The following is a 60948-nucleotide window of genomic DNA, read 5'->3' as shown; positions in this document are numbered from 1 at the left end:
CTTATTGGTTCTACAAAGTGAAAAGTAACCTTATTGGCTAATAGGGAAATTCAAGAAGTGGATCAAGCTCAACTTGAAGAAAAAAGTCCTATTAATTTGTATATAACTTCAGCTGCCTATACACTTTATTACCAGAAGTTTTGGGATACCTACCTTTACACGCGCATGAACTTTAATTATTATACAGGATTTATATTGGCATCCCAGTCTTAGTCCGTAGGGTTCAATATTGAGTTGTCCCACCCTTTGTAGCTATAACGGCTTCAACTCTTCTGGGAAGGCCGTCCACAAGGTTTAGGAGTGTGTCTATGGGAATGTTTGACCATTCTTCCAGAAGTGCATTTGTGAGGTCAGGCACTAATGTTGGACAAGAAGGCCTGGCTCGCATTCTCTGCTCTAATTCATCCCAAAGGTGTTCTATCGGGTTGAGGTCCGGACTCTGTGCAGGCCAATCAAGTTCCTCCACCCCAAACTCAAGCATTCATATCTTTATGGACCTTGCTTTGTGCGCTGGTCCAAATCATTTGGTGGAGGGGTATTATGGTGGGGGGGTTGTTTTTCAGGGGTTGGGTTTGGCCCCTTAGTTCCAGTGAAGGGAACTCTTAAGGCGTCAGCATACCAAGACATTTTGGTAAATTTCATGCTCCCAACTTTGTGAGAACAGCTTGGGGACGGCCCCTTCCTGTTCCAACATGACTGCACACTAGGGTTGCCACCTCAATCGAACACATAATAATTACACAGGTTCTGTGGCTGATTAAGGTGGTAATTAAACTCACTTGGTGCCTCAATTGCATTAAATTAGCCTCAGAACCTTCGGGTTTAAGGCTAGGTTCACACTGCTGCGAATTCTATTGCGAATTTGAGCCGTTGCGATTTCTCAAATTCGCAAGTCATTTAAATTACATAGTTTACAATGCGTTGTGAAACCAAGCTGCGTGAAAAAAGGATCCTGTACGAGTTTGATCCGTGATGCAAATTCAGCTCTATAGACTGGTATTCCCTGAAATTGCGGCTGCGAATCGCGGCAAATTCGTGTCAAAAACGATTTCACTGCGATTTTGAATTTGCAGCAGTGTGAACCTAACCTAAAGGGATGAGGTGGCAACCCTACAAAGTTGGGAACATGAAATTGTCCAAAATGTCTTGGTATGCTGACGCCTTAAAGTGGAGGTTCCCCCTAAAAAAAAATTCTAACAATACATTCGGGTTACACTGCGGGTAGGCTGTTTTTTTTTATTTATTTTTTTGCGTACATACCTCGATATCGCCGTTTCATCCCTCGGCTTCCGGGTATGATTCTTGCTGGACCTAGTTGATTGACGTTCCACCGACCGGCGCATACTGCGCGTCACGACTTTCCGACAGAAGCCGAACGTCATTGCGCAGGCGCCGTATAGAGACGGCTCTATACGGCGCCTGCACAGCGACGTTCGGCTTCTTTCGGAAAGTCGTGACGTCAAGTATGCGTCGGTCGGAGGAACGTCAATCAACTAGGAACGCCCAGCCCCACAAGAATCATACCCGGAAGCCGAGGGATGAAACGGCGATATCGAGGTATGTTCGGAAAAAAAAACAGCCTACCCGCAGTGTAACCAGTCTTCGGAATGTATTGTTAGAATTTTTTAGGGGGAACCTCCACTTTAAGATTTCCCTTCACTGGAACTAAGGGTCCAAGCCCAAACCCAGAAAAACAACCCCCCCCCCCCCCACACCATAATCCTCCCTCCACCAAATGATTTGGACCAGTGCACAAAGCAAGGTCCATAAACACATGGATGAGAGAGTTTAGGGTGAGGCAACTTGACTGATCTGCACAGAGCCCTGACCCCAACCCGATGGAACACCTTTGGGAAGAATTAAAGTGGGGACTGCAAGCCAGGCCTTCTGGTCCACCATCAGTGCCTGGCCTCACAAATGCCCTTCTGGAAGAATGGTCAATCATTCCCATAGACACTCCTAAACCTTGTGGACAACCTTCCCAGAAAAGTTGAAGCTCATATAGCTGCAAAGGGTGGGCCAACTCAATATTGAACCCTTCAAACTAAGACTAGGATTCCATTAAAGTTCATGTCCCAATACTTTTGACAATATAGTGTATCCAGATCTACGGATTGCCCTGCCATATAATTTACACTGAAGATAGTTCCTTCTTATTTCCTTCTTCATCATATGCTCCATTTTGAACTGCCCTGGTTCATGGCAGGATAAAGACCATGTTCACCGTAAAATGATATTTCAGTGTTGATGGGGGGGCGCTAGTGATTCCAATGATAAGATTTCCTGGAAGTAGTTTGTGCCTCTAACAATTCTTCCATCCAGAGTCATAAAACAAGACCGGTACCAGGAGAAAAGTAGAGGCCATCCTAACAAAGCAGTCTTCAGAAGATGCTAGTTGCTTGGCTGGGCACTAGGGTGATGCCATTTTTTTTTTATACTAATTCAATTGCAGCATGACCACACAAAACTGAAACATCACTTTTGGGGTGAGCTGTCCTTTTCTGTGTTTTTTTTTATGTGAATTTGTATATATTGAACATGCACGGAACTTTGCATTTAAAAATGTTTTGCTGTGTCTGTAATGTTTTCCCATTTAATAAAACCTATAAATCATTAGGGGTTGGAATTTGGTGTTTATTTATTTATAGATGATCATTTAATAACTCAAATAAATCAGAGATGGTTTTTAGAAAAGCATTCCCTCTAGAACAATGAGAATTTTGGGGGCCCCTGCCTCTAGATTTAGAACAATGAGAATTTTTGGGGTTTATAACGGAGTTGATTTTAAAGTGGACCTATCATTAGATGTATTCTTTCATCGTAAATCACTCCAATGATGGCCATGCACGCTTTGATAAATGGTCGATTTATTTTACGATCGATCTCCTCTGATCAGAATAATCGATCTATAGTAAATAACCTATTACATTGATATGCCCACACATGGGAAGTAAATTGTGATCAATAGTTAAGATTAGGGATGTCCCGATACCGATACTAGCATCAGTATCGGTACCGATACTGAGCATTTCCCGAGTACTTGTACTCGGGGGAAATGCTCCGATGCTTCACCCGATACCTGGGCAGTCAGGTGTCGGGCGGTGGGGGGAGTTACAAGTCTTCTAAGTGTTGTCTTCTCCCCTGTGCTGTCTTCTCCCCCGTCCTGTCTTCTCCCCCGTGCTGTCTTCTCCCCCGTCCTGTCTTCTCCCCCGTCCTGTCTTCTCCCCCGTGCTGTCTTCTCCACCGTCCTGTCTTCTCCCCCGTGCTGTCTTCTCGTCCCCCATGCTGTTTTCTCGTCCCCCGTGCTGTCTTCTCGTCCCCCGTGCTGTCTTCTCGTCCCCCGTGCTGTCTTCTCGTCCCCCATGCCGTCTTGTCCCCCTCCGTGCTGTCCCCCCCTGCTGTCTTCTGTCCCCCTCCGTGCCATCTTCTTTCCCCCCCGAGCCGTCTTCTCCCCCTCCGTGCTGTGCTCTCCCCCGTGCCATCTTATCTCCCCCCGTGCCGTCTTCTGTCCAGCTCTATGCTGTGCTCACCCGTGCCATCTTATCTCCCCCCGTGCCGTCTTCTGTCCAAATCTGTGCTGTGCTTCCCCCGTGCCATCTACTCTCCCCCCGTTAATACCCACGATATCTCACCAAAGCCCCCCCAACAGGGCTGATTAAAAAAAAAGAAAAGAAATTGCAATAAATAATTAAAAAAATTAAATGTAAATAATAATAATAATAATAATAAAAAAAAAACACACTGACAATCCACTACAATATCCCCCCCCCTAAAAAAAAGTAAAAAAAAAAAAAAGTAAAAAAAAAAATTGTCACATGACATTAAAGGAACACTAAAGATTCGTTTTTTATTAGATCAATTGATTGCTGTAAGCTAGAGCATTTAAATATCACTTACCTCGTTTTTCCTTTTGACCTCCAAAATACAGTAATCCAGGGTTGAAAATGCCATTTCCTGTCTCTCTTCTTCTTGCTTTCCACCAGCATCTGAGACGTTTTGCATGGTGGAAAGCAGAATGTGCTCACCCCCTCCCTATGACTACAGCCCTGCGTGAAGATGCTCTCTTATCCCTCACAGGCATGGAGGCCGAGCCTAATGGGAACTGTAGTTCCCATTAGGCTGTGATATAGCAAGAATGAATGCGCACCGCAAACCAGGAAGTCAGTGAGAATAATGATTCAGGAGTGACAGAGGTGAATAAAACAGCTCGATTTTAACAGATATCAAACTAATTATAATGCAAAACATTACTTTTTACTTTATCAGCTACTGTCAGACTTTAATTTAAGAGGAAAATATTTTTGTCTTTATAACCCCTTTAAAAACAAGTATCGGTATTCGGTATTGGCGAGTACTTGAAAAAAAGTATAGGTACTTGTACTCGGTCTCAAAAAAGTGGTATCGGGACAACCCTAGTTAAGATAAGATCTGAAAGAAAGTGAGGAACAAAAATGGGACTTTTTGTGAGGTCATGACCAATGGGAACCATGTACTAACTAGTAAAACTAGTAAAAAATAGAGGATTAAAGGGAGGGAAAAGGGAAGGGGATAAGGGGACAATTGGGACTTTATATAAAGCACGCAGTCTCGGGAAAAATACTATCAATAAAAATATAAATGTTTATTGGTACAAATAAACCATGTGTGTATGCTCCTCGCAGTTTTTCCCATAGGAAAACTGCCAAAAAACGCTGGGCAAAAGTCCGCCGGTTCTGCCGGCGGGAAAAAAGAGAGCTGGTTCTCTTTTTGTCCGGCGGTTTTTGGGCAGTTTTCCCGTCGGGAAAACCGTACGTGTGTACGAGGCAATAGAGTTACATATATGAACACATGCACGTATAATGTAAACATATCACAGAAACAACTACAATGATGGAAAAGCCTCCCAAATCCCTGATTTGCATTGGTATATCTGGAGAGAGACCCTGGGACCTGCTGCTACCCTCGCCGGATTAGTCTTGTTATCCCTCGCTAATTTCACACTTTCTGAAACAAAGTCTATTATTATGGGTCTCTAGCTTTCCAGAGGTCAAGATGGTGAATTTATTAAAATCAGCTTGTGCCAAAAATTCACTTAAATCCTTATTTGCAAATGAAAATATGGGTATAATTTACAATATATATATATTAGTGCTGTCAGTTAAACGCGTTATTAACGGCGTTAACACAAACCCATGTTAACACCGTCAATTTTTTTATCGCGCGATTAACGAGGCGGGGTTCGGGGGTTATACCGGGATGATGCCTGCAGCCGCAGGCATCATCCCGGTACCGTTGTTTAGAGCGGGCGATCGGCTATCCAAACATAACAACCGATGCGGCTAAAAGCCGCTCGGTTGTTATGCCGGAGGAGCGGGAGGGGACATCCCCCCCCTCCCGCCGCCTTTCGCCGCTCTGATCCTCCATCCGGCGCCTTCTGTGTCCAGGCGGAGACTGACACTAAGCCGTAAACGGCTTTGATTCAGTCTCCGCATTGAAACCACGGAAGCGGCGTCATGACGTCACTTCCGGGTTTCTCGGCTGCCAATGGCGCCGGATTTAAAAAAGTACACAGTATTCAGAATCACCGTTTTCGGCGATCTGAATACTTTGAAGTGCAAAGGAGGGCTCGGAGGTCTTTTAGACCCCCGATTCCCTCCATAAAGAGGACCTGTCACCACCTATTGCTGTCACAAGGGATGTTTACATTCCTTGTGACAGCAATAAAAGTGATCAAAATGTAAAAAAATTAAAAAACACAATTTAATATTATAAAAAAAAAAAAAAAAAATAAGAAAACAAAAAATAAATGTTTTAAAGGGTGAACCTCCTTAATCGCGCGATTAATCGTGAGTTAACTATGACATTAATGCGATTAATCGCGATTAGAAATTTTAATTGCTTGACAGCACTAATATATATATATATATATATATATATATATATATATATATAAAAGTTTTAGGCTGGTGTGAAAAAATGCATAAATTAAGAATGTATTTGTAGACTTTTAAACGACATTCGAAATGTACTGAGCATTTTAGGAAGCACTATCCTAAGAATTTTTGTATAGATTTTTGTTTGAAATTCTACTAATGCATACCCAGCTTTACTCTTTAAAGCTGAATTCCGGTCAAACAGTTAAATATACAGATTAAATACTAATAAAGGAGCAGTACCGCGGCCGCCGCTGGGGGGAGTTCACGTCGTAAACCAGCGTCGGGTATGCAAATTAGCAGTTACGGCGATCCACAAAACTTTTTCCCGTCGATGCAAGTGTAAGTTTGCCGTCGCAAAGATAGGGCACCTTTTACAAAGTGTAAAATTAGTACACCATGTAAAAGTATACCCGTCTTTCCCGCGTCGCTTTTGAATTTTTTTGGAATTTATTTTTTTTCCCGGCGCAAGTCTTTTTTTCACGTCGCGATTCACAAAACGTTGGCGCGTCGTAATTTCGCGCAAAGCACGTCGGGAAATTTGCGTCGGGAGCATGCGCAGTACGTCCGGCGCGGGAGCGCGCCTAATTTAAATGGTACCCGCCCCATTTGAATTGGCCCACCTTGCGCCGGACGGATTTAGGATACACCGCCGCAAATTTCCAGGTAAGTGCTTTGTGGATCGGGCACTTAGACAGAAAATTTGCGGCGGTGTAACCTAAATCGGTTACGTTACGCTGCGCCCGGGCTACGTGAATCTGGCCCAGTGTAGCTCTACACATTTCAGAGTTTTGGACGTAAATCCTCTTCGTCAGGAGAAAGTGGTGTAGAGATTTTTTATGATCTATAATTTATAAAGAGACATGTACCGGTAAGTATAAAGTATATGCATACAAAGAATTAGAACACAAGAATTTTGTCCACAGACAACATTATACAACCGTATATACAAAAGTAGGTATCTTGATGAGTTACATCAAGATTGAAGAAAACAGGAAAAGAGGGATGAACAACAGGCCAAAAAGAAGACTGTGGGCTAGATTCTCGTAGATCCGCGTATCTTTGCGCGGGCGTAACGTATCTGATTTACGTTACGCCTCTGCAACTTAGATGGGCAAGTGCTGTATTCTCAAAGCACTTGCTCCGTAAGTTGCGGCGGCGTAGCGTAAATCGGCCGGCGTAAGTGCGCCTAATTCAAATTTGGAACAGGGGGGCGTGTGTTATGTAAAATAACCATGACCCAACGTGATTGATGTTTTTCACGAACGGCGCATGCGCCGTCCGTGGAAATCTCCCAGTGTGCATTGCTCCTAATACGCCGCAAGGACGTATTGGTTTTGACGTGAACGTAAATTACGTCCAGCCCCATTCACGGACGATTACGCAAACGACGTAAAATTTTCAAATTTTGTCGCGGGAACGACGGCCATACTTAACATTGGTACGCCGCACTTACGCCTCATATAGAGTAACTTTACGCCGGGAAAAGCCTAACGTAAACGGCGTAACTGTACTGCGTCGGCCGGGCGTACGTTCGTGAATTTGCGTATCTAGCTGATTTACATATTTTGACGCGTAAATCAGCGTACACGCCCCTAGCGGCCAGCGTAAATATGCAGTTACGATCCGACGGCGTAAGAGACTTATGCCTGTCGGATCTAAGGGAAGTCTATGCGTAACTGATTCTAAGAATCAGGCGCATAGATACGACGGCGCAACTCAGAGATACGACGGCGTATCTGGAGATACACCGTCGTATCTCGTTTGTGAATCTGGGCCTCAGTTGACAGTAGGGAAATAAAACCAGGGTAGGCCGATGCATAAATACATAACTAAATGTATCAGTGTTATTTACATCTACCTAGAGCAGGGATAAGCAATTAGCGGACCTCCAGCTGTTGCCAAACTACAATTCCCATCATGCATCTGCCTATGGGTGTCATGCTTGTGGCTGTCAGAGTATTGCTATGCCTCATGGGACTTGTAGTTCTGGAACAGCTGGAGGTCCGCTAATTGCATATGCCTGACCTAGAGCTTTAAAGAAATCCGGGTGAATTGTAGAATAGTTGATTTTCTATCTCGAATACAACCAGATTGCCGTAAAACTTTCACAATAAACCGTTAGCAAGCAAAATATCATGCAAATTGTTCATGAATACGAACCAGCACCTTCTTGTGTGTTTTGTAGCGCCTTGTATGCCGGTCATGTACCTCTGTGACCTTACTGATAAAATATTTGATTAAAATGATTATGATTACGTTAATGCTTGTGTTAGGATTTATGCATTTCCTAAAACTCATTTTGGTATTATTAAGTCTTTATTTGTATCCCAATCAGAAATAGGCAATATTAGGAGAGGATTATTTCAGGTCAATTAGTCTGAAGTTACACACGACAGAAGCTTAAATGTGTAAATTAGAAAATTTGCTTTGGGAGTTCAACTAATTCCTCCGGCTCTCATTTCTTTGCCACGAAAATTGTATTTGAATATTAATAATCATATTAATTAGACCCTGTCCCTCAAACTGAAAATAGGAAATATGAAGATTTGCCTTTTGCATTTCCCATAGTTTTCGACTGTTCTTCATTTCGAGGGACTGTCCCTCTTTCCTCCTCATTTGTTATTTTTTGGTCTAGAGCAGGGATCTCCAAACTTTCTAAACCAAGGACCCTTACAGACCACTTTAACCTACAGGTAAGCCTAGATTAAGGCTTACCTGTAGGTGCAAAAAATATCTCCTAAACCTTAATTTGCATAGATTTCCTCTCACTTCCTGTTTGGCTATGGGGCAGGAAGTGAAGAGAAATCTCTGCAATGGGACAGGGATGGTAAAAAATAAACTGATGGTGGCTATAAAAAATTGATGGCAGCTGGAAAAAAAAGTGTTGCCTATAGTTCTACTTTAAGCACAAATTTCTGATAATTTTATGGAGAGGACTAAGAAGATATAACCATACCAATGGTACAGCAGAAAACATATAGCACAGTGAGGAAGGCTTGTGGTCCAGGATGATAGGACAGTCAAAACTAGAAGCAGCCCCCCCCTCCCCCACAGTTGCGGAATGCCGACCAGAAGCAGTGCGGCCGCTTTATGGGGGCGCTAGACTAATTTGCCTCTCAGCCCAGTCCGCCCCATAAGGCTGGCGCTACACTAACAGTGTAGCGCAAGCCAATGGGGACGCTTTCCGTGCTTCCCCCCTGCAAAATGCTGCCCTAGGCCTGGGCCTTCTTGGCCTAGGCCAGGATACAGCGTTGGTTCTATGTGGTTAACTTGACAGGAATTGAGCAAAATCTCTATAACTGGGGAACAGACCGTAATAAATTTTTTTTTTTTAAGGTTGAATATGTTTTTTATTGATTTTCAGATAAAACAACAGGGGGTACAGAATAAAGAAAGGGAGGGGAGGGGGGGAGTGATAAGCAAATACCACCATGTATATCAAACATTACAAACAGTTGTATAAGTAATGAGACAGTTCACCATAACATAGTTTGATATTAATGACATTTTGGGTTACAGGTAATGGTATGCAACTCAAAAACAAACAGGTGAGGGGGGTATAGAAGAGGGGAGAAAGAAAGGTCAGAGAAGGGGGGAGGGGGGATAGGGACAGTGCATACATGGAATGATCCCGACAACTGGTATCCCAAGCTTTGGGGGGAAAATGCAGTTGACAAAGTTAGAGATCCGATTCCGCTTGTCAGCCTTAGCAGGTGGTAAACAATATTATTCATTATACCTTATACCTCTAGATCTAAGCAGTTATGCTCCCTAAGTAGAAATCCTGTTAAGGAGAGGGTCGGAGGAGGAGTAATGAAGCCAGATGTACCATAGTTTGGTGTGGTTGTCCCATGTATCTCCTGTCTTAGCCTGTAATTCCTCCATCAACATGGTGTCATTGATGATGTCTATCCATTTATGGAGGGGGTAGCTTTTGATTTCCAGTATTGCGTTATGACATGGCGAGCGGCTAACAGGAAGAATCTGAAAAGGCACTTCTTATGTGAGTAAATTGGACCAGGTAGGATAGAGAGGAGGGCTACCTTAGGGGAGGGAACGAGAGACTCATTGTACATGTCATTGTAAATTTCAAAAATGTTGGTCCAAAAAGGGCGAACTCGACCACATTCCCACCAAACATAGAGGTAGGTGTCCTTTCCTCCGTGAATAAAACATTTTTTTAAAGTAGATTGGGGATAGGTGCAAACTTCTGTCTGTTTTTTGTTGCCGTTCGTGCCTCCACTGGAAAGATGTTGTCACAAGTAATGTGTTAAGTACTCACATACAGTCCCTACGAGGGTACATCTGTCAAAAGTGTATATGTGATTGTCCCACAGAGGACTTTACGTAGAAGGGGCACTAAGGCAGGGGCATTCATTCGTATTTGTAAGTAAGAGATCCATTGACGATCTGCTTGGGAATTAATCAGCATTTTATTTGCAGAAGAAAAGTAACATCAACTTTCAATCTCGTGGCTGTCATTAGGGATGAGCTTCGAGTTCGAGTCAAACTCATGTTCGACTCGAACATTGCCTGAACAATTTGGAGTGTTCGCGGCAAATTCGAAAAGCCGCAAGAACACCCTTGACATTTTAAAGGCTTATATGCAAGTTATTGTCATAAAAATTGTTTGGGGACCTGGGTCCTGCCCCAGGGGACATGTATCAATGCAAAAAAAGTTTGAAAAAAAATGAAGTTTTTTCAGGAGCAGTGGTTTTAATAATGCTAAAAAGTGAAACAATAAAAGTGAAATTTTCCTTTAAATTTTGTACCTAGGGGGTGTGTAAAGTATGCATGTAAAGCAGCGCTTGTTTCCCGTGCTTAGAACTGTCCCTGCACAAAGTGTAATTTCTGAAGGATAAAAAGTCATTTAAAATCACTGCTCCCGAAAAAAATGCAGTTTTTAAAACTTTTTTTTCCATTGGTACATGTCCCCAGGGGCAGGACCTGGGTCCCTCAAACACTATTTAGTACAATAACTTGCATATTAGCCTTTAAAATTAGCACTTTACATTTCAAACGTTTGAGTCCCATAAACTTTAATGGGGTCCTAAAGTTTACACAAACGTGTGGTCATGTATGTTCTAGGAAGCTGCCATGTATGATTCGCTGGCCGAAGGCTAAATGTAAATTAAGGAGCTCTCAGCTTTGCCCCTTCAGCTCTCAACTGGAGTGTTGGGCTGTGTGTCTGTGTAGCCCGCTGTCTGCTGGAAACGGGTCATAGGTCTACAGAACGAACTGCACTCCTGTGACCTACAGGAGAAGTACAGCCAAAAGAGCTTTGGCTGTACTTCTCCTTTAAATGTGACCATTTAGAGACAATCATAAGTCTCTAGTTTTCTTCTGTGCCAAGTTAAAGGGGTTGTAAAGGTAAAAGTTTTTTCACCTTAATGCATTCTAGCGGCCCCCCTGAGCCCCCCTTTACTTACCTGACCCCTCGAAAGTCCCGCGCCATGAACAAGCAGGCTTCTCGGCTCATTCATTGGTTGATTGAAAGCAGCGCAACCATTGGCTTGCGCTGCTGCCAATCACATCCAATGACGCAGCGCGCCGGGGCCGAGTGATACAGTGAGTGGCTATGGCCTCTGGCTGTATCATGGGAGCGCGCCCGCAAGGACTCAACATCATGCGAGAGAGCTTGCTTTCATGAAGTTGTTGAGTCCTTGCGGGGAGGAGCTCAGAGAGCTGCCGGCGCCAAGGGACCCCAGAAGACCAGGATCGGGCCACTCTGTGCATAACGAGCTGCACAGGGGAGGTAAGTATAACATTTTTGTTATTTAAAATACAGTATATACTGTATATATCTTTGGTGACCTTTTAATGTTCAAAGATATGTATATATGACCAGATTGCTAAAGGAATGCGAATTGCAGCATCGATATAAAACATTTTATTTTAATGATACATCTGCACAAACTATTCTGTTCACTATTCTGTTTAGGTGATAAACTTTTAGAAAAATTTGATAAAACTTTCATCTTTCCCACACTTCCCCGTCAAGTGTCTATTCTCTACTTATATTTGACTTTTATGGTAAATTAGATTACACTGAGACAAATGACCCCCTGAGAAGACTCTTAGCAGAACAAAGAAGCCACTGTTCTTACTATGTGTGTGAATATTAAAATCCAAACTAAAAAGAACTACAGTGAGGTTTTCATTTGTACTGAATAAAAGTTACTCATAAAGCTGCTTGTTCACCTACAGAACAGGACTTTCCCTTCTCGGCAGCAGGATGGGAGAAACAGAGGCAGCTCTAGGCCTTAGGCAAAACTTGACATGGGGCCCCACTCACCCCCATTATGGGAAAAATAATTCAAGGACGAGAGCCTCTTCCCCACAACCCTGGCCGGTGATTGTGGGGGTCTGCAGGCAGGGGGCTTATCGGAATCTGGAAATGCCCCCTTTAACAAGGTGGCCCCCAGATCCTGCTCTTTAATACCTGAGGGGCAGAGGCCACCCGGAGATGTCACCTGCTGAACCTGCCCCCTTGTGACATCATTGACTGAGGGCATGCTGGGTCATTGACGTCACAAGGGGTGGTGTCACCGATATTCACTGGTTGTTAGGGACGCTGTCGGCCCCGCTCCTGAGTTAGGGCTCTTAACGCTGCCTGAGCACAGCAACGTTAAGGTCCCCTGTCCCTCAAAACTGGGGTAATGCATTGGGTAAGTTAGGCAGCCGCGATTCCCTTGTGAGTGTGAGGCCTTAGGCGTCCGCCTAATTTGCCTAATTAAAGAGCCGCCTCTGGGGAGAAATGCTGATCTGCAACAGACATGGCCATCCATGGCAATTGGTAGATCTGACAGATATGATCAGTTCAGATGTGTGCTAATTGACCACATTGGGTCAAAAGTCAGATACACGTGCTACTCCACCTCTAAAGGGCTGAGTTACATAGTAGGTGAGGTTGAAAAAAGACACAAGTCCATCAAGTCCAACCTATGTGTGTTATTATATGTCAGTATTACCTTGTATATCCCTGTATGTTGTGGTCGCTCAGGTGCTTATCTAATAGTTTCTTGAAACCATTGATGCTCCCCACTGAGACCACCGCCTGTGGAAGGGAATCCTACAGTAAAGAACCCTCTACGTAGTTGAAGGTTAAACCTCTTTTCTTCTAATTTTAATGAGTGGCCACGTGTCTTGTTAAACTCCCTTCCGCGAAAAAGTTTTCTCCCTACTGTGGGGTCACCAGTACAGTATTTGTACATTGAAATCATATCCCCTGTCAAGCGTCTCTTCTCCAGAGAGAATAAGTTCAGTGCTCGCAACCTTACCTCATAACTAATATCCTCCAGACTCTTTATTAGCTTTATTGCCCTTCTTTGTACTCTCTCCATTTCCAGTACATCCTTCCTGAGGACTGGTGCCCAGAACTGGACAGCATACTCCAGGTGCGGCCGGACCAGAGTCTTGTAGAGCAGGAGAATTATTGTTTTATCTCTGGAGTTTATCCCCTTTTTAATGCCAATATTCTGTTTGCTTTGTTAGCAGCAGCTTGGCATTGCATGCCATTGCTGAGCCTATCATCTACTAGGACCCCCAGGTCCTTTTCCATCCTAGATTCCCCCAGAGGTTCTCCCTCCAGTGTATAAATTGCATTTGTATTTTTGCCACCCAAATGCATTATTTAAAAATTTTCTACATTAAATCTCATTTGCCATGGAGTTTCCCACCACATTAATTTGTTGAGATCTTCTTGCAAGGTTTCACATCCTGCGGAGACGTTATTGCCCTGCTTAGCTTAGTATCGTCCCTAAATACAGAGATTCAACTGTTTATCCCATCTTCCAGATCTTTTATGAACAAATTAAACAGGATTGATCTCAGAACAGAACCCTGAGGCCGCGTACACATGCGGTCCATCCGATAACAATGGTCCGACGGACCGTTTTAATCGGTTCACCGATGCAGCGGACTGATGGTCTGATGTGCGTACACACCATCGTTTTCAAAACCGATCGGGTCAGAACGCGGTGACGTAAAACACACAACGTGCTGAAAAAAACGAAGTTCAATGCTTCCAAGCATGCGCCGACTTGATTCTGAGCATGCGCGGGTTTTGAACCGATGCTTTTGCATACTAACCATCGGTTTTGACCTATCGGTCAGCCGTCCATCAGTTCGATTTTATAGCAAGTTCTCTTTTTTTGGACTGAAGGACAACAGACCGATGGGGCGTACACACGGGCGGTTTGGACCGATGAAACTGAACTTCAGTCCGTTTTCATCGGTTTGGACCGATCGTGTGTACGCGGCCTATGGGACCCTACTACTCACCCCCCACCATTCCGAGTACTCCCCATTTATCACCACCCTCTGAACTCGCCCTTGTAGCCAGTTTTCAATCCATGTACTCACCCTATGGTCCATGCCAGCGGACCTTATTTTGTACAGTAAAAGTGTATGGGGAACTGTGTCAAATGCTTTTGCAAAATCCAGATACACCACGTCTACGGGCCTTTCTTTTTCTAGATGACAACTTACCTCCTATAGAAGGTTAATAGATTGGTTTGGCAAGAACGATTCTTCATTAATCCATGCTGATTACTGCTAATGATACCATTCTCATTACTAAAATCTTGTATATAATCCCTTATCATCCCCTCCAAGAGCTTGCATACTATTGATGTTAGGCTAACTGGTCTTTAATTCCCAGGGATGTATTTTGGGCCTTTTTTAAATATTGGTGCTACATTGGCTTTTCTCCAATCAGCTGGTACAATTCCAGTCAGTAGACAGGTCCTCATCACAGGCATGAGATTTGTAGGGGTCTGAGGTGACTTTACGGATCCCTGGCTGGTATTTGGTTGTCTTCAAAAAAATCCACCAAAATGGAAATGCTGGTAATTCAACATCTAAAAGAGAATCTGGCAAAGTAGCACCTCAGACACTCTACAAGGGCATTGGTTGTAAAATGAGGTACTATTTACATGTGAGTGAGGGATGAGCCATTGCCAGATGGTCCCCTAGAGATCTTCTGGATTATGGCAATGAAGGTCCCCGCTCCTTCCCTGAAGGTTATGTATGGGACATTATTCCTGAAGCTGCAAACATGGATTGTGTTGCTTGAAATATGTCACACTTTTGAACAAAGGATTGTAAAGAGACTCCTCTTGATCTTGATGGTGGTGAAAACCAACAGAAGCTCATCATGACTCATCTCCAGATACGCCGGCGTATCTGGAGATACGCCGTCATAAGTCCTTTCTGAATCCGGCCCAGGATGTTTACATTCCTTGTCATAGGAATAAAAGTGATAAAAAAACTAAAATGAAAAAGAAAGTGTAAAAAAAAAGTAAAAGAAAAAAAAAATCCTCTGTAACTCTAAACTTGTAACCTGTAAAACATTTTAAAGCGTCGCCTACGGAGATTTTTAAGTACTGAAGTTTCGTGCCATTCCATGAGTGACATGTTATCTATTTACTCGGTGTAACATCATCTTTCACATTATACAAAAAATTCATGAAATCATTTTTTTTCCAAAAAAAAAAAGGCGTTTGAAAAATGATTGTGCAAATACCGTGCGAGATAAAAAGTTGCAATGAACGCCATTTTATTCCCTAGGGTGTCTGCTAAAAAAAATATATAATGTTTGGGGGTTCTGAGTAATTTTCTAGCAAAAAAATATATGATTTTTACATGTAGGAGAGAAGTGCCAGAATTGGTTCCGGTATGGAAGTGGTTAAAAGAATGTCACTCACTTATACAGTAGATATACTGTACATAGAAAATATTAGGTAGATTCACAAAGAGTTAGGCCGGCTTATCAGTAGATAAGCTGACCTAACTCCGAATCTATGCCGCCGTATGTTTAAGCGTATGCTCAAACAGAGATACGCTTAAACAAAGCTAAGATAGGACAGCTTGCGCCGTTCTATCTTAGCTTGCAATTTTTCGGATGGCCGCTAGGTGGCGCTTCCATTGCGGCCGGCGTAGATTATGTAAATGAGCTTGTACGCCGATTCCCGAACGTACGCCAGCCCGCCGCAGTCGAATTACGTTGTTTCCTTAAGGCCTAAGGCGGCCTAAAGTTATTCCACCTATGAGGCGGAATAACAATGTTAAAGTATGGCCGCCGTTCCCGCCGCGAGGTTCAAATTTTTTACGTTGTTTGCGTAAGTCGTCCGCGAATCGGGAGTTACGTCGTTTACGTCCACGTCGAAATCAATAGGCCCATACGGCGTACTTAGCCGCAATGCGCCCTGGGAAATGTAGGCGCCCGGCGCATGCGCAGTGTATAAAAACGTCACAAAACGTGAGGTCAAGCCTCATTACCATGATACACGCCCCCCTCCAAGTCATTTGAATTAGGCGCCCTTACGCCCGCTCGTTTGAGGCTACGTCGCCGTAGATTAGCAGGTAAGTAGATTGAAAATCACTACTAGCCTAACTAATTTACGGCGGTGTAGCCTAAACAGGCTAGGCTACGCCGCCCTAAAGTTATTCCAATGTACCTGAATCTACCTATATATATATCTCCCATTAGGTAGATTTGTGTAGAAATGTGATTTTCCTTCTGGAAATAACTCAGCTTCCCTATGATCTCTGTAATGATTCTCCAGTATAGTAAATCCATCCATTGCATGTAAAATTATTGCTCTCATTACAGCGGGACTTCTGGAATAATCTGATTTCCAAATCAGAGGCCCTCTGAGAATTACATTGCAGCGGAGGCTCATTAATTAGAAGGAATGGAATGAATCTGTAATATAAGACACTCATCGCTTAATTATTATTGTATGTAGTTAATTACTGATGTTCAAATTCAGCGTGGGCTTCTAACTCAACAAAAATATCTCTTCCACTCTCATGGTAAAAGAAACAGCCCCAGATACTAAAGGTAATGTTTCCTCTCCTACAATAGGGGGCATTTCCCAATCTTGCCTTTCAGGGCTTGGACAAGGGGTGGGCAGGAGGGGAGGCTGCCCTGAGCACTGTGGTATCATTTGAGGGGGGGGGGGGCACTGCAAGGAGATTGAGGGGAGGGGATTTGTGTTAGGAGGAATCTGGTTTTGGGGCCGGCAGGGAGCAAGAATTGTTCTAGGAGGGGTAATTTAAGGGGATGTGGTAGGGGTGGTGATTTAGGGGGATTTGTGTTGGGAGGGGGGATGAGGGAAGAGCCCCCCACCCCCGCACAAAAACAAAGCAGCCTCCTCCCGTCTCCCGCACAAGAAGAGTCCCCGCCTGCTTGCGCTACACTTTTTAAGGATCGTGTGAACCGATCCTTAAAGTGAGCCTTCTCACTGACCTGGGAAAACTGAGTATATGTTGAAAAATGCATAAGCAGATGAAAAATTTTCACCAAAGCTAAAATGATATGTAAAGCTTTTCCTGTAAAGGCCCAGCTTAGATAGCCCCTATTCCCACCTGTAAAGTCTTTCTATTGGTCTTGGTGTTCTATTGGTCTTGAAAAGACTCAGGGAAGAGGGCCACAGCCAAACTTGACTTTTACAGGAACTACAAGGTCAAAGCAGAAGTAATGATTAGCTGTAATGTGTGTATGTGATAGACCAACACAAAGTGACACATAATTGTGAAGTGGAAACAAAAATGATAAATGGTTTTCAACATTTTCTACAAATAAATATCTGAAAAGTGTGGTGTGCATTTGTAGTCAGCCCCAGTGGCGGCTGGTGGTTTCTTCTTTGGGGGGGCGACTAACAAGCAACACAACACCCCCCCCCCCTGGCGGCATGGCACAGAACAATCCCCCCCGCGCACGGGCGGTCTGGCCCGGCACTTACCAGCTCATGTGGCGGGCTGTGGTGTCCTCTCTTGGAGTACGGGGGCAGCAGCTGTCACACCCTGCCACATTGGAATCCATGGTCCGGCGCCACTGATATGTAGATCAGGGGGCCGGACGCATGGATAGGGGAGACAGTGCCCCTGCGCCCTCTATAGATGGGACGCCACTGTTCAGCCCCTTTTACTCTGACACCCCTAACTAAAATCTAGTGGAACCAATTGCCTTTTAGAAGTCACCTAATTAGTAAATAGAGTCCACCTGTGTGTAATTTAATTTCAGTAGAAATACATCTGTTCTGTGAAGCCCTCAGAGGTTTGTAAGAGAACCTTAGTGAACAAGCAGCATCATGAAGGCCAAGGAACACACCAGACAGGTCAGGGATACCATTGTGAAGAAGTTAAAAGCAGGGTTAGGTTATAAAAAAATATCCCAAAAATATTCCAAGCTTTGAACATCTCACAGAGCTCTGTTCAATCCATTATCCGAAAATGGAAAGAGTATGGCACAACTGCAAACCTACCAAGACATGGCCGTCCACCTAACCTGACAGGCTGGGCAAGGAGAGCATTCATCAGAGAAGCAGCCAAGAGGCCCATGGTAACTCTGGAGGAGCTGCAGAGATCCACAGCTCAGGTGGGAGAATCTGTCCACAGGACAACTATTAGTTGTGCTCTCCACAAATCTGCCCTTTATGGAAGAGTGGCAAGAAGAAAGCCATTGTTGAAAGAAAGTCATAAGATGTCCTGTTTACAGTTTGCGAGAAGCCATGTGGGGGAGGGGACACAGCAAACATGTGGAAGAAGGTTCTCTGGTCAGATGAGACCAAAATTGTACTTTTTGGCCGAAAAGCAAAACGCTACGTGTGGTGGAAAACTAACACTGCACATCACCCTAAACACACCATCCCCACCGTGAAACATGGCGATGGCAACATCATGTTGTGGGGATGCTTTTCTTCAGCAGGGACAGGGGAGCTGGTCAGAGTTGATGGAAGATGGATGGATGTTGATGGAAGATGGATGGATTTTCAGGGCAAAAAAGTGCGCGGTATACGCCGATAAATAGGGTAACTGTACTGGTTTTCCTGATGTTGTAGTGCTGCGCAAACTGTTGGCGCTATATAAATCCTGTATAATAATAATAATAATAATTTCATTTAAAAAACGTGCAGATGGGAGTGGGAGGGTGGATGATGCAGAGTGTGTGCTAATGAGGTCAGCTGGTCAACTCCTTCCTGTGTCATGACCTACAGTCTGATCAGGAAGAAGACATTACTAATGGAAACGTCTGGAAACGTGGATTAGGACAAGAAAAGTAAATGACTGTAGATTTAATGGAAAGCTTTGATATTTTTGCATAAAAAGTATATGAATGCTATATTGGTGCATAGGGGGAGCTGGAATGTAGAAAAAAAATAAAATACAAAGGTGAGAACTTACCCTTTAACCTAGTTGCATTATAAAATACAGGTATTTTTTTTTTTTTTTTATGTAATACCTGTATTATCTGGTGTTATGGATGTCCATATTAAATATCATGTGTGGATGAAGCCCTGTAGTGTTAGGCCTGTGATGAATAAACTTTTAGGCATCTATTCATAAATACATTTTTCACCACAATCCCTGTAATGCATGGGTGCTCAACCTGTGGCTCTTCAGCTGTTGCAAAACTACAAGTCCCATTATGTCTCTGGGAGTCACGTTTGGAGCCACTCGGAGACAGTTGGAAACACTCCGTTCCCGAGTGTCTCTGAGCATCACCGAGTGTCTCTGAGTGGTTTCCGAGCGTCTCCTAGTGTTTCCAAGTGTCTCTGGCGCCCCCCCGCCTCTGGCCACATGTGGTACTGCCTAGACAAGCAGTGACTGTGGAAACGGATTATCTGAGTTTCCATTTTTTCCTATGAGGAAACTCTCTTTGCTATCCGAGTGCTTTGGATTACAAGCTGTAACGGAATGACCCGTGAAACCCAGAGACTTTTGAAGGATGGGGGGTTCTCCTGTGCCAGCGTCACTAATGACTCTTGGGTCTAAGGTCATCCTGTGCCCCTTTTGGGCATAGGGTGACTGATAAATGCTAATTCATGTTTTGCAGGATATCTTGGAATATTACAAGTTGTTAAAGTCTGACTCCAAATGGAGTGTTTTCATTCATTTGAGGTGTTAATTGCGTCTGCTCCTAGACATTCCATTGTGTGATGCTAATACTGTTTTGTGTCCATTGTGCGAATTAGGTCTGCTCCTAAGACCTTTCATTATGTATGCTAATAACACTGTGTTGTGTGGAATGTACTTGTCAACTGTAGTAATTAGGTCATATTAATTATGTCAGATCAGTGCCAAAACGTCTGACATTGGAATGTGTATTATGCAGGTGAATCGCTTATTGGCGGAGTCCGAATGTCTGGGGGATAATTAACTTCTCTGATTGTCATTATCTAAAAGAATGTGATTGAAGCCCCATTGTGTGATGTGTGGGTGGAGAGTTTCTTTGTTCCTTTGATTAACTGTAAAATGCTTGTACTGTATATAAGAGAGCTAACAATTAAAGCATTCATTCATTCATTCATTTGACTCAGAAAACACAGAGCGTATGTCTCGTCTTTCTGAGGGAATTCTTATGGATCGTGTCTGCTGGCTTGTCGGACTGTCGGATAAGCTGTCGTGGGGCGATGGAATGGAATATCGTAAATGGTGGTGACCGTTACACAAGCATTCTTCCGGAACAAATTATGCTCATAATCCAAGGTATTACTGTATATAGACCCCCCTTACCCAATATGCCAAGGAATGTATACGCAGCAGACAGACACGGGTCAAAGACACCTCACATTTAAGGAAAGAGAATCACTGGGGGGTGATATGACATTTATTAACCATCACCCAACTACCAAGTGTAAAAGCGCACAGGATGGCATAGTGCCAGTCCAATTAGAAGGAGCAGGAAGCGGCATTGTGGGATGGCAATGTGTACTTGTGCCCCATACACAGAAGATTTTCAGCGATCAGAGTGATGGAGAGAACCCGGAGCAGTCAGTATAGGCACCAATGGGTACTTACTGTACAGAGGGGCACACAGGTTTTGTTTTAGCACAGGTGGGTACATTGTAAGTACAGGTTGGTATCTTCCTTCACCACGGTCCGTTTTTTTTTCCAGTTTCTCACACATGGATAGGATAGCACCCTGGACCACCACCAGAGGTAAGTAGTCACAGATAGGTCATGGCATTGTTGTGGGCACTGTGGCGAGCAGCTTTGGCAGTTCTTGCCTCAGCAGTGATGTCACTTCTATAGTTCATCCAGAGGAGTGGCACAGCTGCAACCAACGCACATCCAATGGAGCCGGTAGCCAACCAATAAGAGTATCCAAGTTCATATGTGATCCCAGGAACTGTCAGCACCACCTGGATACCAAGATATCTCATTATTGTAGGTGAAAATCCTATCACTGAAATCTCATCTAGGCTTCAACAGGTCATTTCCAATAGTTTTAAATGTTTTTATTAAAATGATACCCAGTGATCCTGCCATGAAGACTCTTTCTAAGGCACTTCCTGTTATAAGGTGACAACACTCCTAATTCTACTCCTGCGTTGTCACCCTGTCATACAGACTTCTGATAATGACTACAAGCAGCACAGACACAGTTGCTGACGGTCTCACTGATGGGGGGAAGGACTCTATTTATTATGTTGAGTTGTTTTCAGTAAAGAGATCAAAGAAAATACAAAACAAGAGGCGGGGGATTGTCCAATGAGGGCTTAGTTACAGTGACAAGCGTCTAATCGAGGAATCCCTTCACTTTGTAGAGCTTTTCTTTCACTTCCTATTTTGTCTCCAGGACAGGAAGTGAAGGGAAATCCCCCCAATGGGGCAAAGAATAGACAGGGGTTTTAATCCTCCCCTACTACTAAGGGAAAATATTTTAATGTGGACAATTTATTGGCGACAACTGTCTAAAGATGAAGTATAAACTGTTTATATTCTGCCTTTACTGACACCATCAATGGGGCACCATTCTTCCAACTACCACCATCAATGGGGCAACATTCCTCCCACTGACACCAATGATGAGGCACTAGTCCTCCCACTGACACCAATGACGGGGCACTATTCTTTCAACTACCACCATCAATGGGGGAGCATTCCTCCCACTGACACCAATGATGGGGTCACCATTCATCCCACTGACACCAATGATGGGGCACTAGTCCTCCCACTGACACCAATGACGGGGCACTATTCTTTCAACTACCACCATCAATGGGGGAGCATTCCTCCCACTGACACCAATGATGGGGTCACCATTCATCCCACTGACACCAATGATGGGGCAACATTCCTCCCACTGACACCAATGATGAGGCACTAGTCCTCCCACTGACACCAATGACGGGGCACTATTCTTTCAACTACCACCATCAATGGGGGAGCATTCCTCCCACTGACACCAATGATGGGGTCACCATTCATCCCACTGACACCAATGATGGGGCACTAGTCCTCCCACTGACACCATCAATGGGGCACCGACAAAAACTCACCCAAGCTCTACTGCACAATTGGAGAGTAATAAGCTGAATATCGGTGCATCAAAATAACAAAAAATGCTGACGCACTTTTCTTCCCATTGACACCATCAATCTGACACCATTCCTCCCACTTACACCATCAATGGGGCACTATTCCTCCCACTGACACATCCATGTAGCACCATTCCTCTCACTGACACCATCAATGGGGCACCATTCCTCCCACTGACATCAATGATGGGGCACCATTCCTCTCACTGACACCATCCATGGGGCACCATTCCTCTCACTGACACCATCCATGGGGCACCATTCCTCTCACTGACACCATCCATGAGGCACCATTCCTGCTACTGACACCATCGATTGGGCACCATTCCTCTCATTGACACCATCAATGGGGCACCATTCCTCTCACCGACACCCTCAATGGGGAACCAATCCTCCCACCGACACCATCAATGGGGCACCATTCCTGCTACTGACACCATCAATGGGGCACCATTCCTCCCACTGACATCAATGATGGGGCACTATTCTTCCAACTACCACCATCAATGGGGCACCATTCCTCCCATTGACATCAATGATGGGGCACTATTCCACCCACTGACACCATCTATGGGGCACCATTTCTGCTACTGACACCATCAATGGGGCACCATTCCTCTCACCAACACCATGAATGGGGTACTATTCCTCCCACCGACTCTAACAAAGGGGTACGATTCCTCCCAATAAAAAGAAAGATGGGACATTGTTTGCTGCCACTGGCCACAGTCTGCCCCCCCCCCCCCCCACCTAAAGCCTGAAGGAAAGTGGCCCTTTGTTTAGAACATTTGAAGACTCTCGTCTTAAAGGAGACCTACCCTGAGAGTCTGGAGGTGCCACTGCTGTCCTCTCCTTGTGATAAAGGCTTTTGCCTTGTCATCGTGATGATCCGATGGCTTCAATGTTTTCTGGCCCCGCAGGACTTACAGAAGTATTCAGGTAAGAAGTTGGTTCTCTAATCTGCATGTTTTGTTCCGGGAAATTATTAAAAGTACCTAAATCAATGTGACAGCCAGGCGCAGAGCATTTTCAGAAGGCTCTCATTAATAGCAACCTCCATATTTTTCTCTTGAAACTTTTATGATTCACATCAGCCCATACACAGACCTATCACAGTATTCCTTTAGAACTTCCATGTCCCCATAAGGTAGTGTGGCCGAGCGGTCTAAGGCGCTGGATTTAGGCTCCAGTCTCTCTGGAGGCGTGGGTTCAAATCCCACCACTGCCAAGTTTTTAAAGCTTGATCCAGCGGTTCATTTTTTACCATTAACATTTCTGCAGAGTTTTTTATTTTTTTTTGTTTCATAACAGAATTTTATTTCTGCCTGTGACTCTCTAGGGGAGATTTCCCCAACTTCCTGCCCCTGTAACACTGGCTTAGGGCCAGATTCTCAAACAAGTTACGCCGGTGTATCTACTGATACACCGGCGTAAATCGAATTTCCCGCCGGCGTATAATTGTTTTGTATTCACAAAACAAGATACGCCGGATTTAGGCTAGGATCCGACTAGTGTAAGTCACTTACACCGTCGGATCCTAAATGTAATTCGCCGCCGGCCGCTAGATGGCGTTTACGTTCAGGTCTCATTTGTTTATGCAAATGAGCCTGATACGCCGATTCCCGAACGAAATCGCATCGCGTAACCGTCGCTTACGTCGTTTGCGTAAGCGTAAGGTTACCCCTGCTATATGAGGGGTAACCTTACGCCAGTCCCACGTATGCCATGTTAAGTATGGCGTCGGGTCCACGTCGTGTTTTTTCGTCGGGTACGTCGTTTCCGTAAGTCGTTCTTGAATACGACTTTACGTCAATGACGCACACGTCGGCGCCATTGACGTTTTCCGCCGAGAACTGGAGCATGCGCACTGGGCTTTTTGAAGCCCGGCGCATGCGCAGTTCATTAGAATCGGGGGCGCGCTTAATTTGAATACAAGCCGCCCCCTTGGAGATCCGCCAGGCTACGCCGGGGCATTTACACTCCGTCGTCCCAACTTACGGAGCAAGTGTTTGGGGAATACAACACTTGCTCCTGTAAGTTGGGACAGCGGAGTGTAAGTGCCTTAAGCGCAGCCCGCGGATTTTTAGAGAGAATATGGGCCTCGGATCCTAAATGTAATTCACCGCCGGCCGCTAGGTGGCGTTTACGTTCAGGTCTCATTTGTTTATGCAAATGAGCCTGATACGCCGATTCCCGAACGAAATCGCATCGCGTAACCGTCGCTTACGTCGTTTGCGTAGGCGTAAGGTTACCCCTGCTATATGAGGGGTAACCTTACGGCAGTCCCACGTAGGCCATGTTAAGTATGGCGTCGGGTCCGCGTCGTCTTTTCCCGTCGGGTACGTCGTTTTACTAAGTCGTTCTTGAATACGACTTTACGTCAATGACGCACACGTCGGCGTCATTGACGTTTTCCGTCGAGAACTGGAGCATGCGCACTGGGCTATTTTAAGCCCGGCGCATGCGCAGTTCGAACGGCACGGGGGCGCGCTTAATTTAAATACAAGCCGCCCCCTTGGAGATCCGCCAGGCTACGCCGGGGCATTTACACTCCTCCTGTAAGTTGGGACAGCGGAGTGTAAGTGCCTTAAGCGCAGCCCGCGGATTTTTAGAGAGAATATGGGCCTCGGATCCTAAATGTAATTCGCCGCCGGCCGCTAGATGGCGTTTACGTTCAGGTCTCATTTGTTTATGCAAATGAGCCTGAAACGCCGATTCCCGAACGAAATCGCATCGCGTAACCGTCGCTTACGTCGTTTGCGTAAGCGTAAGGTTACCCCTGCTGTATGAGGGGTAACCTTACGCCTGTCCCACGTAGGCCATGTTAAGTATGGCGTCGGGTCCGCGTCGTCTTTTCCCGTCGGGTACGTCGTTTTACTAAGTCGTTCTTGAATACGACTTTACGTCAATGACGCACACGTCGGCGTCATTGACGTTTTCCGTCGAGAACTGGAGCATGCGCACTGGGCTATTTTAAGCCCGGCGCATACGCGCAGTTCGAACGGCACGGGGGCGCGCTTAATTTAAATACAAGCCGCCCCCTTGGAATTACGCGGGGATACGCCGGGCCAATTACACTACGCCGCCCCAAACTACGGAGCAAGTGTTTGGGGAATACAGCACTTGCTCCTGTAAGTTGGGGCGGCGTAGTGTAAATGGCTTACGCGACGCCGCCGCAGAAACTACAAGAATCTGGCCCTTAGTCTCCAATGCACAGACAGCAATAAATTCACCATCACTATTTCTTCTCCGCTCTACTAAAATGTGTTTGTTTCTGCCTCCTCATTGGAGAGATTCCCCATCACTTCCTGTCTTGACAAGTTTTCCTTATAAGAGAGGCAACTTAGGATGAATAAAATCTACTTACCTCCATCCTGTATTTCAGTAATGTATCAACAGCATACCAGGACAATGCCACGCCTCCACATATACCTGTAGAGAGAGAGAACAACACTTTATACACACAGTACTTCCATGTAAATTCACTTTGCGTGCACCAAATCCAGATATTACCTCGTAAAAGTACAAGTAATATTATCACTGAGCTGTATATAGCCTGTATGGTAAGCAGAGTGGTGGGAGGGGCTAGGGACGTCCCAGCGGACGAAACGCTTCGGGAGGACTCCATTGTTGCCACATTTTATACAAAGTCCTTGAATATCATCACAAATGTAAGTGTTCTGACTTCATTAAACTTTTGATATGTAATATAGAGTTACGCTATGTGGCCGTTTTTTTCTTCTATTATATGACACAACCCTTCTACATCTATTTGGGATTCCCTGGACCTTCATTTCTATGAGACAACCCACTAGGAAGTCACCTTTCCCTGACATTCTCTCTATCCTGCTGGTGTTTTGTCATCTCTGGCACAGCATCCTGAAGTCCATAGGATCGGCCAAATGACATTGTGGTTCCGCCACGCCAAGTCTTTTTGACGTAGGTTGTCTAGGGTCCATACTATCTGGTAAGCCTTTTACCTGTGGGGTGGTTCCCTGCACCTCATCACTTCTTCACTTGCACAGATCTGCATGGTTTGAAGTCGTCACCATATTTTGAACTTTGTCAGCATCGAAGTTTGATCTCTCTAAGGACAGATAGGCCCAGATTCACAGAGAGCGGGCGCACATTACGCCACAGTAGCGCAAACCAATGTACGATACGCCAACGCAGCGCAGAGAGGCAAGCATGGAATTCAGCAAGCCAGTGCTCCCAACGCTGCGCCAGCGTGGCGTGGGATTCGAAGGCGTACGCCGGCGTAGGTGGAATTGGGCGTGAGCCATGCAAATGAGGCGTGACCCCATGCAAATGATGGGCCGAGCGCCAGACAGATACGTATCACGAACTGCGCATGCGCCGTGACGTGGACGCATCCCTCTGCGCATGCTCACAACCACGTCGGAACAACTGCCTAAACTACGCCGGATCACTGCCTATGGCGTGAACGTAACCTACGCCCAGCCAGACACACTTCCAAGTAAAATACGCCGGCTTGTGTTCCCTGGGGCAGACCTTTGCATGTCTGCTGCTGGGTTGCACCTCCTTTATGGGGCATAACTTTACGCCGGATGTACAACTTACGAGCACCTCGCGTAGCCTGCGCCGGGCGCACGTACGTTCGTGAATCGCCGTATTTCCCTCATTTGCATATTTGAATGGCTGATCAATGGGAGCGCCACCATGCGCCCAGCCTAAATGTGCGCCCACCCTAAGCCGGCGTAAGCAAGTTACGTCGGCAGGGTGAAGCCTATTTTTAGGCGCATCTCTGTTTGTGGGTCTTGCGCACAGATACGACGGCGCACATTTGCACTTACGTCGGCGTAACTTGTTATACGTCGGTGTAAGTGCTTTGTGAATCTGGGCCATAGTCTTTGCATTTTTGCACCTGTTTTGAATTTCCTGCATATAGACTTTCATAGTGTGCTTATGGAGACATTTCTATTTTCATCATTCACTATCAATATTTCAGCACTTTATTTATCAAGTTTTTACGTATTTATTTATTCATTTATATATTTTGATTAGCGCTACACTTTTTTTGTTTCCACATTGTTGCAATTTGTTTACTTGGTGTGTCAGCAGCTTACCCTTAAAGTTGATGTAACCCACTCTCATCCTTTCTAAACTCCTGCCATAGTGCTGATCTATACGGATATAGATGTCTCCTGCATGTATCCTTACCTGTCAAATGTCTCCCCTCTGTCTGTTATAAGAACTGAAAAACTGCAGATTCTGTGGGTGGATCTGTTGTCTGGAGCTCGGTGGGTGGAGTCGTGATGTCAGTAGACTCCCCGCCCACCTCTACACTCCCCTTGTCAACATGCATTTTGTCCTGTGTATTCCTAACACTAAATTCTGCTATGATCACTAACATCCAGTCAAAATTCAGAAAAGTAACCACACAACTTCAGAAAAGGAGTGGGGGTGGGAATTAAAAAAGAATGCCTGTCTCCAGGCTAGTGCATGAGATATGTAAATAACCTGTCACTCACAGCAAGGGGGCGGAACGGACTAAGGTTTTTCTCTGCAAGTCCATTTTATCTCACTGAACAATAAAAGAGGATTGCTCAGCACTGGATTAAATCTGTGTGGCAAGACTGGGCACAGATGATAGGAAATCTTATACTCTACATTGTGACAGCAAAAAAATAATAATTCAGGTTTACAACCACTTTAACCACTTAAGACCCGGACCAAAATGCAGGTAAAGGAGCTGGCCCCTTTTTGCAATTCGGCACTGTGTTGCTTTAACTGACAATTGCGCGGTCATGCGACGTGGCTCCCAAACAAAATTGGCGTCCTTTTTTTCCCACAAATAGAGCTTTCTTTTGGTGGTATTTGATCACCTCTCCGGTTTTAATTTTTTACGCTATAAACAAAAATAGAGCAACAATTTTGAAAAAAATTCAATATTTTTTACTTTTTGCTATAATAAATATGCCCCAAAAATATATAAAAAAATCGTTTTTTTCCTCAGTTTATGCCGATACGTATTCTTCTACATATTTTTGGTAAAAAAAAATCGCAATAAGCGTTTATCGGTTGGTTTGCGCAAAATTTATAGCGTTTACAAAATAGGGGATAGTTTTATTGCATTTTTATAAAAAAAATTTTTTACTACTAATGGCGGCGATCAGCGATTTTTTTTCGTGACTGCGACATTATGGCGAACACATCGGACAATTTTGACACATTTTTGGGACCATTGTCATTTTCACAGCAAAAAATGCATTTAAGGGCCCGTACACACGACCGAACATGTCTGCTGAAACTGGTCCGCGGACCAGTTTCAGCAGACATGTTCGGTCGTGTGTACGGCCGATCGGACAGGATTCCAGCGTACATTTGCCCGCCAGACCGTTTTCGAGCAGGCAAATGTTTCTAAACTTGCTTAGAAACATGCCCGCTGGAATCCTGTCCGTCGGACATGTTCTGTCGTCTGTACAGACTTACCGTACATGTCCGAGCGGCCACCATCCCTCGCATGCGTCGAATGACTTTGACGCATGCGTGGAAGCATTGAACTTCCAGGGCCGCGCACGTCGCCGCGTCATCGTCGCGGCGACGGCGCGGCCTCGTCACCGTGTACGCGCGGATTTCTGTCTGATGGTGTGTACAACCATCATACAGAAATCTCCGGGCGGGCATGTCCGCTGAAAACGGTCCGGCGGACCGTTTTCATCGTACATGTTTGCCCGTGTGTACGAGGCATAAAATGCATTGTTTATTGTGGAAATGACAGTTGCAGTTTGGTAGTTAACCACAAGGGGGCGCTGTAGGAGTTATGTTTCACCTAGTGTGTGTTTACAACTGTAGGGGGGTGTGGCTGTAAGAGTGACATCATCGATTGTGTCTCCCTATAAAGGGGATGACACGATCGATGCAGCCGCCATAGTGGAGCACGGGGAAGCCGTGCTTACACGCGGCTCTCCCCGTTCTTCAGCTCCAGGGACCGATCGCGGGACCCCAGCGGCGATGGGGTCCCCGGGTCCTGCGGTCCCGGAGCTTCGGACCGGGTCGCGGGCGCGCGCCCGCGACCCACGGCTGGGTAGATGTACAGGACGTACCTGTACGTACATCTGCCCAGCCGTGCCATTCTGCTGACATATATAAGCAGGAGGCGGTTGTTAAGTGGTTAAGGCAGCGCGGAATTATTCTGTATACCACACCACTAAATGTATGACTTCCTGCAGAAAACGTTAGTTTGCTTAGGCAGGCAGACTATGGTTTGCTGGGTGTTTTAAGCATATATAACGAGGCTGCATTAGACCTGCTTTGTGTTTCTGTGGACACACTGAGCCTTACTAAGACCAGTGGCGTCTCCAGCTTTCACATTTTAGGGGGGGCAGGGACAAAAGTAGGGGGGGGCCAACTTTAAAATGCAATTATATATATATATATCCTGGGGCCCTTTACTACGATCCCACAAATGGGTCCTTTCACATGTTCTGCAGTGAGCTCCCTTCCTACTATACTGGGGCCCCCCAGGGTGGCAGAAAACAAGAGAGATATGTCACCAGCACACCAAGAAAATATAAGGGTCCAATGCAGTGGGAGAACTATCAGGGTTGCAAAGGTTGTCTTGCCACCGGGCCCTGGTGTTCTGCCACTCTAGGGTTCCCCAGCTGTCCTGTCCCTGCTATTGACAGCGCTGGTCTGGCATCTGTCTCCTTGGCAGTGGCGGCAGTCTATTAGGACCTAGTGCTGGTGACATTATGGGTGCATGCAGGGGAAGGCTGGCACTATTGGTTATAGAGAGCCGAGCCCCCAGCTGGTCACCTAGCAGGAGTAATGCAGGGGAAGGAGCAGATCGGGCGGCTGTGTGAGCGCTCGCATTATGCAGTGTCAGCAAGCAGAGGGAGGGGGAGGAATCCCCCGCAGGAGCTGACTGGGGATGCTCTCCCTCTCAGGAGAGACTGTGTTACTCCAGCGACGGCCCAAGCTAAATACAGAAAATGGTCATTTTTGTTTTGTTTTTTGGGGGGGCACATGGTGGGGCACAGCATAATGTTGGGGGGGGTCAGGGCCCCCTCTGGCCCCCCTAGGGACGCCATTGACTAAGTTGGGTTTGCATTGAAGGCAAAGCAGGCCTAAAACAACTTTCTGTTGCACTTTCTGATGGAACACATACAGGCAGTGTTGGAATGCAAATGGTAGCATTTGACAAGAGCACCTGTCTACATGAGTCCTTCTAGAACAGGGATCTTCAAACTACGGCCCTCCAGCTGTTGCAAAACTACACATCCCATGAGGCATTGCAAGACTCTGACATTCACTGACATGACTAGGCATGATGGGAATTGTAGACCTGAACAACTGGAGGGCCATAGTTTGAGGACCCCTGTTCTAGAGGGACAGTCCCAGCAAAGGGGTGCTGCCTTGGGTAGCAAAATGTGTGTGCCTACATGCTTCAATGCTGCAAATCTATAAATGATACCTCCTAGAAGCAGCATTAGGCCAGCAGCTCGTGAAAGATTCATCTTGAGATCGTCTCTTCTGCTGATAATGTTGGTACATTTCATTCCGAGAACCAGAAGTGGTGTTGCAACGAGGCTGAGAATGCCGTTTACGATGACCAGGGCCCGTGTGGCCACCATGGGCACTATCACAGAGGAGGAAAATAAATCACAGCATTGGCAACTGGACTTCTAGCCAAAAACATCCAAAAATATTTATTGGCTCTTTACCCACCTGGATGCTCGCTGAGATACGAGATTGGGATGTCGCAGGTCCAGATATTGGCCATGTAGTCATACACGCACTCGCTCCACAGCCCCCGACATCTAGAGCTCAAGCCTACGGAGGAGTAAGGGTCCTTTGCATCTTGCTAGGTCACAAATTGGGCAATGGAGTGAGAGGTTAGAAAAATATACAAATCTGCATATTATCTTTATTATAGTATTTATTATAATATTATTATTATTATTATTATTATTATTATTATTATTATATTTATTATATATTTATTATGTATAGTAATTTGTTATTTTTATTATTATTCTATTACAATATTATATATTTATATGATTTAATATCATATTTAAAGGAAAAGTTCAGTTTTAGTGTAATGCTGGTTACCCCACCCTACTACCTAGCTTAACCTAGAACCACCCCACCCACCTAGGACCTCACTTACTCCTCCTTGATATTGGCAGCCTCCACCAGTATCCTGAACTAAAATCCTAGAAAGTATAGCCCCATTCAAGTTTCTGTGGAGCCTGCATGTAAGGGGGTGTTGGTATAATTTCCTCTTTGGCCATTGAGTGGTGCCCTCCTCATATATAAATACAGTGGAACCTCGGATTATGAGCATAATCTGTTCCAGGAGAATGCTCGTAATCCAAAGTACTCGCATATCAAAGCGAGTTTCCCAATAGAAGTCAATGGAAACAAAAATAATTTGTTCTGCGTTGACTTCTATGGCATGCAATACCGCATGTGGCCAGAGGTGGGGGTGCCAGAGAGCCAGAGAGACTCAGAAACACTCGGAAAGGCCGGGAGAAAGCTCAGCTGAACTCGCAAAACCTCGGAAAGGCTCAGGAACAGAGGGCCAGATTCTCGTCCGATCGCGTATCTTTGTGTGGGCGTAACGTATCTGATTTACGTTACGCCTCCGCAACTTAGACGGGCAAGTGCTGTATTCTCAAAGCACTTGCTCCGTAAGTTGCGGCGGCGTAGCGTAAATCGGCCGGCGTAAGCCCGCCTAATTCAAATTTGGAACAGGGGGGCGTGTTTTATGAAAATGTTGTATGATGCGCCGTCCGTGGAATTTCCCAGTGTGCATTGCTCCAAAGTACGCCGCAAGGACGTCATTGGTTTCGACGTGAACGTAAATGACGTCCAGCCCCATTCACGGACGACTTACGCAAACTACGTAACTTTTTCAAATTTCGACGCGGGAATGACGGCCGTACTTAACATTGTTACGCCGCACTTCCGCCACCATATAGCAGGGGTAACTATACGCCGGGAAAAGCCTAACGTAAACGGCGTAACTTTACTGCGTCGGCCGGGTGTACGTTCGGGAATTCGCGTATCTAGCTAATTTGCATACTCGACACGGAATTCGACGGAAGCGCCACCTAGCGGCCAGCGTAAATATGCAGTTACGATCCGACGGCGTAAGAGACTTACGCCTGTCGGATCTAACAGATATCTATGCGTAACTGATTCTAAGAATCAGGCGCATAGATACGACGGCGCAACGCAGAGATACGACGGCGTATCTGGAGATACGCCGTCGTATCTCTTTTGTGAATCTGGCCCAGAGTATTTCCAAGTTTATCCGAGCATTTCTGAACGGCTCTGCTCGGCTCCGGTGCCCCCCCTCCACCTAAGGCCAAATGCAGTACTGCACACCGCTATGGCTTGAATCCTGCTCATTTTGTGAGAAAACACTCGCAAACCGAGTCAGGATTAAAAAAAAAATAATGCTCGTATTGCGAAACACTCATTAACTGCGTTACTCGCAATCCGAGGTTTCACTGTAGTGCATTACATTAGAGAATACGGAGGTGTTTGGGCAGAGAGTTGAGAGGACAGGACCGGGACTCCAGAGCTGGTCCCCTGGGGACTTGGTGGGGCCTATTCTACAGAGATGTAGTGCTTCCAGTGATTGGTAGTCCCCAGTTTGGGAAATACCTGGAGACATCCCGTTGCCCTGAATAGGAGGGAGTTGGGGGACAGCACATAAATGACCGACCTGGGAAAGTGCTGAGGACCACCGCCATAATTGGAGAGAAGCTGTATGCCCTGAAGTTGTCTACCTTGAAGTTGCAAAAGTAAAGCTTTAAACATCTATTGTATTTGTCTCTTATTGCTACCAATAGCCTATCTTTGGAACTGGCATCTGGCTCAGCCAGCAAGGTCTTCATATGAAGTGTCGGGCATGGTAATGTACATGTGCTGGTGAATGTACAGTGAAACCTTGGATTGCGAATAACGTGGTAAACAAGCATTTCGCAATACGAGCATTTAAAAAAAAAAAATCATGACTCGGTTCCCTTCACAGGACATCTACATGCCGACGGACTGATGTTAACCTCTCCTCATCTGGATTCAGCAGTTGCATCGCTGTACACATTTTTATACCAGTATCATACTTGGCTACATGTTTTTATGACTGCTTTTGGTACCGTTTGGTATTACTCGCACCATTTTAACAGTTTATGTAGCTACATCGATTTTATCTCCAGTGCAATATTTATTTGGTTACCTACTTGAAGACTATAAAAGTTTTAATGCTATTCCCATTGAGCGCTGCCTTTGTGTGTTTTTGTATCCTGCTATCCATTTTTCCAGTGGTTGGTAGCTGCACTGGGAGTCAGCCTGCAAAGAGATCAGCTAAAAGTAGTTGGATCTGTATGTGCGTTATAATTAATCGAAATTAGTCGATTAATCGATTTAAAAAAAAAAAGATTAATCGAACACAAAAATTTTGATCAGTAACAGCCCTAAAAAATATATATATATATATATATATATATATAGCATCAGGTTGCCCACAAAGCCTGATTCTCCCCTAAATATGTGTTTGCACCATCAATGCACCACTGACACAGATGTATCTCAACAACGTATTCCTCCACCATCATCAAGAGATGAATGCCTGATGAAGACAGCAAACACGCAAACACAAACACCTGGGATTTAACCACAAGGTGGCAGCAAAACTCCACAAAAATTCCTTAAAGTGACTCTTTCCATTCCACAAGCCGACTGATGTAGATTATTTTTCAGCTGCTCATATCTGCTCATTTCTTTCCTGGAAAACGAAAGGCTTTCTGTAAAGGGAAGGTTCGATCTATTTTCAGCAAACACATACTTAGAGTTATAACCCTACCTTAAAATCTTTGAGGATACAAAAAAAAAAGTAAGTTACGGCGGCGTAGCGTATCTGAGATACACTACGCCAGGCGGAGAGAAGCGCCGCGCTTCGTGGATCTGGCCCAGTCAGTGCAGAATTTAGATCATTTGCAGAGTAAATCAAATCCGGTTATAGCAGAGTTACTGGCCCTCAGAATTGTGACTTACCGTAACCTTGCTTGTTTTTATGCTAAACGTGAGCCCCGGCTTCCAGATGCATAGGCTTTTTTGGACCATGTAGAGGGAGATTCAGAATTAAATCCACCAAATCAAAAAATGTAAGGAGTGTGGTGTAGGCAGGGGCGGACTGACCATTGAGGCACTCGGGCACTGCCCGAGGGCCCCATGCCACTAGGGGGCCCCATCAGGGTTGCCAGGCTCAGTAAAACCAGAGACAGTATGTAAAAATCTGTGTTTTTTTAAAATCTGTCCCTGATATGTACGAAACCGGCATGCTTTTGATGTGAAAATCCCGAGATTTTAGCTGCCCCGCCTCCTGGCATGGTGGCCATCTGTAAGCCCGGGGGCCTCATAATCTTCTATTGCCCGGGGGCCCCATGAGTTGTCAGTCCGCCCCCGAGTGCAGTACCGCATTTGGCCTGAGGTGGGGAGGCGCGGGAGCCGAGCTGAGCCGAATGGCGCGCCGATCCCAGCCGATCGGCGCCGTTCGGAAAGACACGAAAATACTTGGTTCCCGAGCCTTTCTGAGGTTTGCCAAGTTCAGCCGAGCTGTCCTCGGGTCTTTTCGTCTGTTTCCAAGGCTCTCTGACGCCCCCCCACCTCTGGCCGCATCTGGTATTCCATGCCATTGAAGTCAATGTGGAACAAATTATTTTCGTTTCCATTGACTTCTATGGGGAAACTGGCTTTGATATGCGAGTACTTTGGATTACAAGCATTCTCCTGGAACAGATTATGCTCGTAATCCGAGGTTCCACTGTATATAAAAAAGTTGGAAAAATGATACCGTTCTGAAAGCTGCTGATCCCTCAGATTGCTCCCGCCCTTCTGAAACCAACAGGTGCTGGCTCTGCACAGGTGCATGAGATAAGAAAATGTCCTGGACTGCCGCACTCCGTTGAATGACGTCTTTATTGAATAAAATCAAAAAATGGTCCAAAACTATACAGTCAAAATAGAAGGTGAACAGGAATGGGGTGGCTAACGCGTTTCACATCGTGAGATGCTTATTCATAGCTAAGCTATATAAAAAAGTTGGTTTTATTTAAAATATGTGTTGTCTCCCATGCTGAGCCAGTAAAGTCTTGGGGGCAGATCCACAAAGAGAGTACGCCGGTGTATCTACTGATACGCCGGCGTACTTTCAAATTTCCCGCGTCGTATCTTTGGTTTGAATCCTCAAACCAAGATACGACGGCATCTGGGTTAGATCCGACAGGCGTACGTCTTCGTACGCCTTCGGATCTAAGATGCAATTCTTTGGCGTCCGCTGGGTGACGTTCACATCGTTTTCCGCGTCGAGTATGCAAATGAGCTATTTCCGACGATCCACGAACGTACGCGCGGCCGCCGCATTCTCTTACGTCGTCTCTAGTCGGCTTTTTCCGGCGTATAGTTAAAGCTGGTATTTCGTGGCGTATAGTTAGACCTGCCATGTTAAGTATGGCCGTCGTTCCTGCGTTTATTTTGAATAATTGTTTTTGTTTGCGTAAGTCGTCCGTGAATCAGGATGGACGTAATTCACGTCTATGTTAAAAAAAATGACGTCCTTGCGACGTCATTTAGCGCAATGCACGGCGGGAAATTTAGGGACGGCGCATGCGCAGTTCATTCGGCGCGGGGACGCACTTCATTTAAATTAAACACGCCCCCTAATCGCCGATTTGAATTCCGCGCCTTTACGGCGCTTGAGATACACTACGCCGCCGTAACTTGCGGCGCAAATTCTTTATGGATTCGATTTAAAGCCAGGTAAGGTACGGCGGCGTAGCGTATCTCGGATACGATGGGCCGGGGCAGATCTTTGTGAATCTGCCCCTTGGTATTTTTGTGTTGGACCTAATTTATCTAGTCCACAATTTCATTCTAAGTATTTCGGATGTGGCTTGTGGAATTTAAACTAAATTTTTTAAATCTGATCATTTTTGTTACCGACGTGCACATTTGGGGGGAAAATTAGGGTGGCATCCACAGGGCCATCTTTTCCATTGGGCACGCTGGGCAGTTGCCCGGGGGCCCCACTTGCCTGGGGGGCCCCACCGGCTGCCCAGCAACCCCAGTAAAAAATTGTGGAGAGTGACGGGTTAGAACTGCCCATGCCCAGTTTGCTGAAATCACAGAGAAGATCCGATCCTCCACGAGTGCGGGGGGTTGCTCATGTAAGGGGGGAGTGAATGCAAAAATGTAAGGGGGCACTGATATAAAGGTTCCCCCTCCTATATTAGTGACCCCCCTTACCTTAGTGTATTTACTCTACGGAAGGTGGTCTCTGGTCACCAGAGTGCCCCCCACATCAGAGTTCCCCTTTACATCAGAGTCTGCAGGATTCCCCCTTACAATGCAAGGGGGAACTCAGTCTGCGGACCCTGATGTAAGTGGGAAAGAGAAAGCAGTGGACTCTGGTCACCAGAGCCCCCCTCCACATCAGAGTTCCCCCCTTAGATCATGATCTGCAGCATTTCCCTTTACATAAGAGTTCCCTTTCACTGCAAGGAGGAATCCTGCAGACTCTGATGTAAGAGGAAACTCTGTGCTGGCTGGGTTAGAGTAACCTGACCTTCATGTCAATTTGTTTTACTTTTGTTTAACTTAAACACATTGCTAATAGCACTAGCTATATGTTTATAGTTTAAATACTGACATTTGCATTGTTCGGCACTGAAAACTATATTTTTAGGTACTTTTTTTGCAGTGGCAGTAAAAAATGTGGTTCTGGCAGTAAATTTTATGATTTTTGTCAGTAAATTCTCGTGCGTGATTGTGTAGACAGGGCCCCAGTGCACTGTATTGCCCGGGGGCCTATACTGCTCTTAAGATGACACTGGGCATCCACTATTCTACACTATTCTCTCCATAAAGTTTGTGGCTCATCAGACCTCATTATAGTTCTCTCTAGCCTAAGATGCTGAGCAAAGGTGAGTAACATTTACCTGTTAGTAGCAACAGGCCCCTTGAAATCCCCTGGACCCAAACAGTGTATTGTAAAGTGGCACGTGCTAGTCTGTTCCAAACAGTGGCATTACTCCACACATCGAAAATCAGTGGTTCTGTCTTAACACAGATGTTCCTTCACCAAGACACATCTGGGTGCCAGGAGCCATGGAGATCCTGGAGCTGCTAACAGGTAAGTGTTACACAGCAGTTTAAAGCGGGGGTTCACCCGTACATAAAACTTTTCCCCTTAGCTTCATGCTCGTTTTGTCTAGGGGAATCGGCTAGTTGTTTTAAAATATGATCCGTACTTACCGTTTACGAGATGCATCTTCTCCGCCGCTTCCGGGTATAGGCTGCGGGACTGGGCGTTCCTATTTTGATTGACAGTCTTCCGAGAGGCTTCCGACGGTCGCATCCATCGCGTCACAATTTTCCGAAAGAAGCCGAACGTCGGTGCGCAGGCACAGTATAGAGCCGCACCGACGTTTGGCTTCTTTCGGCTACTAGTGACGCGATGGATGCGACCGTCGGAAGCCTCTCGGAAGACTGTCAATCAAGAAGGAACGCCCGCTCCCGAAGACCCATACCCGGAAGCGACGGAAGAAGATGCATCTCGAAAACGGGTAATATTTTAAAACAACTAGCCGATTCCCCTAGACAAAACGAGCATCCATCTAAGGGGATTTTTTGGAAAAAATTTCTTATGGGTGAACTCCCGCTTTAAGTTATAATACAAGGAGGGGTATAAAATAGGTTAGCCACGGATTGTGGTTTAGGTCCACTTTAAACAGCATGAACTCCGAGACAGAAAAATAGCAGCTGGGAAGACCAAAGGGACCAAATGGATGACTCACACTTGGCCTTTTCCCACACTAGACCCAAGTGAAGGATGAATAATGCGCACGTAGAGCCGTTACCAGTAGAAGCATAGTATAGTATAGATGCGATCGCTGGACGGTAGGCCAAGTTACACATCCCCTTATGATATGTTGATCTAATAATCTCTTCTTAGCAACCAGATTGATGTATACGTATAAATAGATCAGTTTAACATTGCCGGGCATTTCTCCAGCTACATATGTAGGAAATGTAGAAAGTGTCATTGATGCTGAAAATAAAACTAGAGCATTGGAGTCATAAATTCCCATTTCAACAAACAGATATCATCCAGAGAGAAACATTCCACGTAACCATCAATGTAATCTTTAGTATAAGATATAGATGACTCTGATTTTATTATAAGCTAGGTAAGTACGTGAACGGTCTCTTTCATAGGTCTTTCTTTTTCAGACTGCAGCAGACAGCTCCAACCCTTCCTCTGTATGTACAGTGGGGGGAAAATAATAATTTGATCCCCTGCAGCTTGTGTAAGTTTGCCCACTTACAGGGAAATGAAGGGTCTATCATTTTTATCATTGGTGTATTTTAAATGATAGAGACAGAGGGGCAGATCCACGTAGAATTGCATGGGCGCAGCATATGGGAGATATGCTACGCCGCTGTAACTTACTTTTTGATGCTTCGAATCCAGAAAGAATTTGCGCCGTAAGTTACGGCGGCGTAGTGTATCTCTCACGGCGTAACGGCGCCTAATTCAAATCGGCGAGTAGGGGGGGCGTGTTTCATTTAAATGAAGCGCGTCCCCACGCCGAACGAACTGCGCATGCGCCGTCCCTAAATTTCCCGCCGTGCATTGTGCTAAATGACGTTGCAAGGACGTCATTGGTTTTGACCTGGACGTAAATTACGTCCATCCCGATTCACAAACGACTTACGCAAAAAATTATACGCGGGAACGACGGCCATACTTAACATTGAGTACGCCACGAAATAGCAGCTTTAACTATACGCCGAAAAAAGCCGACTAGAGACGACGTAAAGGAATGCGCCGGCCGCTCGTACGTTCGTGGATCGTCGGAAATAGCTAATTTGTATACTCGATGCGGAAAACGAAGGGAACGCCACCCAGCTGACGCCTAAGAATTGCATCTTAGATCCGAAGGCGTACGAAGACGTACGCCTGTCGGATCTAACCCAGAGCCCGTTGTATCTTGTTTTGAGGATTCAAAACAACGATACGACGCGGGAAATTTGAAAGTACGCCGGCGTTTCAGTAGATACGCCGGCGTACTCTCTCTGTGGATCTGCCCCAGAATATCAACCAAAAATCCAGAAAGAAAACACATAAAACAAATGCTAAAAATTAGGTTGCAGTTCAGTGAGTAAAGTAAGTATTTGATCCCCAAAATAAAACATGACTTAGTACTTGGTGGAGAAACCCTTGTTGACAATCAGATGTAAGATGTTTCTTGTAGTTGCACACATCTCAAGAGGGATTTTGGTCCACTCTTCTTTACAGATCTTCTCTAAATTCTTAAAGCGGAGTTCCGGCCACAATTTCACTTTTTAAATATAAATACCCCTGTAATACACAAGCTTAATGTATTCTAGTAAAGTTAGTCTGTAAACTAAGGTCAGTTTTGTTAGGTTGTTACAGCATTTAGACACCTTATAAAATAGAAATTGACTGGGGCCATCCTAAGTGTGGGCATCATGAAGCCAGACTGTATGACTTCCTGGATTTCAGCCTTGCAGATCTCGCACATGCTCAGTGCTGCACAAGCAGTGTAATAGGTTTCAGATCAGGTTTCAGCACCTGTACTGTCCAAGTCACATGATTCTTCGAGACTGGGGAGTGCAAAAACTGCGCTTGCTTTTAACAGTGCTTGCTTTTAACACATAAGGTGAAGATAAACACTGTAAACTACATTGATACTAGTGCAAACAATATTGATGTCAATAAAAATTAAATAATGTGAAACAAAAAAATTGTATAGTTGAACAGTCCTTAAAACATATGTGAACATATGACCAAAAATGTGTCCAAATGTAACAAAATCCCCCAAAAATCTTTCAAGTACTCCAATAAAAATAAATCTTCCTACATGGATCATATGGTGACAATTAAGTGTGGATGTACACTCACCAGATGTTGTAGATCCCCCTGCCTTAGGCAAATCCTCCAGTGTCCCCCTCCTCCAGGTAGAGCGTAACTTCAAGACTTTACCACTAGTGACATCCTGTCTTGAAGTTACGCTCTACCTGGAGGAGGGGGACACTGGAGGATTTGCCTAAAAGACCTAGAGGAGGTCGGGGAGAGACCCCACAAGCCCTTTATGATCCCTCTTGTCATAAGACAGGGGGATCTACAACATCTGGTGAGAGTACATCCACACTTTATTGTCACCATATGATCCATGTAGGAAGATTTCTTGTCATTGGAGTACTTGAAAGATTTTTTTGGGACTTTGTTTACAATTATTTTGTTTCACGTTATTTAATTTTTTTCACATAAATTTTGTTTGCACTAGTATCAATGTAGTTCACATTGTTTATCTTCACCTTACAGTCAGGTCCATAAAAATTGGGACATCGACACAATTCTAATCTTTTTGGCTCTATACACCACCACAATGGATTTGAAACGAACAAGATGTGCTTTAACTGCAGACTTTCAGCTTTAATTTGAGGACATTTATATCCAAATCACATGAACAGTGTAGGAATTACAGCAGTTTGTATATGTGCCTCCCACTTTTTAAGGGACCAAACGTAATGGGATAATTGGCTGCTCAGCTGTTCCATGGCCAGGTGTGTGTTATTCCCTCATTATCCCATTTACAAGGAGCAGCTAAAATGTCCAGAGTTCATTTCAAGGGTGTTATTTGCATTTGGAATCTGTTGCTGTCAACTCTCAATATGAGATCCAAAGAGCTGTCACTATCATTAGGCTGAAAAAAAACAAAACAAACCCATTAGAGAGATAGCAAAAACATTAGGTGTGGCCAAATCAACTGTTTGGAACATCTTAAACAAGAAAGAATGCACCGGTGAGCTCAGCAACACCAAAAGACCCGGAAGACCACGGAAAACAACTTTGGTGGATGACCGAAGAATTATTTCCCTGGTGAAGAAAACACCCTTGACAACAGTTGGCCAGATGAAGAACACTCTCTAGGACAGTGATGGCGAACCTTGGCACCCCAGATGTTTTGTAACTACATTTCCCATGATGCTCAGCTACTCTGAAGAGTGCATGAGCATCATGGGAAATGTAGTTCCAAAACATCTGGGGTGCCAAGGTTCGCCATCACTGCTTTGGAGGTAGGTGTATGTGTGTCAAAGTCAACAATCAAGAGAAGACTTCACCAGAGTGAATACAGATGGTTCACAACAAGATGTAAACCATTGGTGAGCCTCAAAAACAGGAAGGCCAGATTAGAGTTTGCCAAACAACATCTAAAAAAGCCTTCACAGTTCTGGAACAACATCCTATGGACAGATGAGACCAAGATCAACTTGTACCAGAGTGATGGGAAGAGAAGAGTATGGAGAAGGAAAGGAACTGCTCATGATCCAAAGCATACTACCTCATCAGTGATGGTGGTGGTAGTGTCATGGCGTGGGCATGTATGGCTGCCAATGGAACTGGTTCTTTTGTATTTATTGAAGATGTGACTGCTGACAAAAGCAGCAGGATGAATTCTGAAGTGTTTCGGGCAATATTATTATCGGCTCATATTCAGCCAAATGCTTCAGAACTCATTGGACGGCGCTTCACAGTGCAGATGGACAATGACCTGAAGAATACTGCGAAAGCAACCAAAGAGTTTTTTTTAAGGGAAAGAAGTGGAATGTTATGCAATGGCCAAGTCAATCACCTGACCTGAATCCGATTGAGCATGCATTTCACTTGCTGAAGACAAAACTGAAGGGAAAATGCCCCAAGAACAAGCAGGAACTGAAGACAGTTGCAGTAGAGGCCTGGCAGAGCATCACCAGGGATGAAACCCAGCGTCTGGTGACGTCATCGCGTTCCAGACTTCAGGCTTTAATTGACTGCAAAGGATTTGCAACCAAGTATTAAAAAGTGAAAGTTTGTTTTATGATTGTTAATCTGTCCCATTACTTTTGATCCCTTAAAAAGTGGGAGGCACATCTACAGACTGTTGTAATTCCTACACCGTTCACCTGATTTGGATGTAAATACCCTCAAATTAAAGCTGGAAGTCTGCAGTTAAAGCACATCTTGTTCGTTTCATTTCACATCCATTGTGGTGGTGTATAGAGCCAAAAAGATTAGAATTGTGTCAATGTCCCAATACGTATGGGCCTGGGTGTATGTGTCACTAGCCAGCGCTGTGTTGCATATCCAGGTTTGTGCACGTTTTAGCACATGTTTAATAGATTATATTTGGAATTCTAAGCAACTCTGACCCTAGAAGCTAAGAAACATACCGTATTTGCCGGCGTATAAGATGACTGGGCGTATAAGATGACCCCCTATTTTTCCAGGAAAAATGTTGGTTTTGGCATATACTCGGCGTATAAGACTACCCCCTTCCTACTAGTCTGTCTGGAAGCTAAGGGGTAGCCAGAACAACCGCTGACAGGAACAACCACTGACAGAAACAGGCATTTTTCAAATCTCACTGTGCCATTCCATTACATGCCCCACTGTGCCATTCCATTACATGCCCCACTGTGCCGTGCCATTACATGCTCCACTGTGCCATGCTATTACATGCCCCACTGTGCCGTGCCATTCCATGCCTCCACTGTGCCGTGTTATTACATGCCCCCACTGTGCCATTCCATGCCTCCACTGTGCCATTTAATGCCTCCACTGTGTCATTCCATGCCCCCACTGTGTCATTCCATGCCCCCACTGTGCCATTCCATGCCTCCACTGTGCCATTCCATGCCCCCACTGTGCCATTCCATGCCTCCACTGTCCAACACATGCCTCCACTGTGCCGGCCAAGACGATCTCCCAACCTTATTTTTTTGCTGCAGACATCCATGTTTCAGGCTGCGGGCATCCATGATTCAAAAGCCGCGCCACCTACTCAGACTGTTCCGTGATAGGCGGAACACTAATTTTCCCAGCGGGGCCTCTGTTCAGTGTTCCGCCTATCACGGACATCCTCTCGTCCGAGAATGAGAAAGCATCCGTGATAGGCGGAACACTAAACAGAGGCCCTGCTGGGAAAATGAGTGTTCCGCCTATCACGGAACAGTCTGAGGAGGAGGCGCGGCTTTTAAATCATGGATGCCCGCAGCCTGAAACATGGATGTCCGCAGCCTGACGGAGACAGATCCGGCGTAAAAGACGACCCCCGACTTTGGATGCATTTTTTTGCACCCAAAAGGTCATCTTATACGCCGGGGGGGGGAGTGGCCAACGACCATGATGTGAGGAAGTGCTTTGCCTGAGCTCTGTCCATGCTGCACACAATCCTACCTCAATCCTGCTGAACCGATTGCCATCCGAGGATTCCACCGATCCCTACAGCTTCCAGGAAGCCTTGTGCCCGTCGGGAGATGGTCAAATATGGCCCACCGATGGAGGAAGCCTCAGGATTCGTCCTGCAGCCCCCACCATGTGAAACTGGGAAAGATGGTGCTGGTCACCACCATGCTGCAGGCTTATGCAGCCAGCCATCCTCCTCCAGGGCTACACCGAGGCAAAAACCAGCAGGGAAGGGTGAGTCACACTGTTCACCCCCTATTCTGAGCCCAGAAGACCCCTTCCTCATATCACCAGCCAGGGACTCTGACCATGAGAACACTGACATGGATGCTGCTGATGTAGGCCCCACAGAGCCATCCCTGTCTCAGATCATGGCTGCCATCCAGCATAGCCATGCATCCCTGACCACTCAAATGGATTCTATTAAAACTGACTTATCCTTTCTGAAGCAGGATGTCCACAACCTCAGCCATAGAGTGTCTAATGCTGAACAACGCATCAGTACACTAGAGGATGAGACCCGTCCATTGCAGGGCTCTGTCAGGGAGCTGCGCCAGGCCCAGGAATACACTACAGATAAACTCACTGAAATGGAAGACCGTTTACGGAGGAGTAACCTTCGCTTCCTGGGGTTCCCAGAGGGGTCTGAGGGTAGGACCCCAGAAATGTTTATGGAAAGATGGCTGATCTCCACGTTTGGCGCTCCCACCTTCTCGCCACTATTCGCCATTGAACGGGCACACAGAGTCCCCATGCGCCCCCTTCCTCCTGGGGCCCCACCACGGGCCATGATTATCAAGCTGCTTCATTTCAGGGACAGGGAGGCTGTTCTCAGAGCTGCCAGGGAGAAGGGAAGAGTGTCCTTTAATGGAAGCGGAATAACCATTTTTCCTGATTTCTCAGTAGCCACACAAAAGCAACGGGCCACCTTCATTGCCATTAAACGCAGGCTCCGTGAGCTTCAGCTTCCCTACGGCATGCTGTATCCTGCTCGTCTAAGAATCATCTACCAGGGCAAGGCCTACTTCTTTACTGATCCTAAGGAGGCATCCCACTGGGTGGACACCCTGGGACGTCCGGAACGCAGGAACCAGGACCGAAGGTCGCCCCCACACTGAAAGTGAACATGCTGAGTGTACTTTCCTTGACAACCCTTCTCTCAAATATTTTGGGGTGGTGGGGTACTCCCCTGTGCCATTGTTTGCACACTATTTGTCCAGCCTGGAGGGCTGTGGTCATCCTGTTCCTGCTGATGCATTTACTATTATTTTCTTTGCCTTTTCTACCCCCATTTTTTGATCTTATACGCCGGAAAAAACGGTACTGATTATGCTCTAGTTCCTTGTTGTTTCTAAAATGTGTGTTGCACCAACAGTATTTACTTTGCACCAAGAAGTTTTAGAAGTGGACCTTTCCACCCATTCCCACAAATGTTGCTTTTGTATGAAATGTAAAACAATTTTACGACTCGCACTTACAACTATTTTTATGATAATTCACCACAGAAACTGCAGTTTATATTGGTTGTTGTCAGAACTGTGTTCAAACAAGTGATTAGTGCTCTGCTGGAAGCTTGACATTTACATTGCGCCAAAAAAAATGATTTCCAATACGGAATGTGACACTATAGTACAAGTGCAGACAGAACAGAGCGGCGCGGTGACAAATACAGGACAATGACAAAAGGTAAAGTCCACTGAGATTGATTATTAATATAAAAAAGCAATGAGCAAAATGTGACTCCCAATAGCCCCCGACCATCAATGGTCTGATGCAAATACAACTGGATGCCAAATATTGGCGAATTATCATATCTCTGCCTAATTTAACAAAACCCTCTAATTCTTAACGACATGACTTACCGTATTTATCGCGGTATAACGCGCTCCCGCGTATACCCCCCCCCTAATGTTGCCCCCGAAATTCCTGTAAAAAAAAAGTTATATGATTTTATTACTTACAGTTTTGGTGTCTTCCCAGCGTCCATCGTCCGGTCCGGCGTCCGTCTGTGGCCTAGATGGTGTCCTCCCGGCTTCTCCAGCGCACGCCTCACGTCGAGTCCCCGCTTCCCGCGCTCAGTTCGAACGCCTCCGCCGACATATACCGAGTGCAGTACACTCGGGTACATTCGGCAAGGCTCGGCGTCGCTCGCGCTCACGCTCTGTGACGTTTATGCGTGAGCACGAGCGAAGCCGAGCCTGGCCGAATGTACCGAGTGCACTCGGTATATGTCAGCGCAGGATTTCAAACTAAGCGCGGGAAGCGGCTATCGGCGTATAACGCGCACCCATGATTTTTCCCTTATTTTAAGGGGAAAATAGTGCGCGATATACGCCGATAAATACGGTAATTATAATTAAAACATATTTATGTAGTACTGTAGATTGTATAAGTGAGCTTCTACATTCTCCAGGAAGAGTGACAAGGACTTCTTACCCTCCAGCAGTCTGTTGTGCTACACGCAATGAACAACAGAGAAGATAGGATCCCTAAGACAAGACTTGTGACCTCCACCAATGTGCTGCCCATCCTACATCGATCGTGTCAGTCTCAGCTAAAAAAAACTTTTTGGAAATGACGTGGAAGGGCTGGAGAGTGGAGCTCGGTTGGCAACTCGGTGGCAGGGGCAGCATGCTGTGCCTGGCGGCAATCATTAGAACTTCACAGAAAACTATTTTAGAATTGAGTCTCTGACATGCTGAGTGTTTTCTGTGCTAGGACCTGCTGTGATGCTGGGGAATTAAAGCTATCACTGAGCTGACAAATGTTATATATTTACAACAACCGCCATCGTCCTGGGGAATAAAGTACAGAAAAAAGCATGGAATTATAAAAAATAAAAAAAAGATAGAACATGGAAAAAATGTGGGGTGACCTAGTCTTTTTTATGGAGAAGCCATAATTAATTTAGAACTCCAGTTGCACAGTTAGGAGGTCGTCTTAAGCATTCACACAGCCGCCACAAATCATCACCATTTTGTGTACAGTAAGTTTATTTCCTAAGAACATCAGCTCCATCTAGTGGTCATAAAGCAGTATTTTCCTGAATTGCCTCAATCAGGAAAATACCTTATTACATCCACTAGATCAGTGGTCATCAACCCTGTCCTCAGGGCCCACTAACAGGCCAGGTTTGCAAGATAACTGAAATACATCACAGGTGATATCATTTGCTGCTCAAGTGATTGCAGTATTCTAGTCGGGACCACTTTATGCATTACCATTGCACAGTTCAGGTGAGTATAAAGCTTCGTACACACGACCGAGGAACTCGACGGGTGAAACACATCGTTTTCCTCGTCGAGCTCCTTGTTAGGCTGTCGAGGAACTCGACAAGGCAAGTTTCTCCATTCCCGTCGAGGAAATAGAGAACATGCTCTCTTTTCGGCTCGTCGAGTTTCTCAACAGTTTCCTAGACGAAAATGTACACACGACCGGTTTCCTCAGCAAAAAAATATCTCCCAGCAAGTTTCTTGCTGGTTTTTGCCGAGAAACTCGGTCGTGTGTACGAGGCCTGACATGTTTAGCATACATGTGCACTGCCAAAAAAAATTGCTTTTATTCATTTTTTTTTTTTTGGATCATTCGTTATGATCAAAATTCATTATTTTGAATAAATTTGGAAATTTGGAAAAATCTGAATTCGGTACGTTCCATTCGTAGAGATGCGGTATTCGTTATTTCAAAAATTCATAAATTCGGATACAATTGTATTCATTACAATCACTAACAGACAGCTAAATTTTTTAAGGAAATTACAATACCTATAATTTTAATTATTTATAACTATTATTATAGTTTTTATTATTATTAAAAAAGAATAATGGGCCAAATTCAGATACTTTGGAGTATCTTTAGGCGGGGCGTAACGTAACTCAGATACGTTACGCCGCCGTAAATTAGGGCGCAATTTCCGTATTCAGAAAGAACTTGCGCTCTTAGTTACGGCGGCGTAACGTATGTTGTCCGGCGTAAGCCTGCCTAATTCAAATGGGGATGATGTGGGCGTGTTTTTATTAAATTAATGGTGACCCCGTGTATATGACGTATTTTACGAAGTGCGCATGCTCGAAATTACACCGCAAATCGTCATTGCTTTAGACGTGAACGTAACTTACGTACAGCCCTATTCGCGAACGACTTACGCAAACGATGTAAAATTTTCAAAACTCGACGCGGGAACGACGTCCATACTTAACATAGGATACGCCTCATATAGCAGGGGTAACTTTACGCCGGAAAAAGGCTAACGTAAACAACGTAAAAAAATGCGCCGGGCGGATGTACATTTCTGAATCGGTGTATCTACCTAATTAGCATATTCCTCACGGAAATATACGCAAGCGCCACCTAACGGCCAGCGTAAATATGCAGCCTGAGATAAGACGGTGTAAGACACTTACGCTGGTCGGATCTTAGGGAAATCTATTTGTAACTGATTCTATGAATCAGTCGCATAGATACGACGCCGCACACTCAGAGATACGACGGCGTATCCGGAGTCACGCCGTCGTATCTCCTTTCTCAATCTAGCCCAATATATATAATAAAACTATAATAATGGTTAATAATTTGTTACATTCACTAACAACCAAATTTGAAAGGAAATTCCAATACCTATAATTTAATAGTTTATACCTATTATTATAGTTTTTATTATTATTATTATTATTATTATTTATTATTAAAAAATAATAATATATATAATGAAACTATAATAATGGTTAATAATTTGTTACATTCACTAACAGAAAAATTTGAAAGGAAATTTCAATACCTATAATTTAATAGTTTATACCTATTATTATAGTTTTTATTATTATTATTTATTATTAAAAAAGAATTATATATATAATAAAACTATAATAATGGTTAATAGTTTGTTACATTTACTAACAGCCAAATTGGAAAGGAAATTTCAATACCTATAATTTAATAGTTTATACCTATTATTCTAGTTTTTATTATTATTAATAATAATAAATAATAATAATAAAAATATATAATAATGGTTAATAAACGTAATAATTTAATTATAATAGAAATTATCCGAATGTTTTTTGTTCTTTCGAATTTTCAGACTTTCATTCTTATTTTCCGATTTTTGTTCTTATTTTCCGATTTTTGTTCTTATTTTCCGATTTTCGTTCTTATTTTCCGATTTTCATTCTTTCTAATTTTCGGATTTTCATTCTTTCTAATTTTCAGGTTTTAATTCTTTCTAATTTCGAATTTTCGTTCTTTCAAATTTTTGTTCTTTTCAAAAATTAATTTTGGGAAAAATTTGTTAAATGGTTTTTCGTTAATTCAAATGTTTCCGAATGAATGAATATGCCGAATTACGACAAAAAAACTAATTTGAAACGAATTGCACATGTCTAATGTTTAGTATTTGAATTTTATAAACATGTGCCTAAAGACAAAACACTATTCAAAACAGAGAATGCATTACGGTAAAAAAAAAGTCTGCCTTTAGAATCACTTTAATACAAATACATTTTTTTAAACTAAAATCTACTAGTGTATACCCAGCTTTAGAATGCATGTGGTCTATTGGGAAATACAGTCCTGGGTGAGTTTAGAGTATTTTTTTTTTTTTTTGAACACCCTAAAATCGCATTCAGGAAAGGCAATTTTGACCACAGAAATGCTGACCGCTGTTAAACGCGCAGAAACGCTAGGCACTAAATGCTAGGCGCGTTTAGTACTTTTTTTTTTAAATGGCCAGAATAAATTCAAATTTTGGTCAATTAAAAAAACGCCCAATCTCTGCTAAACTCAGTTTTTTTTTTAAATGCAGTTTAGGTGAGTTTATCACGCAGATTTTTTCCTGTAAAGATAAACAGTGTTTGCAAGACATGCGTGTGCATGAGGCCTTACAATGGAAACATAAATAAGTATAAGTTCATATTATAATAGGAAAAACTTTGGGCATGGCCATACACTATACAGCATATATTAACCCACACACATGCATAGTACTTAAACAATAATGTTTTGTTCTTCCATATGGTACAGCAACAGTCCTAGATAATAATGTAATTGTTCACATTCCTAAAGACTTCAACAAAGACAGGGGAGGACCTAATCAAATGCAGCATTCATTGGCATATTATGGGTACATATTATCTACATGTGTATGAAATGGTAATAGAAAAATATACAATGCTTATCTTCCAGTCTACTTTAATTTTTAACCCCTTTGCACCTAAAAGTAAAACAAATCTTAGGGCCAGATTCACAGTGGAGATACGACGGAGTATCTCAGATACTCCGTCGTATCTCTCAGAGTATCTATGCGCCTGATTCATAGAATCAGTTACGCATAGATAGCCAGAAGATCCGACAGGTGTAATTGTTTTACACTGTCGGATCTTAGGATGCAGTACCGCGGCCGCCGCTGGGGGGAGTTTGCGTCGTAAACCAGCGTCAGGTATGCAAATTAGGAGTTACGGCGATTCCCGACGGATTTTCGCGTTCGCTACATCGCCGCTAGTCTAGTTTCCCGTCGCAAAGTTAGTCGTTTTTTTTGGTGCCCTAACTTTAGTCAGCAATCGTATTGCTGTCTAAAGTATGGCCGTCGTTCCCGCGTCTAAAATTTAAAATTTAACGTCGTTTGCGTAACACGTCCGGGAATACGGAAGTACGCTATGCGCATCGCCGTTAGAAAGAATGACGTCACGGCGCGCAAAGCACGACGGGAATTGCGAAACTGAGCATGCGCAGTAGGTCCGGCGCGGGAGCGCGCCTAATTGGCCCGCCTTGCGCCGGAGGCTGCCGACGTAGTTTTCATCGCAAGTGCTTTGTGAATCAGGCACTTGCAATGAAAACTTGCGGCGGTGTACGATACGTTACGCCGCCGCAGTTCTATGTGAATCTGGCCCTTAATGCCTAAGCCCAAATTTGCAACTTTGACACGTGTTAGTAAAACCGTACACATCATCACAAATACTTTGTGCATCCAGGTGGATTATACCTTGTGGGCCAGATTCACAGTTGAAATACACCGGCGTATCTACAGATACGCCGGCGTATTTTCAAATTTGCCGCGTCGTAGCGTTGTTTTGAATCCTCAAAACAAGTTACGACGGCTTTAGGCTTCGATCAGACAGGCGTACGGCTTCGTAACGCCTTCGGATCGTAGGTGCAATTCTCCGGCGCCCGCTGGGTGGAGTTTGCGTCGTTTTGCTGCGTGGGGTATGCAAATTAGATGTTTACGGCGATCCACAAAGGTACGCGCGTTCGTCGCATTCGCTTACGTCGTCGCTAGCCGGCTTTTCCCGTCGCAAAGTTACGAGTTCTCTTTAGGTGGTGTAAAATCACACGATCCATGTTAAAGTATGGCCGTCGTTCCCGCGTCAAATTTTTTTTTTTTTTTTTGCGTAAGACGTATGGGAATACGAAACGGCTTAACGCACGTCGCCGTTCAAAAAATACGTCGGGCGCCGTAATTTCGCGCAAAGCACGGCGGGAAACTTCCTAACGGAGCATGCGCAGAACGTTCGGCGCGGGAACGCGCCTAATTTAAATGGTACACGCCCCATTTAAATTAGGCGGGCTTGCGCCGGACGGCTTTACGCTACGCCGCCGCAAGTTTACACGCAAGTGCTTCGTGAATCAAGAACTTACGACGAAAACTTGCAGCGGAGTAACGTAAAGGGGATACGTTACGCCGCCGTAATTGTTCGTGAATCTGGCCCTCTGTTTTTTTCAGGACAAATTTGGCTTTCATTTGGTGGTAAATTGTAATAAATATCTCCTGATTTATTTTATTTTATTATCAAAAGAAATCTGGCCCCAAATTAGTAAAAAGAAAGAAATATATTTTTTAACTGTTTGAGGACCGCCGCACGACGATATACGTCGACAGAATGGCACGGCTGGGCAGAAGGTGGTAAATGTACGTCCCCTTTAAGATCCTAGCCGTGGGTCGCGAGCACGTCGCCGGCGGCGCTCACGACCCGGCACCTGGTCTGACCGTCCCTGTGGGAACAGCGGACCTGATCGCCGCCAGTCTCACATAAAGCACATAAAGCGTAAACATAAAAAGAGTGCTGGGTAATAAGTGAAACATATAACTCAATATGTATAAATAGTGAATCATGAACGATCAAAATAAGTGTAAATAAATAACCATAAACACAAAAATGCTAAAAAAATTGTGTTAAAATTAATCTACATATGATTACTGCATTCCCAGTAAATGTGCATAAAATATATGAAACAAAAAAACTAACAAAAAAATAGTTCCTATATTTCATACATTATCTACATCAGTGATCTACCCGACTTTTTCTGCTGATCAGCTATTCTTACTGTTAGTGTGTTTTATTTGTGGCCCAATTTTTCTTCTAATGTGGCCCAAAAAGTACATGCTTATTGTAAGTCAATGACTTGCCATGTAAGGAAGGCAGAACAAGGATGGCATCCTTGGGGCCTTTACCCATTAAGCTGCTCCCACATTTGTCTTTTTAGGTCCGCTTTAATAGGCTACTAGATGACCTTTTATAGAGGTTTGTGTACCCGGTACTGATATCTATAACTTTGTAAGCATTTGTATTGATTTCCTATAATCTGGTGTATATACTGTATTCTGAATTCGTCCTGATGAAAGTGGATCCCTCTGTTGAAAGTGCTTGAATATCACCTTGCTCCAAAATTACAGATGATGTGTTTTCTATAAATTCCAGATGTGTGCCATTACCCTGGATACGCACGTTATTAGACAGAAATCAGCGAACCTATTATAGGGACAGCTGTTGGTTTTCTTCAAGCCAAACCGTACTTAGATTTTGGTTTACATCGGCTGCATGGAGAAATAATGCCACCTTGAGGTTCCCTTGGGAGACACAGACCCAACCCCTACTGTTATGATAAATTGTGATTCTACAGTCTGTACTTGTGTATCAACATTACCTATAGCAATTCCCAGAGAAATAAAACATTGCCACCATGGTAATTGCTTAATTTTACCTTTAACCTTTTTGGAATGGTCACTAAAATTGTGACCGCACGCACATGTAGAGGAATGAAAAATATTGCACCTGTAGGCAGCACCATCTTGGCTTCTTCATGATTGCGCAGAGGGCAGGGAGCTGTCAATCACAGACTACTCCCTTTGGATACCCCAGTTATGAAACTTATACTCCAATCAGCTATTGTGATCAATAGTAGGAGTGAAAGTTGTTACAACGCACAGGCAAAGGAAAGCACTACTTTCTCAGCTTGCGTATTAGAGAGGTCAGATAGAAGCATTAATGGGGTCTCGTTGAATAAGATGGTATCTTGTGAGCGAGCAGCTTGCATGATCTTAGCTTTAATTTTAAAGAAGTGAATCCTGCAAATCACATCTTATGAAAATGCTGGGTTCAGGCTGCGCGGGCCCAGAGCCTGTTGATATGATCAATCTCAATTGGGGAGTTGTAGTAGTTGATTGAAAATAGCTGTGACCGCCATGTGAGATCTTTAGGTTCCACTGTCTCAGGAAGACTGTTAATGCGAATGTTATTGCGGCAGCTTCTATTTTCCTGATCGTCTAAGCCATAGAAGAAGAGCTGCTGAATCTGAGTGGTGTGTTCCTGTAAGATCACATCATGATGACTTAGTTTAGTCTCTGTAACTTCCACTGTTTGCTCAACCTCCTCGATGCGATGGCCGAGGTCTTTGTGCAAATCAGTGAGCTCCTGTTTATAGGAACGTTCAAGTCTATTTACATAGGCCTCAATGTCCTGGCGTGTCGGAAAAGCGCTTAAATATATGTCTCCAGGTTCCATCCATCCCTGGAGCCCTGTGACACAGGTGAGGGGCTTCTGGAGCCTTGTGGTTACCTGGCAGGCTGTGTGAGAGCTGGAGGAGCGTGTTGGCGCCATCTTGGATGCAGGGGAGCCTCTGGTTTTTGGGCCGGTACAGGTAATGAATCGGCCAAACTCCCCTTTGATATGGCTGCTGCCTGGTCTACGACCCTCGCTGCTGTTGTGCCTGGCCATGGTGGCTGTTTGCCGGGTAATGTGGAGCCGGTGGAGCCACGATTAGGTTGGCAAGAGCGGGGACGAAGCATCCTATGCCACCATGTGCTAAGCCACTCCCCCTCAGCTTGCATATTAGTAGCATGAATATATTTAGTAGATACATGAAGTGGATTTTACAGGGTACAGCTCTGTCCATGACCAGACAAAGTAAAGCAATTCCTTTGAGATGCTTTGGAGCAGGATACAAAGAAGGAATGACAATGTCCTCATTAAAGTGGAAGGCTGATACCAACGTAGGGGGAAAAGAGGACTATCGATGCAAGACCCAAATATCCTTGTGAAGAATTGAAAAAAGGCTTTTTACAAGAGTGAGATGCTAACTCAGAAACATGTATAACAGACTTGATAGCCACCAAGAATGCCACTTTGCAGCAGAGATCACCAAAGGGGAGTTCCATAATGGGCTCAAGGTGTGGTTTCTATAGGGAAAAAAGAACCAAATTGAGATCCCAAGGATATGGTTTAAGCCTGGCCCTTAAGAGTACTTAAAGTGGAATTAAAGTCAGAAAGAAAATTCTGAACAAGCAGACTTTTTAATTATAGAAGAGACAGGCAATGTTTCTTCTTCTATAAAATAAACCTACCTGCCTGTTCACAATCTTCTGCAGAATGTATACTGAGCTGGGTGTGTGTAGCTCAGTTTACATTTTTGGCATGGTGCCAGTGTACCTGTCAGGAACAGAGCAAACGTAGTCAAAACATAGCCAGGGTTCGGTAACCAGAGTGGGTAGTGGCAAAAAGCCAATGAAACAGGAATCCAGAGATCAGCTTAGTAGAGGCAGTAAACAGGATCAGGAACCAGAAGGGAAGTCAGCCAGGCAAAAGTCTTTAACAGGAAAACACAGCAGAGAGTATCCGGATATGTTGACTAGGCGAAGGCCCAGGAGATCTGTTCCAGGCAGTTTAAATAGTCAGCAGGGCTAGCTGACGAGCAGAAAATGAAGACCAGGTGAGTCACTGTGGAATGAAGATTATTAGCAATTAACCGACAGCTGAGCACAGAGGTCTGAGAAGGTAGGGCTGAGCCCAGGCTTGACAGTACCAGGATGAATGACTCCTGTGCTGGCCATTCAAGATACTGGGTAATCGAAGATGAGCACATCTGGAAAAAGCTAGAGAGAAGATTGCCAGAAGCGGCCAGGGACCTCGCGGCTGTCGAACCATTGGAGTAGAAGTGAGTGATCCTGGGGTTATTTCAGGGGTCAAGTCCTGGGGAAAAAAGTGTGGGAACACCCACCCAAGATCCACTCCCCCACCAAAAAAAAAAATGATACGCTCATATGCATAATTACTAAATCGCAAGTTCTTTCTAAATCCCGCGATAACTCGCGGCAGACCTCCGCAATGTCTCCTGGGAACAATGACAAAAGCTCCCAGGAGACATTGCGGCATCGAGGAAGTGACGGAATACCCGCACACTACCTGATGAATCCATATACAGGAAGCGGCCAGTAACATAAAGGATTACTAAGGTTCGTCTGCCCCTGACAGTGACTCGAGCTGGGCATCGCCGCTTAGTGAAGGATTGGCTCGGGCGGCTCAGCTGCTCTAGTCCTGCAAAGGGAACTGAGTTCCTGCTGTGAAAAAAGTGCAGGAACTCTGTTCCCACGCGTTCCCGCAGGACTTGAGCCCTGGGTTATTTCCACTTTAAGGTCAAATACTGGTCAACTACAAATAGTAGAGAGGACAGAAAGCAGGCAAAAAATGGTCTCTAGGTACGGAAGAAAATATTTCTCTCAGTAGGGTTGGAATGATTGAGACAGAGATACAATTGTCTTTCAAGACCTGGGTGTACACAGCCATTTAATTAAAGTCAATGACTGAAAAGCAGGATGGAACAGGGGGCTTTGAGGCAGCAGGTCCAGCCTGTTTCGAAGAGGCCAGGGGTTGTCTCCAAGAAGTTTGAGTATGTCTGTATACCCACTTGCTGACCACACACTGTACATATACAGAACTGCGACAGTGCGGGCCGGCTGTGCAGAATCACATATATTTCTGGGTAGGGGTCACAGCACACGCCGATGACCATGTCCCGCCCAGTGTTTGACCGGCAACACCTGGTGATAGGCTTTGGGCTTCACAGTACACAGCCCCCTGTTAAAACACAAAATCTCAGCAGGGGGAGAGCGATTTACTAACATTGCATAGTTAGTACAGCGGCTCCTTCCAAGCTCTTCCGTTTTTTTTTCATTCAGCCCGATGGGTTGAACAAAACATTTTTTAGTGTGTAGCAGATTTTACAAGGGCATCCAATGCCATTGCTGGAGGATACTTTGTCCTTTATGTTCAAACTAGAAACTTTGGAACATAAAAGTACTTGTTTAGGGATTTTAAGTCCAGAACAGAATTAGTATCCCAATTGGGTTGTAGCGAATTATGCACTTATTTGTTTTTACTACTATTTTGAGTGTGACATAAATACAGCAGCACCAACACATAGAAAGAAGGTTGCTTATGAGAAAGGGATCAGTTTATTTTACAGCGCAGTGTTGGGATGGTTTTAATCTATCCTACAAACAGTTTTGAATAGAATAGCTTGAACGTCTCTGCCAGGGGGACTGGAACGACTACTCCCTGGGACAATTTTTTTTTTAGGGTGGTCTGAAAAGTCTTTGGACATATGTTGGGTGATGTGAGAAAAGAAAATGGTCAGAGGGGGAGAGTTTAAAACTTTATTTGTACCCTTTTGAGACCTCTGATTGAACATTTAGGTCTGTGATGTCTATGTTCTAAACGGATGCAAACTAAAACAGACGTCCCCTCCCCCCACTCACTTAAGAGTGAGCTTGTCTCTTTATTATGAAGAGAGCTTTGGGTTAGGCTTTGCGGACTTTGTGCCTTACAATTCTTCCACCAAAAGGAAGGGTTGAATTTTGGCTTTGAAGAGAAAGCTTGGGGAGAGTGGTGGGGTGCTTCATTTTTAAAGGGTAGAAGGTCCAATAGAGGGGGGGTTGGAATTCTTTGTTGTAGTAGGGCTCTCCCTCCTGTGACCTCTTTTATGAACATGTTAAGTTCATTTCCACAGAGATCTCCTCCCTCTAAAGGCATATGAGTGAGGTGTCTTTTTACAGGCAAGTTCATGACTATTTAAAGCGGTGGTTCACCCTGCAGAACAACTTTTTAGCATAAAATTAGGCATAGTAGCGCGAGCTACAGTATGCCTGTCTTAATTTTTTTATCCCCGTACTCACTGTGTAATCGTACATAGAAGATCCTGACTGCCCGCGGGGAATGGGCGTTCCTTTCAAGAGGGAGGGTGATTGACGGCCGGCTCTGGCACGTCACGCTCCCCGAAGACAGCCGGAGTAGGTCTCGGCTCTTCACAGACTATGCGCAGGCGCGGTGAAGAGCCAAGCCTATTTCGGCTATTTCCGGAGAAGCGTGACGCGCCAGAGCCGGCCGTCAATCACCTTCCGTCTGGATTGGAACGCCCATTCCCCGTGGGCAGTCGGAATCTTCTATGTACGATTACACAGTGAGTACGGGGATAAAAAAAATTAAGACAGGCATACTTTAGCTCGCGCTACTATGCCTAATTTTATGCTAGAAGAAAAAAAAATTTTTTTTTTTTTATAGGGTGAACCCCCGCTTTAAGATTGAGATGGCAGCGTCTACTCCCAAAATAATCCACATTTTTGTGAGTTCTATTCACTGGATAAAGTATGGCAGCGGAGTGAAAATATTTTCAGATGTACCCACCAATCATCAAAAATTGCCCATCTCATTTGTTCATTAATTAGAAATTAATTTTTAGACTTTTGCAGGTCTCTTAGTACCTAGAGGGGCATGGCAAGACAGAGGAAAATCAGGTGCATACATGCCGGGGCTTTTGCAAACAGGAGACGTGTGCATGTCTACATTGGCAAGCATTTTGTTTGAAGCCATAGAATAAGAGTATCCTGGGAGTGAAAAGTCTTCTGCAGCCTCCTCCAGGACTGTCTCCAGGCCATCTTTATTTTCACATTTCTACCTCTTCTAGAGCAGGTAGGTCAAGTTTAGAAGAAGCCTTGCACTTTTGAGATCTGGACAGTGATGGCTGTGTTATAGCCATAGATTCCAACTGTCCCTGATTTCGAGGGACTGTCCCTCTTTTCAACTCATTTGTCTCTGATTTTGGTCTAAACTATATAGTTGTATAAAATTCACTATTAACCACTAGCCGACCAGCCACCGTCATTATACGGCGGCAGGTCGGCTCTCCTGGGCGAGAACCCGTAGCTATACGTCCGCTCTTCGAGTGGCCACTAGGGGCGCGTGTGCGCCCCCCGCTCGCCCCCGACTCCCATGCGTGTGCCCGGCGGGCTCGATTGCCGCCGGGCACCCGCGATTGCTCGTTACAGAGCGGGGACCGGGAGCTGTGTGTGTAAACACACAGCTCCCGGTCCTGTCAGCAGGGGAAATGCTGATCTTCTGTTCATACAATATATGAACAGAGGATCAGTGTTTCCCCTAGTGAGGCCACCCCCCCCCCACAGTAAGATAACACCCAGGGACATACTTAACCCCTTCCCCGCCCCCTAGTGTTAACCCCTTCACTTCCAGTGGCATTTTTATAGTAATCCAATGCATTTTTATAGCACTGATCGCTATAAAAATGCCAATGGTCCCAAAAATGTGTCAAAAGTGTCCGCCATAATGTCGCAGTACCGAAAAAAAATCGCTGATCGCCGCCATTACTAGTAAAAAAAATATATTAATAAAAATGCCATAAAAATACCCCCTATTTTGTAAACGCTATAACTTTTGCGCAAACCAATCAATAAACGCTTATTGCGATTTTTTTTTTTTACGGAAAATATGTAGAAGAATACGTATCGGCCTAAACTGAGGAAAAAAAAAGTTTTTTTATATATTTTTGGGGGATATTTATTACAGCAAAAAGTAAAAAATATTCATTTTTTTCAAAATTGTCGCTTTATTTTTGTTTATAGCGCAAAAAATAAAAACCGCAGAGGTGATCAAATACCACCAAAAGAAAGCTCTATTTGTGGGGAAAAAAGACGCCAATTTTGTTTGGGAGCCACGTCGCACGACCGAGCAAATTGTCAGTTAAAGCGACGCAGTGCCGAATCACAAAAAGTGCTCTGGTCTTTGACCAGCAATATGGTCCGGGGGTTAAGTGGTTAATCTTACAAAACAGTGTTTCCCAGGGCTAAACCTTTCATCCAATTTCTAAATTGCTGCATTTGTAAAGGTCAAAAGCCAATATAAAGCAATATTGATGGTAAAAAAACAAATCTTTTTTTTTTTTTTTAATAATTCTCCTTTAAGTGGGCGAATCAGGGGGGGGGGGGGGGGCTCAGGGCTGTCCTAAGGCTACATACTTTTTCTAATAGGTGTCCCTCGTTCCTATCTCAAAAAGTTGGTAGATATGGTTATAGCCTTTACCTGTTCTCAGAAGGTCTGTTATAGTTTCAGATAATTCTATCTGGGACAGATAAGTGGCTTGGCTGGCCCAAACAAAGTATTTTTTTTACTGAAAGCGCCCAGGCATCGGCGGTAAAACGCCGCCATTTTTACCTTTACTATAGTTTTTGTGGCTGAAAAAAGGGTTAAAAGCACCCACAAAGCGGCTCTTTGCTGGTGGTTCGGTGGCGCTGCCCACTGATTTCAATTGGCAGGGGGTGTTTTAGGAGCGGTGAGTTCATCGAAGAAGCGTCTGGCAGGAGGGCTTTCACACTGGAGTGAATGGAGCCACTGTTACAGGGCACTTTTTTAAGCGCTATAGTGCCTCAGTGTGAAAGGGGTCAAAGTGATTCTATAAGCTGTTTTTTTTTTTTTTACCTTAACCACTAGCCGACCGCCCACCGCCGTTATACGTCGGCAAGTTGGCTCGGCTGGGCGAGAGCACGTAGTATGACGTCCTCTCTCCCAGCCGCCACTAGGGGCGCGCGCGTGCCGCCTGAGGCGCGCACGCCCCCCGCTCGCCCCCGACTCCCGTGCGTGTGCCCGGCGGCAACGATCGCCGCCGGGCACGATCGCTCGTTACAGAGCGGGGACCGGGAGCTGTGTGTCCTGTCAGCAGGGGAAATGCTGATCTTCGGTTCATACAATGTATGAACCGAGGATCAGTGTTTCCCCTAGTGAGGCCACCCCCCCCCCCCCACAGTAAGAACACACCCAGGCATACTTAACCCCTTCCCCGCCCCCTAGTGTTAACCCCTTCACTGCCAGTGGCATTTTTATAGTAATCCAATGCATTTTTATAGCACTGATCGCTATAAAAATGCCAATGGTGTCAAAAGTGTCCGCCATAATGTCGCAATACCGGAAAAAAAAACGCTGATCGCCGCCATTACTAGTAAAAAAGTATATAATAAAAATGACATAAAAATACCCCCTATTTTGTAAACGCTATAACTTTTGCGCAAACCAATCAATAAACGCTTATTGCGATTTTTTTTAACGAAAAATATGTAGAAGAAAACGTATCGGCCTAAACTGAGGAAAAAAAATGTTTTTTTTATATATATTTTTGGGGGATATTTATTATAGCAAAATGTAAAAAATATTCATTTTTTTCAAAATTGTCTCTCTATTTTTGTTTATAGCGCAAAAACTAAAAACCGCAGAGGTGATCAAATACCACCAAAAGAAAGCTCTATTTGTGGGAAAAAAAGGACGCCAATTTTGTTTGGGAGCCACGTCGCACGACCGCGCAATTGTCTGTTAAAGCAACGCAGTCCCGAATCGCAAAAAGTACTCTGGTCTTTGGGCAGCAATATGGTCCGGGGGTTAAGTGGTTAATGCATTTCCTGCATTAGAGTAAAAACACCCCACTAACCATTTTCCTCCCGCATCTCTAAACACCTACCTGAGCCTGTCACGGATCCAGCGCTGTGCCCAGCTGCAGTCTTCCCTCTCTTCCTCTTCTTAGAGCCCATTTACACCTAGGCGACAAAACGCCAGACGCTTGTGCCGCTAGAGGGGGAAATTCCCATTGCTGTCTATGGAGATGGTTCACATCTCATAGACGCCGTACGCCTGTCGCCTGAAAAAAAGTCCCGGACCCTTTATTTTTTAGGCGACATTGGCGGTCGCCCATTGACAGCAATGGGAAGAATAAAAAAAAAAAAAAAAAAGATACACTATCCGTGGCAAAATACGCCGCGTACGCGGCGTTGCTTGTCGCGGAGATGTGAATGGAGCCTTACAGGGACATGGGCAGCAGCAGAAGCCATTGGCTCAACTCAACTTGATTTTGTTCTGCCAATGCTAAATACAGTTTATACAACACTGACAGAAGACACGTACATTAGTTAGTTTGGGACACCTTGGCCCAGACAAATTATTAAAAGTGATCGCAGCGACTTATTTTTTCTTTGTGTAGATTTTTTTTAAGAATGTATCTATTGATTTATCATCACTTAATTTGTTACATT

General features: G+C 44.7%; 1 non-coding gene across 1 annotated transcript; it reads left to right on the top strand.

Moving 5' to 3' along the window:
* Positions 1-23392: 23392 nt before the first annotated feature.
* TRNAL-UAG lies at positions 23393-23474 on the top strand. Its single transcript has one exon. It is a non-coding gene; the product is annotated as a tRNA-Leu (tRNA).
* Positions 23475-60948: the final 37474 nt, after the last annotated feature.

The sequence above is a fragment of the Rana temporaria genome, chromosome 10, assembly GCF_905171775.1.
Source record: "Rana temporaria chromosome 10, aRanTem1.1, whole genome shotgun sequence".
In the NCBI taxonomy this organism is placed as follows: Eukaryota; Metazoa; Chordata; class Amphibia; order Anura; family Ranidae; genus Rana; species Rana temporaria.
The sequence above is the reverse complement of the archived record's forward strand: the minus strand, read 5'-3'. Positions and strand labels throughout refer to the sequence as shown.